At 45.4% G+C, this 72,089-nt stretch overlaps 1 protein-coding gene across 1 annotated transcript; it reads left to right on the top strand.

Moving 5' to 3' along the window:
- The first annotated feature begins 20,206 nt into the window (after positions 1 to 20,206).
- LOC124000178 (potassium voltage-gated channel subfamily G member 4-like) lies at positions 20,207 to 60,539 on the top strand. The gene is made up of 3 exons (XM_046306380.1): positions 20,207 to 20,744; positions 25,592 to 26,496; positions 59,097 to 60,539. The coding sequence occupies exons 2-3, from the start codon at positions 25,747 to 25,749 to the stop codon at positions 59,964 to 59,966; spliced, it is 1,620 nt and encodes a 539-aa protein (XP_046162336.1). The 5' UTR covers positions 20,207 to 20,744; positions 25,592 to 25,746; the 3' UTR covers positions 59,967 to 60,539.
- The last annotated feature ends 11,550 nt before the right edge of the window (positions 60,540 to 72,089 follow it).

The raw sequence follows: 72,089 nt of genomic DNA, 5'->3' as shown, positions 1-72,089 counted from the left end.
CCCAGTCACTACAAAGATACAGGCGTCCTTCCTAACTCAGTTGCCGGAAAGGAAGGAAACGGCTCTTTGATTTAACCATGAGGCCAATGGGGATTTTAAAACAGTTTAATGGCCGTGATCGGAGAAAACCGAGGATGGATCAGCAAAATTGTAGTTACTCCACAATACAAACCTAAATGGCAGAGTGAAAAGAATGAAGCCTGTACAGAATACAAATATTCCAAAATATGCATCCTGTTTGCAATATGGAACTAAAGTAAAACTGTGAAAAATGTGGGAAAGAAATTATCTTTATGTTTTGATTACAAAGCGTTATGTTTGGGGCAAATCCATCACAACACATCACTGAGTACCACTCTCCATATTTCCAAGCATGGTGGTGGCTGCATAATGTTATGGGTATGCTTGTCATCGACAAGGACTAGGAAGTTTTTTAGGATACAAAGAAAAGGAATAGAGTTAAGCAAAGGCTAAATCCTTGAAGAAAACTTATTTCAGTCTGCTTTCCAACAGACACTGGGAGATAAATTCACCTTTCAGCAGTACAATAACCTTACAGTTTTGACTTAAGTCGGCTTGAAAATCTAAGGCATGACTTGAAAATGGCTATCTAGCAATGATCAACAACCAAGTTGACAGAGGTTGAAGAATTCATTTTTATAAATTATATTTTATTTAACCTTTCATTATCTCGGCACGTCAGTTAAGGATCCGCAACTTTTTTCCATTTTTGCCTAAAATGACATACCCAAATCTGACTGCCTGTAGCTCAGGACCTGAAGCAATGATATACATATTCTTGATACCATTTCAAAGGAAACACTTTTGTTTGTGGAAATGTTTAATTAATGTAGGAGAATATAACACATTAGATCTGGTAAAAGATAATACAAAGAAAAAACGTGTTTTTTTTGTACCATAATTTTTTAATGCAAGAGAAAGGCTATAATTAATTATTCTAGCCCAGGCGCAATTTATATTTTGTCCACTAGATGTCAGCAGTGTATATGCAAAGTTTTAGACTGATCCAATGAACTATTGCATGTCTATTAAAAACTTTGTATCAAGACTGCCCAAATGTGCCTAATTTGTTTAGTCATACATTTTAATGTTCATAATTGTGCACTCTCCTCAAAAAATAGCATGGTACTCTTTCACTGTAATATCTACTGTAAATTGGACAGTACAGTTAGAATAAAAGGAATTTAAGCTTTCTGCCCATATCAGATATGTCTATGCCCTGGGAATCTTTTTTGTTTCTGGCAACCTCATGCTAATTGCATTAGCCTACGTTAGCTCAAACATCACTAGGACGGGACATAGATCATGTAGAGGTTTACAAACAAATTCTTATTTACAAACCCTGACGACGCTGGGCCAATTGCACCGCCCTACGGGACTCCCAATTACAGCCAGTTGTGATACAGCCTGGATTCGAACCAGGTTGTCTGTTGTGACACCTCAAGCACTGAGATGCAGTGCCTTAGATAGCTGAGCCACTTAAAACATGATAAAGTGCAAATATTGTACAATCCAAGTGAGAAAAGCTCTTAGAGACTTACCCATAAAGACTCATAAAGTTGATTCAAACTCTGTGAAAAGTTATGTAAATGAGATATTTCTGTATTCCATTTTCAATACATTTGCAAAATTTCTGAAAACATGTTTTCACTTTGTTATTATGGAGTAGTGTCTGTAGATGGTGAGAAAAAAGATGTAATCCATTTTGAATTCAGGCTATAACATCAGGTGGAAAAAGTCAAGGTGTATGAATAATTTCTGTAGGCACTGTAATTGAAGGATTAATGAGTATGATGAGGATGTGCTCCTTGAATATTATGTGATGAGTGTAAGATAGTCTATTTGTGAGGAGCTGACTCGGATGCCTGACTGTATATTTAGTATCAGAAAGGGGTGGTATTTGTAGCAATCCTGTTGGAGGGCTTTCTGGTCCAGTCGCTTGAGAGGCACACAGGGGGAGACAGGAAAGTGGGGAGACAGGAAGGACTGGTCTGGTCTGAGACTGAGGCTAAGGCTGCAGCGTAGCAAGCGAGGCCATGGCCCGTATTGTATTCCCTTTTACGCTCAAAGATATTGTAATGTCGACAGGGAACCTTGTTGATAGCGCGTCTTCAGCCTCCAATATCAATTTTTCACACTGCGCAGTGTCAGACTTTTTCTATTTGCATGTTTCACCCCAACAAAAAGCTTTTCTGATTTACGTTTTGATGACAGGTTTTGCCTACAGGTTCAGATCTCAGGTGACTGGCAACTACAGTTGAAGTCAGAAGTTTACATACACTTAGGTTGGAGTATTCTTTCTTAACAAACTATTGTTTTTGCAAGTCGGTTAGGACATCTACTTTGTGCATGACACAAGTCATTTTTCCAACAATTGTTTACAGACAGATTATAATTCACTGTATCACAATTCCAGTGGGTCAGAGGTTTACATACACTAAGTTGACTGTGCCTTTAAACAGCTTGGAAAATTCCAGAAAATGATGTCATGGCTTTAGAAGCTTCTGATTGACATCATTTGATTCAATTGGAGGTGTATCTGTGGATGTATTTCAAGACCTACCTTCAAACTCAGTGCCACTTAGCTTGACTGTCAAGCCCTGGCCATAGAGAGGCTTTTATTCTCTATTTTGGTTAGGCCAGGGTGTAACTTCCTGTTTGGCCCTGTCCGGGGGTGTCCTCGGATGGGGCCACAGTGTCTCCTGACCCCTCCTGTCTCAGCCTCCAGTATTTATGCTGCAGTAGTTTATGTGTCGGGGGGCTAGGGTCAGTTTGTTTATCTGGAGTACTTCTCCTGTCCTATTCGGTGTCCTGTGTAAATCTAAGTGTGCGTTCTCTAATTCTCTCCTTCTCTCTTTCTTTCTCTCTCTCGGAGGACCTGAGCCCTAGAACCATGCCCCAGGACTACCTGACATGATGACTCCTTGCTGTCCCCAGTCCACCTGGCCATGCTGCTGCTCCAGTTTCAACTGGCCTGGGCCCTAGGACCATGTCCCAGGACTACCTGACATGAGGACTCCTTGCTGTCCCCAGTCCACCTGGCCATGCTCCTGCTCCAGTTTCAACTGTTCTGCCTTACTATTATTCAACCATGCTGGTCATTTATGAACATTTGAACATCTTGGCCACGTTCTGTTATAATCTCCACCCGGCACAGCCAGAAGAGGACTGGCCACCCCACATATGCTCTCTCTAATTCTCTCTTTCTTTCTCTCTCTCGGAGGACCTGAGCCCTAGGACCGTGCCCCAGGACTACCTGACATGATGGCTCCTTGCTGTCCCCAGTCCACCTAACTGTGCTGCTGCTCCAGTTTCAACTGTTCTGCCTTATTATTATTTGACCATGCTGGTCATTTATGAACATTTGAACATCTTGGTCATGTTCTGTTATAATCTCTACCCGGCACAGCCAGAAGAGGACTGGCCACCCCACATAGCCCGGTTCCTCTCTAGGTTTCTTCCTAGGTTTTGGCCTTTCTAGGGAGTTTTTCCTAGCCACCGTGCTTTTACACCTGCATTGTTTGCTGTTTGGGGTTTTAGGCTGGGTTTCTGTACAGCACTTTGAGATATCAGCTGATGTACGAAGGGCTATATAAATAAATTTGATTTGATTTGATTTGAACTAGGGTGGGCATTCTAGTTTCTTTATTTCTATGTTTCCTATTTCTTTGTTTTTGGCAGAGTGTGGTTCCTAATCAGAGGCAGCTGTCTATCGTTGTCTCTGATTGGGAATCATACTTAGGCAGCCTTTTTCCCACCTGTGTTTTGTGGGTAGTTGTTTTATGTATAGTTTATTTGCCTTACAGAACTGTTAATTTTTCACTGTTGTCTTGTTTGAGTGTTTTTGAGTAATAAAGAATCATGAACACTTACCATGGTGTGTTTTGGTCCAAGCCGTCTGATGAGAGCTGTAACATTGACATCATGGGAAAATCAAAAGAAATAAGCCAAGCCCTCAGAAAAAAAATTGTAGACCTCCACAAGTCGGCACTTCGCTCCCGCGGGTAGGATAACTTGTTCATTACATTTCATTACATTTCATTATATTTCATTATATTTCATTATAGCACAACAGTTTGATTTGTCTAATCTTAGCAATTTCTTCTCAGCTAGCTACATAGCCGTCTTTGTATCAAAGATAATTGCGTAATTATCGTAATTCGCCGTCCTAACGTAGTCTTCACTAGCCAGCTAGCTAACGTCCACTGATTAGCTGCACTGGAGAAACTATTACACTCAACTGAACGACTTGATTAGTGTAGTGTTAGCTAGCTACATAGCTGTCTTTGCTGTCTTCGTATCCAAGATAATTGTGTTGTTTAGGTTTAGAGTGTGTAGTCTTAGAGTGATTATCTTAATTTACCGAGGTTAGCTAGCCAGCTATTTGTCGTCCTTAACGTAGGAGACTCTGCTAGCTAGCCAACGCTAGCCAACAGCTAGCCAACAGCTAGCCGACAGCTAGCCAACATCTTCTGAATAGAACTCAACAACCCGGTCGCATTCACAGGTAGTATCACATTTTCACTTCATTTCATTACAGTACAACGGTTTGATTTGTTTGATCGTAGCTAGCTACATAGCTAGCTACATAGCCGTCTTTGTATCAAAGATAATTGTGTAGTCTAGAGCGATTTCCTAGGTTCGCTAGCCAGCTATTGTCGTTCTTTTAACGCAATGTAACGTAAACAACACTGCTAGCTAGCCAGCTAGCCCCCGAATAGCAACACTGCAGAAACTATTACACTCAACGGAACGACTTGATTTGTAGTGTCAACAACGCACCCACTGCCAGCTAGCCTACTTCAGCAGTACTGTATCATTTTAATCATTTTAGTCTATAAGATTCTTGCTACGTAGCTTAACTTTCTGAACATTCGAGATGTGTAGTCCACTTGTCATTCCAATCTCCTTTGCATTAGCGTAGCCTCTTCTGTAGCCTGTCAACTATGTGTCTGTTTATCCCTGTTCTCTCCTCTCTGCACAGACCATACAAACGCTCCACACCGCGTGGCCGCGGCCACCCTACTCTGGTGGTCCCAGCGCGCACGACTCACGTGGAGTTCCAGGTCTCCGGTAGCCTCTGGAACTGCCAATCTGCGGTCAACAAGGCAGAGTTCATCTCAGCCTATGCCTCCCTCCAGTCCCTCGACTTCTTGGCACTGACGGAAACATGGATCACCACAGACAACACTGCTACTCCTACTGCTCTCTCTTCGTCCGCCCACGTGTTCTCGCACACCCCAAGAGCTTCTGGTCAGCGGGGTGGTGGCACCGGGATCCTCATCTCTCCCAAGTGGTCATTCTCTCTTTCTCCCCTTACCCATCTGTCTATCGCCTCCTTTGAATTCCATGCTGTCACAGTTACCAGCCCTTTCAAGCTTAACATCCTTATCATTTATCGCCCTCCAGGTTCCCTCGGAGAGTTCATCAATGAGCTTGATGCCTTGATAAGCTCCTTTCCTGAGGACGGCTCACCTCTCACAGTTCTGGGCGACTTTAACCTCCCCACGTCTACCTTTGACTCTTTCCTCTCTGCCTCCTTCTTTCCACTCCTCTCCTCTTTTGACCTCACCCTCTCACCTTCCCCCTACTCACAAGGCAGGCAATACGCTCGACCTCATCTTTACTAGATGCTGTTCTTCCACTAACCTCATTGCAACTCCCCTTCAAGTCTCCGACCACTACCTTGTATCCTTTTCCCTCTCGCTCTCATCCAACACCTCCCACACTGCCCCTACTCGGATGGTATCGCGCCGTCCCAACCTTCGCTCTCTCTCCCCCGCTACTCTCTCCTCTTCCATCCTATCATCTCTTCCCTCCGCTCAAACCTTCTCCAACCTATCTCCTGATTCTGCCTCCTCAACCCTCCTCTCCTCCCTCTCTGCATCCTTTGACTCTCTATGTCCCCTATCCTCCAGGCCGGCTCGGTCCTCCCCTCCCGCTCCGTGGCTCGATGACTCATTGCGAGCTCACAGAACAGGGCTCCGGGCAGCCGAGCGGAAATGGAGGAAAACTCGCCTCCCTGCGGACCTGGCATCCTTTCACTCCCTCCTCTCTACATTTTCCTCCTCTGTCTCTGCTGCTAAAGCCACTTTCTACCACGCTAAATTCCAAGCATCTGCCTCTAACCCTAGGAAGCTCTTTGCCACCTTCTCCTCCCTCCTGAATCCTCCTCCCCCTCCCCCTCCTCCCTCTCTGCAGATGACTTTGTCAACCATTTTGAAAAGAAGGTCGACGACATCCGATCCTCGTTTGCTAAGTCAAACGACACCGCTGGTTCTGCTCACACTGCCCTACCCTGTGCTCTGACCTCTTTCTCCCCTCTCTCTCCAGATGAAATCTCGCGTCTTGTGACGGCCGGCCGCCCAACAACCTGCCCGCTTGACCCTATCCCCTCCTCTCTTCTCCAGACCATTTCCGGAGACCTTCTCCCTTACCTCACCTCGCTCATCAACTCATCCCTGACCGCTGGCTACGTCCCTTCCGTCTTCAAGAGAGCGAGAGTTGCACCCTTCTGAAAAACCTACACTCGATCCCTCCGATGTCAACAATTACAGACCAGTATCCCTTCTTTCTTTTCTCTCCAAAACTCTTGAACGTGGCGTCCTTGGCCAGCTCTCCCGCTATCTCTCTCTGAATGACCTTCTTGATCCAAATCAGTCAGGTTTCAAGACTAGTCATTCAACTGAGACTGCTCTCCTCTGTATCACGGAGGCGCTCCGCACTGCTAAAGCTAACTCTCTCTCCTCTGCTCTCATCCTTCTAGATCTATCGGCTGCCTTCGATACTGTGAACCATCAGATCCTCCTCTCCACCCTCTCCGAGTTGGGCATCTCCGGCGCGGCCCACGCTTGGATTGCGTCCTACCTGACAGGTCGCTCCTACCAGGTGGCGTGGCGAGAATCTGTCTCCTCACCACGCGCTCTCACCACTGGTGTCCCCCAGGGCTCTGTTCTTGGCCCTCTCCTATTCTCGCTATACACCAAGTCACTTGGCTCTGTCATAACCTCACATGGTCTCTCCTATCATTGCTATGCAGACGACACACAATTAATCTTCTCCTTTCCCCCTTCTGATGACCAGGTGGCGAATCGCATCTCTGCATGTCTGGCAGACATATCAGTGTGGATGACGGATCACCACCTCAAGCTGAACCTCGGCAAGACGGAGCTGCTCTTCCTCCCGGGAAGGACTGCCCGTTCCATGATCTCGCCATCACGGTTGACAACTCCATTGTGTCCTCCTCCCAGAGCGCCAAGAACCTTGTGATCCTGGACAACACCCTGTCGTTCTCAACCAACATCAAGGCGGTGGCCCGTTCCTGTAGGTTCATGCTCTACAACATCCGCAGAGTACGACCCTGCCTCACACAGGAAGCGGCGCAGGTCCTAATCCAGGCACTTGTCATCTCCCGTCTGGATTACTGCAACTCGCTGTTGGCTGGGCTCCCTGCCTGTGCCATTAAACCCCTTCAACTCATCCAGAACGCCGCAGCCCGTCTGGTGTTCAACCTTCCCAAGTTCTCTCACGTCACCCCGCTCCTCCATTCTCTCCACTGGTTTCCAGTTGAAGCTCGCATCCGCTACAAGACCATGGTGCTTGCCTACGGAGCTGTGAGGGGAACGGCACCTCAGTACCTCCAGGCTCTGATCAGGCCCTACACCCAAACAAGGGCACTGCGTTCATCCACCTCTGGCCTGCTCGCCTCCCTACCACTGAGGAAGTACAGCTCCCGCTCAGCCCAGTCAAAACTGTTCGCTGCTCTGGCCCCCCCAATGGTGGAACAAACTCCCTCACGACGCCAGGACAGCGGAGTCAATCACCACCTTCCGGAGACACCTGAAACCCCACCTCTTTAAGGAATACCTAGGATAGGATAAGTAATCCCTCTCACCCCCCCCCCTTAAGATTTAGATGCACTATTGTAAAGTGACTGTTCCACTGGATGTCATAAGGTGAATGCACCAATTTGTAAGTCGCTCTGGATAAGAGCGTCTGCTAAATGACTTAAATGTAAATGTAAATGTAAGTCTGGTTCATCCTTGGGAGAAATTTCCAAATGACTGAAGGTACCACATTCATCTGTGCAAACAATAGTCCGCAAGTTTAAACACCATGGGACCACGCAGCCGTCATACCGATCAGGAAAGAGACGCGTTCTGTCTCCTAGAGATGAACATACTTTTGTGCGATAAGTGAAAATCAATCCGGGAACAACAGCAAAGGACCTTGTGAATATGCTGGAGGAAACAGGTACAAAAGTATCTATATCCACAGTAAAACGAGTCCTATATCAACATAACCTGAAAGGTTGCTCAGCAAGGAAGAAGCCACTGCTCCAAAACCAGCATAGAAAAACCAGACTACGGTTTGCAACTGCACATGGGGACAAAGATTGTACTTTTTGGAGAAATGTCCTCTGGTCTGATGAAAGAAAAATAGAACTGTTTGGCCATAATGACCATCAGTATGTTTGGAGGGAAAAGGGGGAGGCTTGCAAGCTGAAGAACACCATCCCAACCATGAAGCACGGTGGTGGCAGCATCATGTTATGGGGGTGCTTTGTTGCAGGAGGGACTGGTGCACTTCACAAAATAGATGGATGGAAAAGCTTGATCGCAAATGGGTCTTCCAAATAGACAATGACCCCAAGAATACTTCCGACGTTGTGGCAAAAAGGCACAGTATTGGAGTGGCCATCACAAAGCCCTGACCTCAATCCTATAGAAAATTTGAGGGCAGAACTGTGCACGCAAGGAGGCCTACAAACCTGACTCAGTTACACCAGCTCTGTCAGGAGGAATGGGCCAAAATTCACCCAACTTATTGTGGGAAGCTTGTGGAATGCTACCTGAAATGTCTGACCCAAGTTAAACCATTTAAACGCAATGCTACCAAATACGAATTGAGTGTATGTAAACTTCTGACCCACTGGGAATGTGATGAAAGAAATAAAAGCTGAAATATATAATTCTCTCTATTATTCTGACATTTCACATTCTTAAAATAAAGTGGTGATCCTAACTGACCTAAAACATGGTATTTTTTACTAGCATTAAATGTCAGGAATTGTGAAAAATTGAGTTTAAATGTACTTGGCTAAGGTGTATGTAAAGTTCCGACTTTTGTCCCCTGGGAGCACTGAGTCTTTAGGAATAATATATGTAATTATCAAATAATGGGTGGTGTGGTCTGCTATTTACCTGGGAGCTAATTAAATGTCCCGATGGTAATAACATAATACTGTAGTTAACTCATAATTACCCTTTCTTAGGTAGCATTGTTTCTATAGCATTAGTTAGATCAAGTGCCATGTCCCATTTGTCAGATTATCACACAATGTTGTGTAGCATTTGTCTGAGACCCTTTGAACTGTATCATCTGTTATCTGAGTCAGGCTGAGCTAATAGAAGAAGGCAATTACAGGGCCTCCAGCTAGCAGGGCTCCTGCAGTAGCCTGCCTGACTCCATCCTCTTAATCTGTCTATTCACACATCTGCTTTGAGGACAATTAGCCTGATATAACCTGGAGATGGATCAAACGTATGTCAGTCAGAGTGTGGGTCTTTGGGCTGCCAAGGGCTTTTCAGAGTTGACTGCACTCGTATACCACGTCTCATGGCTCATCAGACCCCTGCTGTCCCAGCATGCTCGCTGTTCCGATCTCATCTCTCCGATGCTGGGGATTAGAGCCTAATCCCTGGGCTGATTTTTTTTTATATCAAAACTAGGATCGCTGTTCTGCCGGCGTCACCGGCTACAGTCCCTCTAATGAGGACACCCACATTGCATGGCTGAGAGAGCATGGGGCCACAGTGGAACATAATCATTTAGGTGTGTGTGTGTGTGTGTTTGGTTTTACTATCCTTGTTGGGACCAGAAGTCCTCATTAGGATAATAAATCAAGGAAAATACAGACAAGTAGGGACATTTCTCTAGTCCTCACAAGGAAAAAGGCATTTTTAAGGCTTAGGGGTTAGGTTTATGGTAAGTGTTACAATTAGGGTTAGGGTTAGAATTAGGTTTGGGGTTAGGTTTAGGGGTTTAGGTTAAAGATAAGGTTATGTTTAGGGTTAGGGGTTTAGGTTAGAGTTAAGGTTAGGTTTAGGGGTTATGGAAAATAGGATTTTGAATGGGAATCAATGTGTGTGTTTGTGTGTGTTTGCCCATATCTCTTTCTCTGCAGGTGTATGGAGCTACCATCCAGTTCTATAAGCCATACCCAGAGGAGTGGCTGAGCACGTATGAGTCTGTTTGTTTGTGTTTGGTGGATGGGCAGAGTGGTGGAGATGGCATAATGGTCAAACAGAATGAAAATGAGAGGTATTGTGATGCATATAATCTATTCAATTGTGTTGTTTGTGTCCCTCTTTCCCTTTGTCACAAAATGCTGACATGAAATGTACAGTGTATGCATGATTAATATCATGTTTCCTATACGAACAATCCTAGGTAAACAGTGACAATAAGCTGTGCCTGGGTCACTGTCTGTCTTGCCCACTCTTACTTCTCATCTCTCCCACTAATATATTCCCTCCTCAACTCAGCCTGTCAACCATAAGGTTTGATACATAAGTACGTTGTTGTTTTAGAATGATGATAATGGTGGGTGTGGGTATAATTTGTGCCACACTTTGTTTGTAAAACTGCACTTAGTGCATGCATAGAATATTACATGAGTCTGGTGATTGAGGATAATGTGAGTGTTTGCATGATGCCGATGTACTGTTGATTAGGTGATCTGATCTGAAGATGTGTACTGTACATCACAATGAATGTCTGGATGTTATTACTCGTAGGTGTATGATAGCAACATGATGAGGTGTGTTTGGTTGGCGAGATCACTGTATTAGATGTAAGTAGGCTAAGCAATCCATAATATACACTGAGTGTACAAGACCTTCCTAATTTGAGTTTCACCCTCCCCCCTCAGAACAGCCTCAGTTGGGGCATGGACTACAAGGTGTTGAAGCTGTTCCACAAGGATGCTGGCCCATGTTGACTCCAATGATTCTCACTATGTCAAGTTGGCTGAATGTCCTTTGGTTGGTGGACCATTCAGGAAAACCAGCAGCGTTGCAGTTCTTGAAACACTCAAACCAGTGTGGCTGGCACCTACTACCATACCGCTTTCAAAGTCCCTTAAATATTTAGTCTTGACCATTCAGTCTCTGAATGCCACACATACACAATCAATGTCTTAAATGTTTCAAGGCTTAAATATAATTATTTAGCTAAGCTGCTAACGTTAGCCATCAAGCTAACGGAGTTAGTCCCAGATGAGATTTCCAATGGAGCCCTCTTTGTCTGTAGAGGTAAATGAACGGTTCCAGCAGTGTAAAAAGCAGAGTGGAATGTTTACCTTTTCTACGCCAGAGGCTGGACGGCATTCGCACATGTATGATGCTTCTCTGTCTTGTCATTTGTCGTTATTCGACTGGCCGTTGTTGCATTATTCGACTGGTCGACTGGCCGAGTTCATTCGCCAGGGGAGCTATCTCTTGCCTCTCCTCCCCCATCTGATAGCGAAGTCAAAGGAGCACAGCAAGAGAATCATAGCAATCAACGATGGTCGCATGTCACGAGCCGTGGAAGCCGAAAGACAGCGGCCTGCAGCAAAGCAGCCTACCCCCAAACGAGAGGCATGGAGCAGATACAAACAATAAAGTTTTGCCGCCATGGAGCCTGAACTTCCTGCACCTTCGTCGCTCCTACTCCTTCCCCTACGATTTCAAAGTCGAAATCGTCATCCATCAGTCCCTGCTCTGGATCGAGCGGGGCTTCTTCATCAGTCGGAGGCCTGCACCATCCTCGGAAGCGTGGGAGTGGGCAGATTTCCTCGTCCTTTTTTTTGGGGGAGAAATGTGACTGTTCCTGGTGCAAAAACAGTGTCCTATCCCAGAGCTTGTGTAGATTACATTACTAAGCTGCTCCCGAATGTACTACGCCAGGACATGGACATTGAATCTATCGTAGTCCACGTGGGTTTTAATGACATTATGAAGGGCAGCTCTAATCAGTTGAAACTGGATTTCAAAGAGCTGATTGACTCTCTGCTAGACACTAATAAAAGACCCATCATATCTGTGTAACGGTTTTCTTGTATCGAAGGAGAGGCGGACCAAAACGCAGCGTGGTCATTATTCATGGTTCTTTAATAAAGAAACTATACATGAATAGACTAACAAAACCAAGAAATTGTCAGGACCCAGTTACGAATCCGGGTCTCCGGCGTGAGAAACAGTCACTTAACCAAATGAGCCACGAATAGTCGGCAGAACCCAGAAGATGAGGCAGACACAGCAGTGCTTGAGACGGTGTATGTAATGAAGTAAAAAGTGAAGTCCTTCAGGAAAACATGTAACTCCACAACCTCAAAAGGAATTCCACAAGAACAAAGGTAATCCTCCAAGACAAAAAGGTAAATCCACAAGGTGGTAGGTATAGCATAAAAAGCCTCAAAAATAAATAAACAAGAACAAAAAAAAGAATTCCACAAGAGAGTCCACCGGGATCAACAAGAGTTCACAGAATACTAGGGCTGGGTGCTAACATACAAACACAGAGCAAAGAACAGAGGAAAACTAAGGGTTTAAATACATTCAGGAGAAACGAGGCACAGGTGCAAATAATAATGGGGATCAAGGGAAAACAAAAGGTCAAAAAGCACAATGGGGGCATCTAGTGACCAAAAACCGGAACAACCCTAGTCAAATCCTGACAGACCCCCCCCCCCCCCCTAGGAACGGCTCCTGACGTTCCTACCAGCTCTCTCGGGGTGGAGGGCCCTGAACTGACGAATGAGGTCAGGGTCCAGTATGTCTTTGGCAGGAACCCAGGAGCGCTCCTCGGGACCGTAGCCTTTCCAGTCCACCAGATAATGCCAGGACCGCTGCACCCGGCGGGAATCCAGTATCCGATGGACGGTATAAGCCGGCTGGCCTCCAATGACACGAGTTGGAGGGGGAGGTCTGTCTGCCGGGACAAGGGGAGAAAAAACAACAGGTTTTAATAAGGAAATGTGAAACGTGGAATTAATCTTCAGGGATCTGGGTAAGTGTAGGCGATAAGAAACTGGGTTAACTCTCCTGGCAACCTTAAAGGGACCAATGTATTTTTGGGACAGCTTGAGAGACTCCACCCGTAGTGGTAAGTCTCTTGTGGAGAGCCAGACTCTCTGGCCGGGGCGCAGGGTAGGCCTGGGACGGCGACGTCTGTTGGCTTGTTGTTGGTACCTCTGTGAGGAACACATAAGATTAAGACGGGTCTTCCTCCACATAAGCCGACAGCGTCTGACGAACTTCAAGGCTGAAGGCACTCTGACTTCTGCCTCCTGGTCCGGGAACAATGGAGGGGCATAGCCAAACTGACACTCGTGCGGGGACATACCAGTGGAGGAGGAGCGCAAGGTGTTGTGCGCGTATTCGGCCCAAACAATGAAGGACGACCATGTGGACGGGTTGTTACGAGTCATACATCGGAGGGTGGTTTCCAGCTCTTGATTCATCCTCTCTGTTTGGCCGTTGGACTCCGGATGGTACCCTGAAGACAGACTGGCAGAAGCCCCCATGAGTTGGCAGAAGGCCTTCCAGAACCTTGAGGCGAACTGGGGACCTCTGTCAGAAACCATATCTTGAGGAATGCCGAAGACTCGGAACACATGATTAATTACCAACTCAGCTGTTTCCTTGGCAGAAGGTAACTTAGTCAGAGGGACGAACCTGGCCGCCTTTGAAAACCTGTCGATTATGACTAGGATAGTAGTATTGCCATGGGATGGAGGAAGGCCAGTAATAAAGTCCAACGAGATATGGGACCAGGGTCTGTGAGGAACAGGTAAAGGGTGAAGGAGTCCTTGAGGGCGGAGGTGAGAATATTTGCCCTGGCAGCACAAGGGGCAGGCATTGACGAAAGTGGCAACGTCTTCTCTTATGGTAGGCCACCAGAACTTACGCTGGATGAACTCCAAGGTGCGACCTACTCCCGGGTGACAGGTGAGGCGAGAGGAGTGCCCCCACAGAAGGACCTGAGTCCTCACTGCCTTGGGGACAAAACAACCGATTAGCAGGACCTCCTTTCGGGTCCGGTTCGATAGCTTGAGCTCGTCTCACGGTATCCTCAACTTGCCACGAGATCGGAGCCACGATCTTAGCAGCAGGAAGGACAGGCATGTCCGTGTCATCTCGAATGGCAGGAGCGTAGACTCGGGACAGGGCATCCGGTTTGAGATTCTTCGACCCGGGCCGATAGGTGAGGATAAACTGGAATCGATTGAAGAAAAGAGACCATCTAGCTTGTCTAGAGTTCAACCGCTTCACCTGCTGGATATACTCCAGATTTTTGTGGTCCGTAAGCACTTGAAATGGGTGAGAAGCCCCCTCGAGCCAGTGTCTCCATTCCTTCAATGCCATCTTAAACGCTAGGAGTTCACGATGCCCCACATCGTAGTTCCTCTTAGCCGGGGTAAGCCGGTGTGAGAAGAAAGCGCACGGATGAAGCTTCTTGTCTTCACCCCTCTGAGACAGGACAGCTCCAACACCAACCTCTGAGGTGTCTACCTCCACCACAAACGGTTCATCCGTAGTCGGTAGTATCAGGATGGGAGCAGAGAGGACGCGCTGCTTGAGTCCTTGGAAGGCCGTCTCAGCTTCTCTACCCCACAAAAACCTGGGGCTGCCACCAAGCTGAAGTTCTTGATGAACTTGCGGTAAAAGTTTGTGAAGCCCAGGAAACGCTGAACTTCCTTAACGGATTTGGGGGTGGGCCAATCCGCTACCGCCCCTACCTTCCTGGGGTCCATTTGGACTCGACCGGGTTCCACTACAAATCCCAGGAATTGTACTCGGGATGAATGGAATTCACATTTTTCACATTAACGTACAGATGGCTGTCTAGGAGGCGTTTGAGTACTTGTCTGACATGCTTTGTGTGTTCTTGAAGAGAGCTGGAAAAGATGAGGATGTCATCCAAGTAAACGAACACAAATATGTTAAGCATATCCCTAAGCACATCGTTTATGAGCGCTTGGAACACCGCTGGGGCATTGGTCAGGCCGAAGGGCATCACCAAGTATTCATAGTGACCAGTAGGCGTGTTGAAAGCGGTCTTCCACTCGTCACCAGGTCTGATCCGCACAAGATGGTATGCGTTCCGCAGGTCAAGCTTAGTGAAAACAACTGCTTCCTGGAGCAGCTCGAAGGCTGTGGCCATAAGGGGTAGCGGGTAACGGTTACAGACGGTGATGGCATTGAGTCCCCGGTAGTCGATGCAAGGACGTAATCCACCGTCTTTCTTGGCCACAAAGAAAAACCCTGCTCCCGCCGGGGAGGTGGATGGACGCATGAGGCCTGCTTCCAGAGCGTCCTTGATGTAGGTATCCATAGCAGCTCGTTCGGGTGGAGATAGGGAAAAGATCCGACCCCTGGGGGGGCAAGTGCCCGGAAACAGTTCGATGGGGCAATCATAAGGTCTATGGGGTGGTAGCATGGTGGCCCTCTGTTTGCTAAATACCAGTTTGAGGTCATGGTAACACTCGGGAACTCGGGTCAGGTCGTTGGATTCTAAAGACTCGGGAGTAGAACTCGGGGAATTCAGGAAAATACAAGTAGCTTGGCACGTAGGACCCCACTGCTTGATAGTGCCCACAGACCAGTCGATGTGAGGGTTATGGCTGTGAAGCCAGGGGTATCCAAGGACGAGAGGGAACTCGGAACAGGAGATCAAATGAAAGTTCATCAATTCCTGGTGTTGTGAAACTGAAAGTCGCAAGGAGGTAGTGACATGAGTGACAAGTCCCGATCCCAAAGGGCTTCCATCCAATGTAGTAACCCTCATGGGGTCACTTAGAGGTTCAGAGGGAACGCCATTCTCCTTCGCCCAGACACCATCCATGAAGTAGCTCTGCGGCTCCAGAGTCTACCAAGGCTTGAAGGTGAAGCTTGTGGTTGTCCCAGGAAAGGGTGACTGGAATGAGCAGACGGGAGTTGGACGGATGGGAGGAGGTTATGTTTCCCGTTACAGTTCCCCCCGGTCTGTACGGGACAGAGCGTTTCCCTGGAGCCTGGGACACGTGGAACGGAAATGGCCCGGTTTGCCGCAATATAGACAGCGTCGCTCCCTCATCCGGCGGTCTCTCTCAGCCTGGGAGATGCGTCCAATCTGCATGGGTTCCGGTGGAGCCAGCGAGGATAAAGGTGGGGACTCGGAACTGGGACTGATAGGGGTTAGAGGTCTACGGTTGAGTTCTCTCTCTCTCAGACGCTGGTCAATGCGTGAGGCCAACTTGATCAGGGACTCGAGATTGTCCGGTGGTTCCCGAGTGTCCAGTTCATCTTGGATAGTGTCGGAAAGGCCTTTCAGAAAGCACACCATTTGGCCAGATACAATGCTATTTTCCTGTAAACAAATTGAAAACAGACTTTCAAATCGAATCAAATTTTATTAGTCACATACACATGGTTAGCAGATATTATTGCGAGTGTAGCAAAACACTTGTGCTTCTAGTTCTGACAGTGCCGCAATATCTAACAAGAAATCTAGCAAATCCACAACAACTACCAAATACAAACAAATCTAAGTAAAGGAATGGAATAAGAATATATATGCATAAATATATAGATGAGCAATGACCGAGCGGCATAGGCAAGTTGCAATAGATGGTATATACAGTATATACAGTGGGGAGAACAACAAGTATTTGATACACTGCCAATTTTGCAGGTTTTCCTACTTACAAAGCATGTAGAGGTCTGTAATTTTTTATCATAGGTACACTTCAACTGTGAAATCCAGAAAATCACATTGTATCATTTTTAAATAGCCACCTGGGGGGCGCCCCATCAGGAAGTCCAGGACTCAATTGCACAGGGCGGAGTTGAGACCCATGGCCTCAAGCTTAATGAGGAACTTGGAATGTACTATGGTGGAAAATGCTGAGCTGTAGTCAATGAACAACATTCTTACATAGGTATTCCTCTTGTCCAGGTGGGATAGGGCATTGTGCAGTGTGATGGCGATTGCGTCGTCTGTGGACCTATTGGGGCAGTACGCAAATTGAAGAGGGTCTAGAGTGGAAGTGATATGATCCTTGACTAGTCTCTCAAAGCACTATCGCCCCGATAGTCATTTTAGTTCAATTACCTTTGCCTTCTTGGAAACAGGTATAATGGTGGCCATCTTGAAGCATGTGGGGACAGCAGACTGGGATAGGGAGAGATTGAATATGTCTGTAAACACACCAGCCAGCTGGTCTGCGCTTGCTCTGAGGACGCGGCTAGGAATGCCGTCTGGGCCGGCAGCCTTGCTGGGTTAACACGTTTAATTGTCTTACTCACGTCGGCCACGGAGAAGGAGAGCCCACTATCCTTGCTAGTGGGCCGCGTCGGTGGCACTGCATTATTCTCAAAGCTGGCAAAGAAGGTGTTTAGTTTGTCTGGAAGCAAGACGTCGGTGTCCGTGACGTGGCTGATTTTCTTTTTGTATATACAGTGATTGTCTGACCCTGCCATATACGTCTCGTGTATGAGCCGCTGAATTACGACTCTACTTTGTCTCTATACTGACATTTTGCTTGTTTGATAGCCTTGCGGAGGGAAAAACTACACTGTTGGTATTTGGCCATATTCCCAGTCAAATGCGGTGGTTCTCACTTTCAGTTTTGAGCGAATGCCGCCATCTATCGACGGTTTCTCGTTCAGGTAGGTTTTAACAGCCACAGTGGGTACAACATCTCCTATGCACTTCCTTATAAACTCACTCACCGAATAAGTGTATAAATCAAATTCTCTGAGGCTACCCGGAATATGTCCTTGTCCGCGTAATCAAAACAACCTTTTAGGGCAGATTCCGATTGGTCAGACCAGCTTGGAGTAACCCTGGATTGTAACCTGTCATGGTCAAACATATTGATACAACAGTAGCTAAGATGGGGAGAAGTCTGTGCATATTAAATCTTTGCTCTACCTTCTTAGCAACACTATCAACAAAGCAGGTCCAACAGGCTCTAGTTTTGTCGCACCTGGACTTCTGTTTAGTCGTGGATAGAGGATAGATTGACTTCATCACTAGGTAGCCTAGTGGTTAGAGCATTGGGCCACTAACCGAAAGGTTGCTGGAACGAATCCCAGAGCTGACAAGGTAAAAATCACCTTCCCTGGGTGAAGAAGACGTGGATGTTGATTATGGCAGCCCCCCGCACCTCTCTGATTCGGAAGGGTTTGATTAAATGCAGAAGACACATTTCAGTTGAATGCATCCAGTTGTACAACTGACTAGGTATCCCCCTTTCTCGACTTATTGACATGTTGGTATTGACATGTTGAAAGCACCAAGCTGTCTGTTTAAATGACTAGCACACAGCTCAGACATTCATGCATACCTCACAAGACATGCCACCAGAAGTCTCTTTACAGTCACCAAGTTCAGAACAGACTATGGGAGGTGAACAGTACTACATAGAGCCATGACTACATGGAACTCTATTCCACATCAGGAAACTGATTCAAGCAGTAGAATCTGATAAAAAAACAGGTAAAAATACACCTTATTGAACAGCAGGGACTGTGAAGCAACACAAACATAGGCACAGACACATGCACACATACGCACACACCTACACATGGATTTTGTGTTGTAGATATGTGGTAGAGGAGTAGGGGCCTGAGGCACTTAGTGTGTTGTGAATTCTTTAATGAATGTATTGTAATGTTTTAAAATTGTATAGCTGCCTTAATTTTGCCGGACCCCAGGAAGAGCAGGTGTAGCAGTGTGATGTTGTTCCCCTAGATTATGCGCCAAGTTGCACACAAGGACCAATTCAAATAGGCCAGGTCAGGAGGGGATGTTAATAATTTGAGAAATATAATTCAGTGTGTTTTTTAATTTTAATTACAGCTGCATAGCTAATGTTATTCTTTGGTGTACAAACCCTTTTTCATTACAATATTGTACATACATGTGATTGTAAAAGTGTTGAATATTTTGGTTTGGCCCATCGCGGGTTATCTGTATTTCCATACCCACTTATTGTTCTCTTTTGCCTGACCTTCGGCATAGCAAGCTATGTTGTCCTTGGTTCCGAAATTGTTCAATATAAAACCGTGGTAATGTTACACAATTTTCTGTTATGCTTATGGTTATAAGTTTGTTACAATGTGGACAATATAAAGATTTATGTTAACAAGTTTCACTGAGCTTGCTAACTTGGGTATCTATTGTAACTTGTGAGTACTTGGGACAGTGTTTGAGTGAGTGTCCATGTGCTTGTGCAGGTGCCTGAGAGCTATGACTGCGCCAAGGGCTTAAATATTGTGTGTTGTCTCTTCGTGTGCAGGACAAATAAAAATAATTCAACCAGCAGACCTCCAGTTGTGGCAGTGTCCTAATTAAAAGTACACAACGCAGAATGAACCATGCTACACAGGCAACAGCTGCCATGGCAGCAGCTAATGGGGATCCATAATAAATACAAATACAACAATACAAATACCTACCCTTCATCTACACTGATTGAAGTGGATTTAACAGGTGACATTAATAAGGGATTTCGCTTTCACCTGGATTCATCTAGTAAGTCTATATCATGAAAGAGCAGGTGTTCCTAATGTTTTGTGCACTCAGTGTATGTTTCTGGAATAAATCTTTGGTAGACTATTGACTTCTTGTTATTTGGTGATGATTATGCAGTTTTTCCTGTACAATAGGTAATAGTTTTCAGGTTGGCTCTGTAAGGGAGCAGTGCTGATACACTGACTAGTGACTACACCAACTGTACTAGTCATGATGTTTGTAATAAAGACATGTCTTAAAACATCAGTGGTCAGACATGATCAAATCCGTTACCAAATTCACAACATTGACCATGTTCAATACCACCAATGTTTCAGGAAGCCTTAATAAAACATTGGCGATAAGACATGATGAAACCCTTTAGCAGAATTAATCACATTGACCTTAGCCTTTACAATGGTTTAAAAATACCATAATAACACTTCTCTTATATTTTACAAGAGCATACCTATAGGTGTATATTAGACTCATGCCTAGTAGTATCAGACTGTGCAGTTGATTCCCCACTGCGACCGTAATCCACCGCTGCATAAAAACATAATTGGGATCGAAATGATCTGCGCTCCCCGCTGGGAGGTTTGAAAAGCATAAAAGCAGAGCAGCTTTCTGGTTACGGGATGTTAAAGGTTAACTCGGCTCCATAGTTTGTCAGTCGAACAAAACTACTGTATCTGATAACGCAACAATACGTTGGGATAGCTTACATACTTTATTTTTTGCTGGGGCTGTGTGGCACAAGAGGGCATCGAATATTTCCCGTGGTATTACCGTAGCAATTCGTCGAAAAGGGAAAGGCAATATTTGTTAGTCAAAGTTAGGCTTTGTTAGGTGACTTGGTAAGGGAAAGTCACTTACGTTACTCACGATGCTCACCTAGCCTACTCTTCGCAAACTTGAGGTACCCTACCCTACCCGTAACACAGCTGTTCATTGCGCGCGCACTCCACAGCCTCTGCAGTACGGATCTGTAACGGGACACTCAGCTCGAATCATTTTCTCTCTTCGTATTTTGAAGAGTTTTTAATCGGGTTTATAGGTTGTGACACTGTACAACATGTGGCAGCTGATATATTTCGGTGAGACTTGTGTGACTGATATTTAATGATCAGACGGACTGACAACTAGAGAGGTGATCAGCTGCTCTCTTCTCTAATATGGTACGTGACAAGTTTCTGTAGTCTTCATTCTTATTATTCAACGTTCACTATCGAATAATGTAGGCCTATATTCGTCATGATCATTGCGCTTATATTGAAGTTTAATGTCAACTACCAATCTGATCCTAATATTTAGAAAATATTGATATTATTGTGATAGAATAGCAAGTAGCCTAGATTTGATATAAAGCCTAGATTTGATCAATTGGAATAACCAAAACAGCTATTAGAGCTGTTCCTAGCAGCAACTATATATCTGAATGAATAGTTAAAGCGGTCTCCACTGTTTAGAATTGAGTACCATATTGTACAGTGATGGTCAATGCTTTAGTGGGACGTTGAAGACAACAAGACAAGGAATGATTAAGCACATAGCCTACCGGTATGCTTTATAATAAAACATTAAAGGTTATTATGTGTTCCATAAAACACTCATAAAGGTAGTCTATAATAGCCTAGTATTGCCTACCTGTGATTAGTTTTGACATAAACTCCTTTCCTTTTTAAAGAATACTTTTATACAAAATGACCCATAGTGTGTGTGTGTGTGTGTGTGTGTGTGTGTGTGTGTGTGTGTGTGTGTGTGTGTGTGTGTGTGTGTGTGTGTGTGTGTGTGTGTGTGTGTGTGTGTGTGTGTGTGTGTGTGTGTGTGTGTGTGTGTGTGTGTGTGTGTGTGTGTGAGAGAGTGAATGAGTGTCACGAAGACTACATGATTCTTCTACACGAAGCTGTTTCATTAAATGCCAGGCAAAGGGTTTGTAGTGGACCAACAGCGGATGGCAACTTCATTGCGTTTACAGATGTAGGATCCTAATCTGGTCACCCTGCTGCAGGATTATTTTCCTGCTGTAGCAAACAAGCTCAAATTAAGATCCTATATCTGTATCTCCTGTCTGTCACTAGTGAGAGCAGTGGGGGGAATGTTCCTGCTGATGTCACTGCGCCGCTAAAACACTTCCTTCAATTAACTTTCCACTAGGCAAAGCAACCAACACTCTGACAGGGATACTGTATTACCAGTGATTCTATTAATAAACGGTTTATAATTCTTTCTTCCCCCACCACGATCTAAGTGAAACACATTGACAGCAGTGATTTATTAAGGGCTCGATTCAATCCGTAATGCAGAAGTTCAGCGCTATTGCACGATTCATATTTGTTCTAGCATTAGTGGAGACTGCATTCATGGTGAACGCTGCATATATCTGCTCAAACAGAACTTACCTTTTTGCGATGTGGATGAATCGAGCACTGAATCCCCTATGTAAAACTAGAGGATGTACATTAAGTAGCCCACCCCTGATTTGGCCTATTATCCAGAGACTATTATTCACGTCCCTAACGTTCTCTAAGGAATTGGCAAATAGCCTTACCCCCACACGGTAAGGACTGGACCCTTTTTTTCCATTTTTGCCTAAAATGACATACCCAAATCTAATTGCCTGTAGCTCGGGACCTGAAGCAAGGAAATTCAGATTATTGAGACCATTTGAAAGGAAACACTTTGAAGTTGTGAAATGTAGAAATGAATGTAGGAGAATATAACACATTAGATCTGGTGAAAGATAATACAAAGGGAAAAAAATAATCTTTGAAATGCGAGAGAAAGGCCATAATGTATTATTCCAGCACAGCCACATTTTATATTTTGGCCACGAGATGGCAGCAGTGTATGTGCAAAGTTCTAGACTGATCCAACAATCACATTTCTGTTCAAAATGTTGTATCAAGACTGCCCAAATGTGCCTACTTGGTTTATTAATACATTTTCAAGTTCATAACTGTGCACTCTCCTCAAGCAATAGCATGATATTCTTTCACTGTAATAGCTACTGTAAATTGGACAGTACAGTTAGAGTAACAAGAATTTAAGCGTTATGCCAATATCAGATATGTCTATGTCCTGGGAAATGTTCTTGTTAATTACAACCTCATGCTAATCACATTAGCCTACGTTAGCTAAACTGTCCCATGGGGGACCCACTGATCATGTTTTAAATTGATTGTGTAATTTTATACCCCAATTAATTAATTATACCCCAATTAATATTTGCAGTGGTTGCGGCATGAAAAGCACACCACTGTGCAGAAAATATAAAAAGTAGTCAGATCAGTGTCTTGAGAAAAGAGAATCCCTGTCCAGGGTTCAGAGAACATAACCTAAAACCAGAAAGTAAAGAAATTATTTGAAGAACAGAACCCAAACCAAAAATTAAAGTGATCTATACTGTTCCTGTCACGTCGGTATAAAGGAATCGGGAGACAGGAGCATGAATGCGTAATAGGGTTTTTTATTTCCCAAATTACAGCGTGCCATGTAAAGGCACGGGGATGAAGATCAAACAAATACTTATACCAATCACAGAGTTGAGACCCAAACAAAAAAACGAGGAGTACCTCAAAATAAATACACAATCGCACAATGATTATCACACAGGATGAGACCCGTAATAATCTGCACAATACACGTGGCACAAAAGCCAAAACAACACAGGACAGGTACTCGCACGACCAACGACCATTGGAACAGTAATCGATGGGACAATGGTAACAAAAGACACGCTTATACAATTACTAATCAAATGGGAATAGGGACCAGGTGTGCGTAATGACAGTTCCAGAGGGATCCGTGACAGTTCCGGAACAGAACCGTTATTTTAAAGCATAGGTTCAAGTAAATTTATTTTACATTCCAGGCATTTTTTTCTAGTCCCCCCAAAATCTCAACAAAGTGCCTATGCAAAGCCCTCACTCTGTCACTAATAAACTTATTCCAGCATTTACCTGCCAGCTGTAAATGTTGCCAGTGGGTGTGGGTGTGTGTGTAGGATACTTGCCCTTCCCCTCCGAAGCATAGGTTACTGTAGCCTACTGACAACGTTACAAGCGTAATTCAGAAATTATGGAGATATGTTTAATTAGAGAAGAATGGATTGTCTTTTTCAATGCTAAATAAGGATACTATGGTTATCACGTTTCACATTGGATTTATGAACTACAAAATGGTAAGACGTGTTTTTAATTCTAGTGCTGCTGTACAAGCTTGTTAGTGAGCCTTTCTAGGGCAGTCGACAACATTCCGCTGAAAAGGCAGTGCGCCAAATTCAAAATATATTTTTTTAAATATGTAACTTTCACACATTAACAAGTCCAATACAGCAAATGAAAGATAAACATCTTGTTAATCTACCCATCGTGTCCGATTTAAAAAATGCTTTACAGCGGAAGCACAACGTATGATTATGTTAGGTCATAGCCAAGTCCAGAAAACACACAGCCATTTTTCCAGCCAAAGATAGGAGTCACAAAAAGCAGAAATATAGATCACATTAATCACTATCCTTTGATGATATTCATCAGATGACACTCATAGGACATCATGTTACACAATACATATATGTTTTGTTCGATAATGTGCATATTTATATGCAAAAATCGCAGTTTACATTGGCGCGTTACGTGCAGTAATGTGTTGATTCCAAAACATCCGGTGATTTTGCAGAAATACTCAATAAACATTGATAAAAGATACAGAATTAAAGATAGACTTCTCCTTAATGTTAACTGCTGTGACAGATTATTTTTAACTTTACGGAAAAAGCATCATCTGAGAACGGCGCTCAGAATACAAAAAACAGCCAGAGGAATATCCGCCATTTTGGAGTCAACCAAGTAAGAAATATTCACTTACCTTTGATGATCTTCATCAGAAGGCACTCCCAGGAATCCCAGTTTCGACAATAAATGACTGATTTGTTCCATAAAGTCCATCAGTTATGTCCTAATAGCCACTTGTTGTTAGCGTGTTCAGCACAGTAATCCATATTCATGAGGCACAGGCACTTCTTCCAGACAAAAACTCAAAAAGTTCAGTTACAAGCCTTTAGAAGCATGTCAAACGATGTATGGAATCAATCTTTAGGATGTTTTTAACATAAAACATCAATAATGTTCCAACCAGAGAATTCCTTTGTCTGAAGAAAAGCACTGGAACGAGAGGTAACTCTGTCGGGAGTGCGCGTCATGAGAACAAGGCACTCTGCTAGACCACTGACTCAAAGAGGTCTCATGAGCCGCTCCTTTATAGTAGAATCCTCATTCAAGTTTTTAAAGACGTTTGACATCTAGTGGAAGCCGTAGGAAGTGCAACTTTATCCATATCTCAATGTGTATTCAGTAGCACAAGCTTTGAAAAATGACAAACCTCAGATGTCCCACTTCCTGGTTAGATTTTTCTCAGGTTTTCGCCTGCCATATGAGTTCTGTTATACTCACAGACATCATTCAAACAGTGGTTTTCTATCCAATACTAAAAATAATATGCATATATTAGCATCTGGGACAGAGTAAGAGGCAGTTCACTCTGGGCACGCTATTCATCCGAAAGTGAAATGCTGCCCCCTATCCCAAAAAGGCTAGCTAACTGGTGAAGTAATTTAATGTTGAGCTAAATGTAAAATGTATACATATATATCTCAGAGGTTTAGAAAGGAACAGAAAGGAACAATATAAACCAGTACTTTGTTTTGGTTCGAACCGGTTCAGAACCTTATTTTGCTGGTCGGAACAGTGGGATGGAACGGAAAAAAGAATTGGAAAAAAAGATTGAAAAAACGATTGGAAAATGATTTTTGTTCCAGCCCCTCTTTGAAACAGACATGACCAGAGAGCGCCACAAATATCTCAAGCTTAATCCTCAGCTTCACTGATCCTCACATCTGCCTTGCAGAGTCTGTTGTCTGATGTGTCTGTCAGTCTCTAAACTAGAAATGTATGGCAGAGAAGAAGAAGGCTATACCACTGCAGTCTAACTGAGGTTTGATGTTCTTATTCCCCTCTCCTATCAGTGTCTGCATGACGCCACCTGCCTGGGACCCCCTTGATCCTGCTGCAGATCCTGAAGGGACACACCTGTCCCCCAGCCCCCCGATGCCCAACTCCCAGAGCAGCCACTGAGCTCCCAATGTGACCAGCCCAGCCGGCCACCCACCCGGATGCCGCCATGCCCATCATCAGCAATGCAAACCACGACTTCAGCAACCTCTCGGCCAGCGATGACAGCAGCCTCGACGCCATCTTCACCCAGATCCCAGAGACGGAGTCGGTCAAGGGGGTCTATTATCAGAGGGCCCAGTTCATTAGACGACCAGAGGACCTGCTGTCAGTTGACCACGGCCTGCTAGCGGTCATCAACGTGGGGGGAAACCAATACACCTTCCCCTGGAGCACACTGGAGCAGTTCCCCCTTACCCGGCTGGGACGGCTCTGTGGTCTCAGCAGCCCAGAGGAGATTGCCGGCGTGTGTGACGACTATGATGAGACGCGGCGGGAGTTCTTCTTTGACCGCAGCCCCTCGGCCTTCCGCGTCATCCTCAACTTCCTGGCGGCAGGGAAGCTGCGCATGCTGAGGGAGATGTGCGTGCTGTCGCTCCACGACGAGCTGCTCTACTGGGGCGTGGAGATGACCTACATGGAGCGCTGCTGTAAGAGGAAGATGTACACGCGCATCGAGGAAATGAATGAGCACGAGAGGCAGGAGGAGGAGCAGAGGCAGAGGCACGCCCTGCTGCGCCCCCCAGTTGAGGAGACTCGCTATCGCAAATTCATGAACCAGCTGAGGGATATGGTGGAGAACCCCCAGTCTGGATTGCCAGGGAAGATCTTTGCCTGCCTGTCGGTGGTGATGGTGGCTGTGACCGTAATAAGCCTGTGCATCAGCACCATGCCGGACCTCAGGGAGGAGGAAGACAGAGTGAGTGAGGCCAACCCCTGCTACCCCCAGCCAATGATATATATATATATATATATATATATATATATATATATATATATATATATATATATATATAATATATACACACTAGATTTTTGACAGGAAGCACTGATTTGAAACCACCGCACTTGCATCTTGGCAGTCCCCCACCATTGTAAAAAATGCATACTTTTAAATCATATTATGAAAAACTATAAATGTTACGGTCCCCACTACAACAACAAAAATACTTATATACATTTAATTTTGGCCTTGAAACATTTAACTGAAATACTGTAGAATTACATGAATTCCTGTGGAGGAATGCTTCTCCTGGGGAGTGCCAATATGGCCAACCGGTGGCTTCAAAGCCTCTCATTGGCCAATACATAGCATCAGCAATGGGTACTTAGCATCAGGGTTTATATACTGTATATAACTTCCCCCAACACATAAACAATGACCACTGCAGTGCCATCGGGCTGTAGCTTTATAAATATCCACCAAGATAACTCACATTTGTCACCCTTCCTGGATTTTCCTAATGTTTGGTGATTAAGGAAACTTAAAGTTACAGTGATTTATCCTCACAGCAGATATATTCTTAGCGACTGAGTGAGTGATCACGAACCACGATGATCAATATGCTGGCCACAGCACAAACAGGGCATAAACAAGCTCAGAAATTACTTCTCACTTTATTATCCTGCACCCAATGTCAGCGTGCATGCACGTGTGTGTGTGCGTGTGTGTGTATGTGTAGTTGTACTTGTGTGCATGCGTGTGTGCAGTATTTGTATACTTGTTGTTATGTTTGTGTGTGTTCTAACTGATTAACTTTCTGCACTTCTCAGTTGGGTGCATACAGTATAATACAGCTAAATTGGTCTTTCAGACACTTACCACCAAAAGTTGAATGCATGACACGCACTCTTTCACACACACACATTAACATACGCTCTGTTGCCTCAGGTACATTGTCTGTGCCTGTGGAGGTGTTCCCTAACTTAGTGTGCTCTCCCATCTGTGTCTGCTCATAGCAGCAGGAAATATTGAAGGCAGCCCAGCCAGACCTCCCCGATGTCAGTAAACACTAGAGAAGAGAGGGAGAGTGCGCCAACTTTGTGTGTGTTTGTGTGCGTGTGTTTGCTCTCCCATCTGTGTCTGCTCATAGCAGCAGGGAATATATACAACCAGACCTTTCCAATGTCAGTAAACATTAGGGGATAATGAACAGGGCCCAACCAGACCTTTCCAATGTCAGTAAACACTAGGGGATAATGAACAGGGCCCAACCAGACCTTTCCAATGTCAGTAAACACTAGGGGATAATGAACAGGGCCCAACCAGACCTTTCCAATGTCAGTAAACACTAGGGGATAATGAACAGGGCCCAACCAGACCTTTCCAATGTCAGTAAACACTAGGGGATAATGAACAGGGCCCAACCAGACCTTTCCAATGTCAGTAAACACTGGGGGATAATGAACAGGGCCCAACCAGACCTTTCCAATGTCAGTAAACACTGGGGGATAATGAACTGGGCCCAACCAGACCTTTCCAATGTCAGTAAACACTGGGGGATAATGAACAGGGCCCAACCAGACCTTTCCAATGTCAGTAAACACTGGGGGATAATGAACTGGGCCCAGCCAGTCCTCTCCAATGTCAGTAAACACTGGGGGATAATGAACAGAGCCCAACCAGACCTCTCCAATGTCAGTAACCACTGGGAGATAATGAACTGGGCCCAGCCAGACTTCCACAATGTCAGAGAACACACACAGCTAACAGCACCGCAACCACAGCGTTGCAGTGGGTGCACAGGGGCCCATTTCCATAGACACTGGAGCTCTATGGGAAAAACAATCACATTCTCACGGCAGGAATCACGCTCACAATCATATCATAGCAGGGGCCCCGGTATTGGGAAGAGAGAGGGAGAGTGTGTCAACTTTGTGTGTGTGTTTTTTTTTTGCCTGTGTGTGCTAACTTGTGTGCGTGCATGTGTGGTGTGTGTGTCCGTTCATGCCTGACGTACCTTATGTGTGAGTGTGGTTGTTTTTTTTGTTTGTCTATCTGGTAAAAGATCCACAGTCTCAGTTATATTTAAAATGGAGAGTGGCTAGAGAAGGTGCAGCAAGCTGGGTCTTGGAGGAGCTGCAGGCCTGTCATATTTCATTCACACAGTAAGGCTGTTAGTCACTGTTTCTAGCTGGCATGGTGGCATGGGTCACACTCCCCTATCTGCTCATTCATCTCTGTGTGTATGTGAGCATGCTAGTGAGGGTAGTGTGTTAATCAGAGAGCGAGAGAGAGGTAGATTAAAGGAGAAAGGGAGAGAGATTCACCTTTCAGCAGGACAATAACCTTAAACACAAGGCCAAATATACACTGGAGTTGCTTACCAAGACGACACTGAATGTTTTTGAGTGGCCTGTGGTACTAACAGTTTAGAATTAGATTGGCTTGAAAATCTATGGTCTTGAAAATGACTATCTAGCAATGATCAACAACCAACTTGATGGAGCTTGAAGAATTTAAAGAAATACTTGAAGAGCTTGAAGAAATATTGTACAGTCCAGGTGTACACAGCTCTTAGAGACATGAAGATAAAGACTCAGAATGGATTAAATATTTTTTTTCCCCACCCATCTACATACAATACCCCATAATGACACCTCTGAGTCAACACTTTGTAGAAGCACCTTTGGTGGTGAGTCTTTTTGGGTAAGTCTCTAAGAACTTTGCACAACTGGATTGTATTAAAAAATATATATATAATCTTCTCCTTTATTTAACCAGGTAGGCCAGTTGAGAACAAGGTCTCATTTACAACTGCGACCTGGCCAAGATAAAGCAAAGCAGTGCGACAAAAACAACAACACTGAGTTACACATAGACAACTGTACAGTCAATAACACAATACAAAAGAAAAATAGAAAAATCTATGTACAGTGTGTGCAAATGTAGAAGAGTAGGGAGGTGGGCAATAAATAGGCCATAGAGGAGAAATAATTACAATTTAGCATTAATAATGGAGTGATACATGTGCAGATGATGATGTGCAAGTGGAGAGACTGGGGTGCAAAAGAGCAAGAGGGTAGGTAATAGTATGGGGATGAGGTAGTTGGGTGTGCTATTTACAGATTGGCTGTGGACAGGGTCAGTGATCGGTAAGCTGCTCTGACAGCTGATGCTTAAAGTTAGAGAGGGAGATATGAGACTCCAGCTTCAGAGATTGTTGCAATTCGTTCCAGTCATTGGCAGCAGAGAACTGGAAGGAAAGGTGGCCAAAGAAAGTGTTGGCTTTGGGGATGACCAATGCAATATACCTGCTGGAGGGCATGCTATGGGTGGGTGTTGCTATGGTGACCAGTGAGCTGGTGAAAAGGCAGGGCTTTACCTAGCAAAGACTAATAGATGACCTGGAGCCAGTGGGTTTGGCGACGGATATGTAGTGAGGGCCAGCCAACGAGAGCATACAGGTTGCAGTGGTGGGTAGTATATGGAGCTTTGGTGACAAAACGGATGGCACTGTGATGGACTGCATCCAGTTTGCTGAGTAGAGTGTTGGAGACTATTTTGTAAATGACATCGCCAAAGTCAAGGATCGGTAGGATAGTCAGTTTTACAAGATTATGTTTAGCAGCATGAGTGAAGGAGGCTTTGTTGCGAAATAGGAAGCCTATTCTAGATGTAATTTTGAATTGGAGATGGTTCATGTGAGTCTGAAAGGAGAGTTTACAGCCTAACCAGACACCTAGGTATTTGTAGTTGTCCACATATTCTAGGTAAGAGCTGTCTAGAGTAGTGATGCTAGTCTGGTGGGAGGGTGCGGACAGCAATCGGTTGAAGAGCATGCACTTAGTTTTACTAGCATTTAAAAACAGTTGGCCATGGAAGGAGTGTTGTATGGCGTTGAAGCTCATTTGGAGGTTTGTTAGCACAGTGTCCAAAGAAGGGCCAGATGTATACAGAATGGTGTCATCTGAGTAGAGATGGATCATAGAATCACTAGCAGCAAAAGCGACATCACTGATACAGAGAAAAGAGTCGGCCCGAGAATTTAACCCTGTAGCACCCCCATAGAGACTGCCAGAGGTCCGGGCAACAGGCCCTCCGATTTGACACACTGAACTCTGTCTGAGAAGTAGTTGGTGAACCAGGCGAGGCAGTCATTTGCGAAGCCAGTGCTATTGAGTCTGCCGGTGATTGACAGAGTCGAAAGCCTTGGCAAGGTCGATGAAGACAGCTGCACAGTACTGTCTTTTATCAATGCCAGTTATGATATCGTTTAGGACCTTGAGCGTCGCTTAGGTGCACCCATGACCAGCTCGGTCGGAAACCAGATTGCATAGTGGAGAAGGTACGGGATCTCAGACGATATGAAAGAGAGGTTGAATAGGCTTGTAATAAGGGTCACAACAAGTTCGGCAGATCATTCTAGAAAGAGAGAAGGTCCAGATTCTCTAGCCGAGCTGATTTGTAGGGATCCAGATTTTGCAGCTCTTTCAAAACATTAGCTGTCTGGATGTGGGTGAAGGAGAAGCGCAACTTGGCAGGGTGGAAAGATGTTGGGTGGAAAGATGTTGGCTTATTGAAATTATCGAGTTCGGCAGATCATTCTAGAAAGAGAGAAGGTCCAGATTCTCTAGCCGAGCTGATTTGTAGGGATCCAGATTTTGCAGCTCTTTCAAAACATTAGCTGTCTGGATGTGGGTGAAGGAGAAGCGCGGGGGGGGCAACTTGCTGCAGGGTGGAAAGATGTTGGGTGGAAAGATGTTGGCCGGGGTAGGGGTAGCCAGGATAAAAGCATGGCAAATATGCTTATTGAAATTATCGATTATCGTAGATTTATCGGTCCTATCCTCAGTGCAGTGGGCAGCTGGGAGGAGGTGCTCTTATCTTATTCTCCATGGACTTTACAGTGTCCCAAAGTATTTAGAATTAGTGCTATAGGAAACATATTTCTGTTTGGAAAGCTAGCCTTAGCTTTCTTAACTGACGGAGTATATTAGTTCCTGACTTCTCTGAAAAGTTGCATATTGCAGGGTGCTATTCGATGCTAATGCAGAACCCCACATGATGTTTATGTGCTGGTCAAGGGCAGTTAAGCTCTGTCAAGTTGATTTTCTGCAGGCTCAACCTTGTGCTTATAGCTGGTTTTTTTTTTCTGTGCTTATTCCATTTATTTTTATCCTAAAACACTCCCAGTGTCTGCCGATGGCAAGCATACCCATAACATGATGCAGCCAGCTTAAAAATATGGGACTGGTACTAGGTGATGTGTTGTGTTTGCCCTGCAAACTGTTATGTGCAGGTGAAGGAGGACCCAAACGCGACTTAACAGAAACAGAGTTTATTAATGCTCAAACCGAATAACTGAAACTTAGATAGTAGAGGGAAAACAACTGGAGAAGCGGCCACAGACTGCAGTTCGCTCGGTAGGCGCACGAGACACCTGCTCACACGCAGCGTCTGAAGAAGGCACAAGTTTGGATGATTAGGGGAATAGGAACAGCTGGGAGCAGGAACGGAACGATAGAGAGAAGAGAGAGCGAGAGAGTGAGAGGGGGGGGGAGAGAGAAGGATAGAACCAAACAAGACCAGCAGAGGGAAACGAATAGGAGGAACCAAGGGCTATATCTGTTTTTAAGACAATAATCACTAACCAAAACAACAATAGACAAGGCAAATTTACATTTTGGAGAGGCATGTGTTCATATGGTCCATTGCGTAGCGAGGTGAGCTGGAGGCATGCCGATTCAGACTGCTAGCAGGCCGGGGATAGCAGGCTAGCAGATGGGTCTCAGAGGGATGTCGCAACGTGAGAGCCTGTTGAAACCCCCTTGGATGGTTACATAGGCAGACTAGTCGTTATGGATCAGCGGGGATCCGTGTCGGCAGCAATGGGTCCAGGCCAATTGGCAAAATAGGTAATTGAAGCCCAGGAATTGTCTGATGGATTCCTTCAGCTAGCAGGAAAATGGGCCTAGCTTGAGGCTAGCTCCAGGCTAACTGGTTCTTACTTTGGGACAGAGACGTTAGCCAGTAGTAGCCACTTGGATAGCAGCTAGCTAGCTGCGATGATCTGGAGTAAATGTTCAGAGCTTGCGGTAGGAATCCTGAGATGTGATAGAGAAAAGCAGTCCGATATGCTCTGGGTTGATAACGCGCTGTGCAGACTGGTAGGAATTGACCGGGCTGAGCCTGTCAGATGTCCGAGTTAACGATGATGACCGCTAGCAGTGGCTAACTGACTACTAGCTAGTAGCTAGTTAACTGGCTAGCTTCTGAAGGGGGTTCCAGTTCTAACGTATAAAAAATAGCAGATCCGTACCACAATGGGTGATGCGGGTTGCAGAAGAGTATGTTCAATCCGTAGATGGAAATTGAGATTAAAAATATTTTTAAAATATACTAAATATATACGAAGAAAAAGTGATATATACACGGGACGGGAGAAGACAATCAAAACAGACATCCTGCTACGCCGTCTTAGATTTTTTTCAGTATAGTAGTTGCCCCTTATTCTTTAAAAAAAATCAGTTAAGCTCTGTCAAGTTGATTTTCGATCATTGCTAAACAGCTATTTTCAAGACTCGCCATAGATTTTCAAGCAGATTTAAGTCAAAACTGTAACTAAGCCACTCAAGAGCATTCAATGTCACCTTGGTAAGCAACTCCAGTGTATATTTGGCCTTGTGTTTTAGGTTATTGTCTGTTGGAAAGCAGGCTGAACCAGGTTTTCCTATAGGTTTTTTTTCTGTGCTTATAGCTGTATTCCATTTATTTTTATCCTAAAACACTCCCAGTGTCTGCCGATGGCAAGCATACCCATAACATGATGCAGCCACCACCATGCTTAAAAATATGAAGACTGGTACTAGGTGATGTGTTGTGTTTGCCCCAAACATAAAGATTTCTATTCAGTTGTAAATGAGAACTTGTTCTCAACTAGCCTACCTGGTTAAATAAAGGTGAAATAAAAAAATTAAAAGGACCAAGTTAATTTATTTGACACATTTTTACAGTTTTACTTTACTGACTTATTGAAAACAGGATATGTGTAAATAAAATGTTTTATTCTGTACAAGCTTCCTTCTTTTCACTCTGTCATTTAGGTTAATATTGTGGAGTAACAACAATGTTGTTGATCCATCCTCAGTTTTCTCTTATCACAGCCATTATTCTCTGTAACTATTTTAAAGTCACCATTTGCAGTATTGCTTAAGGCCCTGATTCCATTTTTATACACCTTTCTCTTTTCTCACTATGCATATTCTGACCTTGAATTTAAGCTTGAGAATAGCATGCTATTCACTCGCTATTCGTTCGAGGTGGAGATCTAAGAGTTGAAGGTGTGGCGGAGGTGTGTCTACAGATAAGCTCTATTCTGACCTAGCGTCCCACCTGGCCAACATCCAGTGAAATTGCAGAGCTCCAAATTAAAAAACAGAAATACTCATTATAAAAATTCAGAATACATAGTTTTATTAATCGGTTTAAAGATTAACTTCTTGTTAATCCAACAGCTATGTCATACACATAGCAATTGTTTTAGATTTTCTTTTCCTTATGATCCCTGGAGAAGAATGTGTAACGAGCCAAACTGAAAATATCATATTAACATGACATGTATTGCTGCCCTTTTCCATAAGGAAATAGGATACATATAGCTGTGCCATTATTCCGGATTTGAATTGTGTGCCCTCATCATTTGCGTGGATGAAATTTGGACACCGTAGCTATAGGCTTCTATAGGACTGAACCTGCCGAGGACTGAACCTGCCGAGGACTGAACCTGCCGAGGACTGAACCTGCCGAGGACTGAACCTGCCGAGTTGATGTATGCGCTTTAGAATGTTTTAATTATAGCCAATGCCCAGGCTTTTCTCTGTTTTGTTTTACAATTTGTATCATGTTAAATATTAGCCACTATCGGGAGCCTTCGTGAGTAATACCCACATACATTTAGAACTGTCACTTTAGTGTTGTGTTCTTAAATTTGTAGCTTAAATTTTGCATCTTTCCATTCCATTCCGTTTACCTTTCTTTCCTCTGTCACGCCATGTAAGTTGTTCCTGAGGGTCGTTAGCATTAGTGGATCTTATTAGGCTAACATTGTGAAATAATTAGGGACACATACCCTATTTGAATCGTTATAGAACTCAGACCACACTTAGCAGGTTAAATAAACCTGGAGCCTGGCGTGTGGTTCATGACAACTGGACTGTTGTTGTCATACAGTTCAAGGGTTAGTGAGAATTAGGGTAGATTTACAGGAATATTGAACACTTTTTTTCCACCTTCCAATATTGAATTAATCGAACTTAAAGATGACAACTTTCAGGATGAATCAAAAACCACTGTCAGTTTATATACACCACTGTCAAAAGTTTGGGGTCACTTAGAAATGTTTTTTGTTCGTTAAAATAACATCAAATTGATCAGAAATACAGTGTAGACATGGTTAATGTTGCAAATTACTATTGTAGCTGTAAATGGAAGATTTTTTAATGGAATATCTACATAGACGTACAGAGGCCCATTATCAGCAACCATCACTCCTGTGTTCCAATGGCACGTTGTGTTAGCTAATGACTTCCAGTCATTGCGCTATCGCAATTTATCATTGCCGCTCAAAACGACCTCTAACTGCACATTTTTACTCCTGAACTTGTTTAGGCTTGCCATGTCGGAGGGGTTGAATACATATTGACTCAAGACAGCTTTTACAATTCTAAAAACAAAATTCCACTTTGACATTATGGGGTATTGTGTGTAGATCAGTGACACACAATCTCAATTTAATAAATGTTTAATTCAGGCTGTAACACAACAAAATGTGAAAAAAGTAAAAGGGTCTGAATACTTTCTGAAGGTGATGTGAAATGGCTAGTTAGTTAGCGGTGGTGCGCGCTAATAGTGTTTCAGTCAGTGACTTCAATCGCTCTGAGACCTAGAAGTAGTTGTTCCCCTTGCGCTGCAAGGGCAGTGGCTTTTGTGGAGCGATGGGTAAAAATGCTTCGAGGGTGGCTGTTGTCTGTGTGCAGAGGGTCCCTGGTTCGAGCCCAGGTCGGGGCGAGGAGAGGGATGGAAGCTATACTGTTGCATATGTACAGGAACTATATGTACATTAACTATATGTTCAGGAACTATATGTACAGTAACTACATATACATGAAGTATTTGCACAGTTACTATATGCGCAGGAACTACATGTACAGTAACTATATGTACATTAACTATATGTACAGTAAATGGTTTGGAGGCATACAATTATGAATAGCTTTTTGCTTTTAGTAAATCACTACAGTTTCTCTTAGAGAGTATGTTCCAACATATCATTTCATTTTGCTCTGTTGGCACCGCAGGCAGTATAGTAAGACTAAGGAAAAGGAGAACAATCCCTGATGTAGTTATGAAATACAAATGTGTAGTGTATAAACTTAGCGAGAGTAAAGAGAGTAAGAGTGTGGCTGTGTAAACCCTGAGCTAGGCCACAGCAGATAAATAAAAAAGCTCAACCCTAACAACACCCACAGGGCAAGAATTATTTACCATACACTGACCTCCACAACATAAATGTTGATTCACTCCCACACTGTCAGATTATGTTGGAATGTTTTTGAATGATCATAACAAGCTATTTACATCTTCTTTCCAATGTCAGACAGCTATTGGCCTTTTCTCAAACACGTTGTTTATTCTGTCAGAAGATGGTGTTTTCAGACATTGCAGAGGAAAACATTTATTTTTGCAACACAGCGTGTGTACAGTACAATATTTCTCTCTGATTCATGTCTTCTAACTGTGCTGCCCTGCGGCGCCAAGAAAAGTTTTTCAAATATGCTCCTCGTTAAATTCAGAGACTCAGACTGGGGGAGTAATTGAATGGTGGTTTTATGTTCTTATTAGATTTTTTTGCAGTATATTTGAGTGGATTCTATGTGCTGTTTAATAGCCTCCCTCTCAGGGCAGCATTGCTCCCAGAGCATTAATCAGGAGGCCAGTGTAAACCAGCCCTGCATCTCTCCCTTCCTGCAGAGCTGATGTTAAAGACGCTCTCTACTCAGAAACAGCCTACTATCACCTGCATTAGAGCACTCTCACAGTCACCATCTGATTAAGTTATAGACTTGAGTGTGAGAGACAGGGATGGTGTTATAACCAATTTACTAAGTGTTAGGAGCTATTCTCATGATCAGATAGGGTGGTGTTATAACCCATTTATTAAGTGTTTGGAGCTATTTTCATGATCAGACAGGGTGGTGTTATAACCCATTTATTAAGTGTTTGGAGCTATTTTCATGATCAGATAGGGTGGTGTTATAACCCATTTATTAAGTGTTTGGAGCTATTTTTATGATCAGACAGGGTGGTGTTATAACCCATTTATTAAGTGTTTGGAGCTATTTTCATGATCAGACAGGGTGGGGTTATAACCCATTTATTAAGCGTTAGGAGCTTTTTACATGCTCAGACAGGGTGGTGTTGGGGTACTAGCCCAGCAGAGACTGGTTATATAGAAACATAGAAGAGTGATATGTACAGTAGATGTGGTTAGTAATCTAGGAAGATACATGAGAGTGTGCTCGCCTTAGGTTGAGTCGCTCATGCTCTCATCTGCTCTTTCCTGTTCTCTCCTACTCTCTCATTCCTCCAGTGTTACCACTGTTCATGGTGGATATTCACACTTCCTGAAGAAAATTATAGAAATGTTTTTTCCATCCTCCTCCACACCATCTTTGCTCTGTCCCAGTGATGGAGCTAGCCAATACCAGTTGGCTGGAAGCCACTCACACTTGACCAGTGAAGAAGACTCATTGAGAGAAACCAGAAGGGTCAGGTTATTTATTGAGTTGGAGACCGTAGGACTTGGGTTTAGTACTACATGTTGTAGCCCTTATCTTAACTTTCCTAAACTGTGCTATGTTTCTGTTTTGCTTCAGTCATTCTACATATAAATGTAATGATCTTCGTCTGTTGTTTGTAGAAAGTCAGACCGAAATGCAGCGTGTAGGTTACTCATGACTTTTAATGAAGCTAATACGGTACATGAAATAACGGAAGAAGAAAACAACAAATGAATGAAACTAATACAGCCTATCTGGTGACTAACACTAAGACAGGTACAATCACCCACGAAATACAACGCGCACTCAGGCTACCTAAATACGGTTCCCAATCCGAGACAACTAGAATCAACTAGAACCCCCCCCCCCCTAAGGTGCGGACTCCGGGACGCACCTCAAGAGCATAGGTAGGGTCCGGGTGGGCGTCTGTCCATGGTGGCGGTTCTGGCTCGGGACGTGGACCCCACTCAATCAATGTCCTAGTTCCTCCCCTTCGCGTCCTAGGATAATCCACCTTCTCCGCCGACCATGGCCTAATAGTCCTCACCCTGATCCCCACATAACTGAGGGGCAGCTCGGGACCGAGGGGCAGCTCGGGACAGAGGGGCAGCTCGGGACAGAGGGGCAGCTCGGGACAGAGGGGAAGCTCGGGACAGAGGGGCAGCTCGGGACAGAGGGGCAACTCAGGATAGAGGGGCAACTCAGGATAGAGGGGCAACTCGGGATAGAGGGGCAACTCGGGATAGAGGGGCAACTCGGGATAGAGGGGCAGCCCGGGACAGAGGGGCAGCCCGGGACAGAGGGGCAGCCCGGGACAGAGGGGCAGCCCGGGACCGAAGCAGCCCGGTACTGAGGGGAAGCCCGGTACTGAGGGGAAGCCCGGTACTGAGGGGAAGCCCGGTACTGAGAGGAAGCTCGGTACTGAAAGGGAGCCCGGTACAGAGAGGGAGCCTAGTACTGAGAGGAAGCTCAGTACTGAGAGGAAGCTCAGGCAGGTAGTAGGCTCCGGTAAATCCTGGCTGGCTGGTGGACCTGGATGATTAAGGTTGTCTGGCCGATCTAGAAGATCTTGGTAGACTGGCACTTCTGGCGGATCCTGGCAGACTGGAACTTCTGGTGGATCCTGGCAGACTGGTGACACTGGGCCGACTGGCGGCGCTGGGCAGACAGGAGACTCCGGCAGCGCAGGAGAGGAGAAAGGCTCTGGCTGCGCTGAACAGGTGAGGCGCACTGGACACGCTGGGCCGACTGGGAGCACTGGTGGCGCTGGACAGACAGGAGACTCCGGCAGCGCAGGAGAGGAGAACAGCTCTGGTTGCGCTAAACAAGCGGGAGACTCCGATAGCGCAGGAGTAGAGAACAGCTCTGGTTGCGCTAAACAAGCGGGAGACTCCGGCAGCGCAGGAGGGGAGAAAAGCACTGGCTGTGCTGAACAGGCGATGCGCACTGGACGCGCTGGGCCGACTGGGAGCACTGGTGGCGCTGGACAGACAGGAGACTCCGGCAGCGCAGGAGAGGAGAACAGCTCTGGTTGCGCTAAACAGGCGAGGCGCACTGGAGGCCTGGTGCGTGGTGCTGGAACTGGTGGTACTGGCGCGAGGACACGCACAGGAAGCCTGGTGCGGGGAGCTGCTACCGGAGGACTGGTGTGTAGAGGTGGCTCTGGATAGACCGGACCGTGCAGGCGCACTGGAGCTCTAGAGCACCGAGCCTGCCCAAGCTTACCTGGCTCGATGCCCACTCTAGCCCGGCCAATAGGAAGGGCTGGTATAAGTCGCAGCTGGCTCTGCACCCGCACTGGAAACACCGTGCGCTCCATAGCATAACACAGTGCCTGCCCGGTCTCTCTAGCCCAACGGTGAGCACAGGGAGTATGCACAGGTTTCCTACCTGGCATAACTATTCTCCCTTTTAGCCCCCCCCAATAATTTTTTGGGGGTGACTTTCCGTTTTCCAACCGCGTCGCAGTGCTGCCTCCTCATACTCATGCCTCTCCGCTTTAGCTACTTCTATTTCCTCCTTGGGACGGCGATATTCTCCCGGCTGCACCCAGGGTCCTTTTCCGTCTAATATCATCTCCCAAGACCAGAAGTCCTCATATTGCTGCTCCTCACAATTAACAGGGAGAGTAGGCTCAGGTCTGACTCCTGACTCTGCCACTCTCTCTCTGCGCTTTCCCCGTTACCTACGGTTTTCGCTCTGTATAGCCGTGCTCTCCTTTTCGATTCCATCCGTGTATAGCCCTCTTCGCATTGCTGTAGGGAATCCCAGGCGGGCTCCTGCACTCGCACTGGATCGGACGCCCACCTGTCGATTTCTTCCCACGTCGTATAATCCCTGCTTCTGCCGTCCATATCGTCCTCCTTTAGCTCCTGCCAGTTCACACGCTGCTCGGTCTGTGAATCGTGGTGGGTGATTCTGTAATGATCTTCGTCTGTTGTTTGTAGAAAGTCAGACCGAAATGCAGCGTGTAGGTTACTCATGACTTTTAATGAAGCTAATACGGTACATGAAATAACGGAAGAAGAAAACAACAAACGAATGAAACTAATACAGCCTATCTGGTGACTAACACTAAGACAGGTACAATCACCCACGAAATACAACGCGCACTCAGGCTACCTAAATACGGTTCCCAATCCGAGACAACTAGAATCAGCTGACTCCAATTAGGAATCGCCTCAGGCAGCCAAGCCTAACTAGACACACCCCTAATAATACACACTCCCAATTAATACAAACCCTAATACGAAAATACAACATATAAACCCATGTCACACCCTGGCCTACCCAAACATATAACAAAAACACAAGATACAATGACCAAGGCGTGACAATAAAACTCTTCAGCCCCATGCCTTTCTGGTGATTCATCTAAACGTAGGGATCCCATACACATGGCGGGTGATGGACAAGTGATAACAAGCCCATATATTACTTTTGTGAGTGTGTGTGTTTGTGCATGTGTGTGTCCTATATACTTACTTGAGTTTGCTGTGGTTTTTCAGGACAGTCAGCAAACTTTGAAAGGCAGTCCCTATGCATTATTTGTGTCCGGTTTCGACCTGTGCTTTTGAAGCGCTTATGCTCGTTTCTTTGTCCACATCCCATTCTCTCATTTTTCATTCTCCGAACGTAGACATACTCACTGAAACAAACAGTATCATTAATCAACAGCCTCATTTCACATGTAACAACATCAGTGAATTAAAGATTTTTTATGTTTTCTAAATTTGTATCGCTCTTTGTGCTTTCCTCTATATCAAATGGGGTATAAACAAGTCTCCATCTTAACTTTCTGTGCCGGGCTGGGATGTGGAAGTCAAGCAGACTAGACTGGTGGATGGGGCTGCTGAGACAGGATAAAGTAAACATATCTGTGGCTGACCCAATATACCTCGCTTCTACAGAGGTGTTTATGAGTCTCTCTTATGAGTCACACACACACACACACACACACACACACACACACACACACACACACACACACACACACACACACACACACACACACACACACACACACACACACACACACACACACACACACACACACACACACACACACCACACCACACCACACACACCACACCACACCACACCACACCACACCACACCACACCACACCACACCACACCACACATACATACACACCGAGGCACTCAGTGTCTGCTCAGTGTCTGCATGTCTGGGCTTAAGAGCTGAGATGGAGATGGAACAGGGGATTTAGCTGTCTATAGAGCTGTGAAGTTTCATAGAGGCGTGGAGGAATGAGGTACTGTGGAGAGAGACAGAGCTGAAGTTGTGGGATGACTTATTTTTATAAGGAAGGACTATTATGGATATTACTGCCTATCTGGTCATACACTCAGTGTGTTAATGTGCTGTATGGTTGTCAAGTTGCGTTTAGATAACGCATAAAAGCAGTATGAGTTTACTTTAATCTGTTAATATACAGCACATCACATATTTCTGCAGACAAGCTGTCATACACAGATGGACACTACAGTATAATTAATAGTGGATGTACTGTGGATTGAAGGCTTCCCTGGTCATGTGGACGCCCAAGCCCGGCCCAGCCAGGTGTTGTTCCTCTGTGCTCAGTGAGACCTGTAGGGGAGACTGTGAGAGAGTTGTTCCCCATGTGTCTCCATTTCTCCCCCGGACCATAGTCAACAGCATTCAGGAAGCCCACTGCAATGCTGCTGTCCCCAGCTAACCAGAGCAGCACATCAGAATCCCATTCTGCCGGGAGCTAGACCGCAACCAAGTGCCTCATCTCTCTGCGATCAGGGCGCCCCAATGCCCCAGTGGGGACAAAGAGCATGAGTATGTGTAAGTGTGTGTCTGTGTGCGTGTGTTGAAGAAAAAAATCTATGTGCCTGTTGAACCTATGAGTGTTTGTTTTTTGTGTTAAAAGACATAACTCCCTTCTAGAAATGTGTTTCTATTTAAGGTACATAAAAAAAGAGAACAGATGGTTCAGTCAGATAAGGCGCCTGCTACTGCTGTTGCTACTGCTGTTGCTACTGCTGCATGCCATGGCATTAATAGAGAGTTATGATGTTTGACAGGACCACATGCTTTCCATGTCACCTCATCTTTATCCATCCACTCATCCCACCTCTCAACCTGTGCGCACCATTTTTCTCCTCCATTAAGACACAAAGGGCTGTTAGTGGGAAAGCTGTTCTCTCCTGTGGGAGCCAGCCTGCCCAACAAGAGATATTGAGATAAATGCCTGTTAGGCTGGGTTACTATAAGCTCCGCTCCAGGTTAACACCACCCATATGTAGCTGGCACCTCAAAGTCTATACTACAGTGTCAGAAAAGTAGAGGCATTAGTGTGTTTGTCTGCCTCATCTAGTGTACCCTGCATCAAGACTGGATTATAAAGATTAAAGATTTGGGACTGTTTGTGTGTGTGTGTGTGTGTGTGTGTGTGTGTGTGTGTGTGTGTGTGTGTGTGTGTGTGTGTGTGTGTGTGTGTGTGTGTGTGTGTGTGTGTGTGTGTGTGTGTGTGTGTGTGTGTGTGTGTGTGTGTGTGTGTGTGTGTGTGTGTGTGTGTGTGTGTGTGTGTGTGTGTGTGTGTGTTCTGAATCTGAGTCTAAGCACAAGTGAGTTAGTGGTCATGTAACAGTTTGGCATCTGGCTGTAGTTTTCCCTGGGTGTTATGCTACCCCAGGAAGTGAGCAGACGAGTGGGGACATGATGAGACATTTGGGCATCCAAACCTCCGCTCCCCTTTGTGCTTCAGAGCTTGAAAAGTGAGCACAAGGTCACAATGAAATATGTGTCCATTGGTGCACAGTATGATGAAGGTCCTGTTGCAGGTAAACATGACGAATGAACTGAATATAGTTTTGAGCTGAATCTTTCTGGTTTTCTCCCTCTCCTCTCAAAAATGTTTCCTTTGCTGTGCCGGAGGCCCAGAGGCAGCTGGAGAGTGGGTTTTTATAGAGATGATTCAGCATGATGATGAGCCTGGCAGATCACTGCTGATATGAGAAGGAATGTAAAGAGAGACAAGGAGAAAGAATGAGAGAGATATCTAGTTAGGTGGGAAAGGAAGAGGTAAAGTTGCAGGGGCAGGAAGACGGAGGCTAGTGAAAGACAGTAGAGGCAGAAGCCAAGTTTATAGACCTTCTAAGACAGAGCAGCAGCCCCTGGTTTGTGATCTATCCTCTGTGCTGCCGGCCCTTTTTACTGGCTTCACTTATTTATATTGCAGTCTAACTTCAATAAGAGGAGCTTCCTCTTGTTCCTCAGTGTCTCTCTGCATAGAAATGCACACAGAAATAAATGCACGAACGCACCCGCACACACACACTCGCCCAAACACACACAGCTCCTTGACAATCTATCCACATAATGAACTCACATTCACATACTGTAGGTGCAACAGTATTGCTTCTGTCCCTCTCCTCGCCCCTACCTGGGCTTGAAATAGGGACCCTCTGCACACATCAACAACTGATACCCAGGAAGCCATCTCTCCGCAACTACTTCAAGGTCTCAGAGCGTGTGACGTCACCGATTGAAACGCTATTAGCGCGCACCCCGTAAACTATCGGTTACATATGTACGCAGCCATAGATACATACAGTTATAACTGCAAACTAAACAACATTTTGCTCCTGCCCTATATACTGTACATAAACTTGGAATCACTGTTCACTTTAATAATGGAACAATAGCCACTTGAATAATGTTTATATAATGTGTACATACTGGTTTACTCATCTCATGTATATACTGTATTCTATTCTACTGTATTTTAGTCAATGCCACTCCGACATTACTCAATCTAATATTAATATATTTCTTAGTTTCATTATTTTACTTTTAGATTAGTGGGTAATGTTGTGAACTGCTAGATACTACTGCACTATTTGAGCTAGGAACACAAGCATTTCGCTACACCCGAAATAACATATGCTAAATATGTGTGTGACCAATTCAATTTCATTTGATTTGATGATAAGGGAGTTCATCCGGATCCATGTCCTTGTTAGAGCTGCAGCACGTCTGAAGTACCTGAAGACAAGTGACAGTGCGAGATGGACAAAATCACACAGTAAATCTGCTACATGGGCAATCACAAGATCAATACCACAAAAGGAGTTTTCACTCTTACAGTCGTACTTAAGCTTCTCTTTTCCAGGGTAATGAGTCTGTGGGAGTCTTGACTGTGAAAAGAACACTTGACTGTTTTTAGAGCTCTATTGTTATTGCCTCTTATGTGAAGAGTTGGTCCTTCACAGGGAAATGTGCATAGTTTCACACTGCTATACACACTAATCTCAGCACCTAGAACTGAATCAGCTAAGGCATGTAAAAGAGACTATAAACACTAGGGGTTTTATTCAATCTGAACTTCGGCGATAAAGATTGAATAGAGCCCTAAAGCAGTGCCTTCAGAAAGTATTCTCATCCCTTGACTTTTTCAACATTGTTAACATTATTAAAATGTATTTGATTTTTAAAAATTGTCTACGATCTACACAAAATGTCAAAGTGGAAGATCAATTCTACAATTAAATGAAAAACTAATGGAAAGTAAAACACTAATATATCATAATAAGATAAGTATTGAACCCCCTGAGTCAATACTGTACATTTTAGAATCACCTTTGGCAGTGATTACAGCTGTGAGTCTTTCTGAGTAAGTCTCTAAAAGCTGTGCACACCTAGATTGTACGATATTTGCACATTATTCTTTAAAACATTATTCCATCTCTGTCAAGTTAGTTGATTGATCATTGCTAGACAGCCATTTTCAAGTCTTGCCATAGATGTTCAAGCTGTAACTAGGCCACCCAGGAACAATCAATGTCATCTTAGTAAGCAACTCCAGTGTATATTTGTCCTTGTGTTTTAGGTTATTTTCCTGCTGAAAGGTGAATTTGTCTTCCAGTATGTCACACCCAGGTGTCATGTCTAATCAAGGTGGGTGGAATCAGGCGTAGAGAGCAAATAGCGATATAAAGTTTATTCTCCAGTGAACAGAATAAACACGGTCAACCCAAATACACACAGGGTGAAATTATCCAAAACAGGATAACAGACTAACCGGAGAATAATAAACACAAAATCACCGACAGACGAAACGAATGACAAAATAAACAATCCCGCACAAAACAAGGGCGGGACAACCTACATTATATACAGACACTAATTAACTAAACAAAACACAGGTGAAAACAATCAGACAAAACCAACAGATTCACGAAAAGGGATCGGTAGTGGCTAGTAGGATGGTGACGACGACCGCCGAGCACCACCCGAACGGGCAGGAGATCCAACCTCGGCGGAAGTCGTGACAGTACCCCCCCCCCCACGCACGCTCCCGCAGCTCGCCGCCACCGTCCTCGAGGACGACCCGGAGGACGAGGTGCTGGGCGATCCGGGTGGAGGCGGTGGAATTCTATCAGGAGAGAAGGGTCCAAAATGTCCCTCACCGGAACCCAGCATCTCTCCTCCGGGCCGTACCCCTCCCAGTCCACGAGGTACTGTAGGCCCCCCACCCGGCGTCTAGAATCCAGAATGCCTCGAACTGTAAACGCCGGGGGCCCATCGATGTCCAGAGGGGGCAGAGGGACCTCAGACACCTCACCTTCTTGCAGGGGACCAGCCACCACCGGCCTCTGGAGAGACACATGAAATGAGGGGTTAATACGGTAAAACCTATAACACACCTCGTTTATTCTCCTCAGGACTTTGAACGGCCCCACACACTGCGGCCCCAGCTTCCGACAGGGCAGGCGGAGACACAGGTTTCGGGTCGAGAGCCAGACCCTGTCCCCCGGTGCAAACACTGGGGTCTCACTGCGGTGCTGATCAGCGCTCCTCTTCTGCCATTCTCCCGCTAACCTTAATGAGTCAGGAACGGCTTTCCAGGTGTCCTTGGAGCGCTGTACCCATCCCTCCACCGCAGGAGCCTCGGTCTGACTCTGATGCCATGGAGCCAGGACCGGCTGGTAACCTAACACACACTCAAAAGGAGACAAGTTAGTAGAGGAGTGGCGTAAGGAGTTCTGGGCTAGTTCGGCCCATGGAACATACCTTGCCCACTCACCAGGCCGGTCCCGACAATAGGACCGCAGAAACCTGCCCACATCCTGGTTAACGCGCTCCACCTGCCCATTACTCTTGGGGTGAAAACCTGAGGTTAAGCTAACCGAGACCCCCAGTCTCTCCATAAACACCCTCCACACTCTGGACGTGAATTGGGGACCCCGATCAGAGACGATGTCCTCAGGCACCCCATAGTGCCGGAAGACATGGGTAAACAAAGCCTCAGCAGTCTGCAGGGCCGTAGGAAGACCGGGCAACGGAATGAGACGACAGGACTTAGAAAACCGATCCACAACGACCAGGATCGTAGTACTTCCCTGGGACGGGGGAAGGTCGGTAAGAAAATCCACCGATAAATGTGTCCACGGCCGTTGTGGAACGGGGAGGGGATGTAATTTCCCTCTAGGTAGGTGCCGAGGAGCCTTGCTCTGAGCACACACTGAGCAGGAGGAGACATAAAAGCTCACGTCTTTAGCCAGTATGGGCCACCAGTATCTCCCTCTCAGACTCTGCACTGTCCTCTTGATACCAGGATGACCCGAGGAGGGAAGAGTATGAGCCCACCTAATCAGCTTGTCCCGGACCACCCTCTGCACGTACTTGGTCCCTACTGGACAGTTAGGAGGAGCCGGCTCTGACCGTGAGGCCCTCTCTATCTCAGCATCCACCTCCCATACCACCGGTGCCACAAGACATGACGGTGGAATGATGGGAGTGGGCTCTACTGACCGTTCCTCGGTATCATAGTGGCGAGACAGTGCATCAGCTTTGGTGTTTTGGGAGCCTGGCCGATATGTGAGGGTAAACTGGAACCTAGTAAAAAATCTAGCCTGACGTGGATTTAGTCTCTTAGCTGCCCGGATGTACTCGAGATTACGATGGTCAGTCCAGATGAGAAAAGGGTATTTAGCCCCCTCAAGCCAATGTCTCCACACCTTCAGAGCCTTGACTACAGCTAACAACTCCCGGCCCCCCACATCATAGTTTCGCTCCACTGGGCTGAGCTTGCTTGAAAAGAAAGCACACGGGTGGAGTTTGGTTGGCACGCCCGAGCGTTAGAACAGCACGGCTCCAACCCCAGCCTCTGACGCATCCACCTCCACTATGAACGCTAAAGAGGGGTCCGGATGCGCCAACACGGGCGCATTGGTGAACAGCTCCTTCAGACGACTGAAAGCTCTGCCCGCCTCTGCTGACCAGCGCAAGCGCACCGGTCCTCCCTTCAGCAGTGAGGTGATGGGAGCAGCCACCTGACCAAAACCCCGGATAAACCTCCGGTAGTAATTGGCAAACCCTAAAAACCGCTGCACTTCTTTCACCGTGGTCGGAGTCGTCCAATTACGCACGGCTGTAACGCGATCATCCATCACCACCCCGGAGGTGGAAATACGATACCCCAGGAAGGAAACGGACTGTTTGAAAAACTCACATCTCTCCGCCTTGCAATACAGGTCATGCTCCAGTAGTCGCCCAAGTACCTTACGCACCAGAGACACATGCTCCGCGTGTGTGGCAGAATAGATCAAGAAGTCATCAATGTACACTACCACTCCCTGCCCGAGCATGTCTCGGAGAATCTCATCTACGAAGGATTGGAAAACGGCTGGAGCATTCTTCAACCCGTATGGCATGACGCAGTACTCATAATGACCTGAAGTAGTACTAAATGCGGTTTTCCACTCATCTCCTCCCCGGATACGTACCAGATTATACGCGCTCCTCAGGTCCAGTTTTGTGAAGAATCGCGCCACGTGAAATGATTCCATTGCCGTAGCGATGAGAGGTAGTGGGTAACTAAACCCCACTGTAATGGAATTTAGACCTCTATAATCAATACACGGATGCAGACCTCCATCCTTCTTCTTCACAAAAAAGAAGCTCGAGGAGACGGGTGATATGGAGGGCTGAATGTACCCCTGTCCCAGCGATTCGGAAACATATGTTTCCCATCGCAACTGTCTCCTCCTGGGACAATGGATACACGTGACTCCTAGGAAGTGCAGCATATTCCAGATTGTTTATCGCGCAGTCCTCTCGACGATGAGGTGGTAATTGGGTCGCCTTCCCTTTACTGAAGGCGATAGCCAAATCGGCATATTCAGAGGGAATGCGCACGGTGGAAACTTGGTCTGGACTCTCCACCGTAGTCGCACCAACGGCAACTCCTATACACCTACCTGAACACTCCTCTGACCACCCCTTAGGAGCCCCCTGTCGCCAAGAAATCACCGGGCTGTGTTGAGCTAACCAGGGAACCCCCAACACCACTGGGAACGCAGGTGAATCTATAAGGAACAGGCTAATCTGCTCCTTATGATCACCCTGCGTTACCATGTCCAGCGGCACTGTAGCCTCCCTAATTACTCCTGACCCTAATGGTCGGCTATCTAAGGAGTACACGGGGAAAGGTCGATCTAACGACACCAGGGGAATCCCTAGCCTTAACGCAAGCCCACGATCCATAAAATTCCCAGCTGCGCCTGAATCGACTAGCGCCTTATGCTGTAGAGAGGGGGAAAACCCAGGGAAAGAAATCAATACAAATACATGACCGACAGGAAGCTCTGAATGAGTTTGGTGCTTACTGACCTGGGGTGATCGAGCAGTGTTCCGCCTGTCCTCCCGACTCCTAGACGAGTTCCTCCAGCACCGGCCGGGCGTGTGCCCTCGTCGATCACAACTGGTGCAGGAGGACACTCCTCCTCCGGTCCCCCTCGAAGCCGTACCTCCTAATTCCATAGGGATAGGAACAGGGGGGCTGGGGATTGGAAACGACAGGACCTGATCCAAACGCCCGCGAGCAGCCAGCAGGTTGTCGAGACGGATAGCCAGATCGATAAGTCCATCCAGTGTGAATGTGGTGTCCCGACATGCCAGCTCCCTGCGGACGTCCTCCCTGAGACTACATCTAAAATGATCAATCAAGGCCCTGTCGTTCCATCCTGCTCCTGCTGCCAAAGTCCTAAACTCTAGGGCAAAATCCTGTACGCTCCTCGTCTCCTGACGCAGGCGAAACAGCCGTTCACCCGCTGCCCGACCCTCGGCCGGATGGTCAAAAACAGCTCGGAATCGGCGGGTGAACTCTGGGTAATTATCCTTAGCCGAGTCCGGACCATTCCACACTGTGTTGGCCCACTCGAGGGCTCGCCCAGTCAAGCAGGAGACGAGGGCGCACACGCTCTCCTCTCCAGAGGGAGCAGGACGCACGGTAGCCAGGTATAGTTCCAGCTGATGGAGGAAACCCTGGCACCCAGCCGCCGATCCGTCAAACTCCCGTGGGAGTGTCAGCCGAAGAGCCCCAGAGCCAGATGTGGTCGCAGAAACAGGAGGTGCTGGAGAAGGGGTTGCTAGAGATGAGGTGGTATGCACTCCTCTCCCATCGATCCATTCTCTCCATCATTTGGTCCATAGCAGAACCATTCCGGTGAATCACGCTGGTATGATGGAGGACCCTCTCTTCCATCGATGGGAGAGGAGACGCTGCTGCTCCTGCTGATTCCATGGTGGTGCGGGATTCTGTCACGTCTAATCAAGGTGGGTGGAATCAGGCGCAGAGAGCAAATAGCGATATAAAGTTTATTCCCCAGTGAACAAAATAAACACGGTCAACCCAAATACACACAGGGTGAAATTATCCAAAACAGGATAACAGACTAACTGGAGAATAATAAACACAAAAACACCGACAGACGAAATGAATGACAAAATAAACAATCCCGCACAAAACAAGGGCGGGACAACCTACATTATATACAGACACTAATTAACTAAACAACACACAGGTGAAAACAATCAGACAAAACCAACAGATACACAAAAAGGGATCGGTAGTGGCTAGTAGGACGGTGACGACGACTGCCGAGCACCACCCGAACGGGCAGGAGATCCAACCTCGGCGGAAGTCGTGACACCTGGCCTTAGTTATTTTTGTTTTCTTTATTATTTTGGTTAGGCCAGGGTGTGACATGGGTGATTTATGTGTTTGTCTTGTCTAGGGTTTTTTGTAGATTTATGGTGTTGTGTTCAGTTTTCGTTGTCTAGGTATGTCTATGGTTGCCTGGATTGGTTCTCAATCAGAGGCAGGTGTTTATTGTTGTCTCTGATTGGGAACCATATTTAGGCAGCCATATTCTTTGGGTATTTTGTGGGTGATTGTTTCCTGTCTTTGTGTTTACTGCACCAGATAGGGCTGTTTTGGTTTTCTTGTTTTGTAGTTGTGTTCATGTTTGAGTTTTCCTATTAAAACCATGGACGCTTACCACGTCACATATTGGTCCTCCAATCCTTCTCGCCTCTCTTCTTCAGACGAAGAGGAGGAAAACCGTAACAGTGTCTGGAAGTCTTCCTCTAGGATTTTGCCTATGCTTGGCTATTCTGTTTATTTTTATCCTGACTAGGGCAAGGACCATGCTTGAAAATGTGTGGTACTCAGTGATGTGTACTCAGTGATGCCCCAAACATAACGCTTTGTATTCAGGACAAAAAGTTATTTTTTTGCATTTTTTGCAGTTGATAGAGGAATTTTAAATTCCCTTATGTTTTATTGCCAAAACCAATTAAATTCGCACTCATTTCTAATTGATGATAAGTTGTAAGTTTATCATTTGCATGAATTAGCAAGAGACCAGTCTTAAAAAACAAGTTCAGCATTTATTCTTGATGAGTACTGACCCAAAATACAAAGAACATTACATTTTAAATCTGAAGAAGACATAAAATGACGTCATCAGTTACACCCCCTCTCCCAGTCTTACAATGGCGTAGTATTCGGTCCTGGAGATAGTTTCACTCCCCTCATAAACTACATTCCAACCTGCCTAAAGGATATACTTCTCTCTGCTAATGGAATCCAACCAAAACATTCTTATCTGTTTGAAGTACTATTTTATCTCTGCTTTAAAACTTTCCCAGGAGACACAGACACAATTAATTTCTGCTTACATTTTCAGTAACAGTACAATTAAGAACCCATACTTTTGAAATCATAACATAATAGTATTAGCATGAATGGTTCTAATCATTAAAGTATACATAATTGATCATCTAAACTATATTTTCCTCTATCAGCAGTATTACTTTAGTGCCTTTTTGCAAGCAGGATCAAATCAAATCAAATCAAATGTATTTATATAGCCCTTCGTACATCAGCTGATATCTCAAAGTGCTGTACAGAAGCCCAGTCTAAAACCCCAAACAGCAAACAATGCAGGTGTAAAAGCACGGTGGCTAGGAAAAACTCCCTAGAAAGGCCAAAACCTAGGAAGAAACCTAGAGAGGAACCGGGCTATGTGGGGTGGCCAGTCCTCTTCTGGCTGTGCCGGGTAGAGATTATAACAGAACATGACCAAGATGTTCAAATGTTCATAAATGACCAGCATGGTCAAATAATAATAAGGCAGAACAGTTGAAACTGGAGCAGCAGCACAGTCAGGTGGACTGGGGACAGCAAGGAGCCATCATGTCAGGTAGTCCTGGGGTACGGTCCTAGGGCTCAGGTCCTCCGAGAGAGAGAAAGAAAGAGAGAATTAGAGAGAGCATATGTGGGGTGGCCAGTCCTCTTCTGGCTGTGCCGGGTGGAGATTATAACAGAACGTGGCCAAGATGTTCAAATGTTCATAAATGACCAGCATGGTTGAATAATAGTAAGGCAGAACAGTTGAAACTGGAGCAGGAGCATGGCCAGGTGGACTGGGGACAGCAAGGAGTCCTCATGTCAGGTAGTCCTGGGACATGGTCCTAGGGCCCAGGCCAGTTGAAACTGGAGCAGCAGCATGGCCAGGTGGACTGGGGACAGCAAGGAGTCATCATGTCAGGTAGTCCTGGGGCATGGTCCTAGGGCTCAGGTCCTCCGAGAGAGAGAAAGAAAGAGAGAAGGAGAGAATTAGAGAACGCACACTTAGATTTACACAGGACACCGAATAGGACAGGAGAAGTACTCCAGATAAACAAACTGACCCTAGCCCCCCGACACATAAACTACTGCAGCATAAATACTGGAGGCTGAGACAGGAGGGGTCAGGAGACACAGGAGGGGTCAGGATGCATATTTTGGAATATTTTGTTAGTATTGTGGAGTAACTATGTAACGTCGTTTGTCTGTTGAATGAAGAGAGTCAGACCGAAATGCAGCGTGTAGGTTACTCATGACTTTAATGAATGAAAAGGTACATGAAATAACTGAATACGAAAACAACAAACGAAACGTGAAACTAATTACAGTCTATCTGGTGACTACTACACAGAGACAGGAACAAACACCCACAAATTACAACGCGAAAGTCAGGCTGTCTAAATACGGTTCTCAATCAGAGACAACGACAAACACCTGCCTCTGATTGAGAATCGCCTCAGGCAGCCAAGCCTAACTAGACACACCCCTAATCATACACAATCCCAATTAATACAAACCCCAATACGAAACACAACATATAAACCCATGTCACACCCTGGCCTACTCAAACCTATACCAAAAACACAAAATACAATGACCAAGGCGTGACAAACTACAATGTTGATCCATTGTCAGTTATCTCCTATCACAGACATGAAACTCTGTAACTGTTTTAAAATCACCATTGGGTTCATGGTGAAATCCCCGAGGGGTTTCCTTCCTCTCCAGCAACTGAGTTAGAAAGGGTGCCTGTATCTTTAGTGACTGGGTGTAATTGATACATTAAAAAAAATGATTTAACTTTTATTTAGGTCAGTTGAAAACATAATTATTTACAATGACAGCCTACATGATCCAAAGTGTAATAACACTAATAACTGCGACATGCTCAAAGTGATATTAAATGTCTGCTTTTGCGAACTATTTGCCTACTTTGTAAACCATTCTTTGCAAACCACACAGTCCATGTAACTTATTTTCTGACTGGTTAAGCACATTTTTACTCCTGAACTCATTTAGGCTTGCCATAACAAATGAAAAATATAATTCCACTTTTACATTATTGGGTATTGTGTGTAAATCAGTGATACAATCTCAATTTAATCCATTTAAATACATTCTGTAATACAACAACATTTTGGAAAAGGTCAAGCCGTAGACTCTATAGCCATGTAAACAAAGGATTTAATACATCTTTCTTTTGCTTAACGGGATACCTCAGGATTTGGCAACGAAGACCTGTATCCACTTCCTCAGAGTTAACTCGTGGATACCATTTTAATGTCTCTGCGTGCAGTTTGAAGCTAACTGGCTTTAGTGCAATTGCTAGCTAGCTTTAGCGCAATGACTGGATGTCTATGGTAACTGCTAGCATGCTAGTTGATTCCATAGACTTCTAGTCATTGCGCTAACGCAATTTATCATTGGCACTCAAAACGACCTCTAACTTCCTTCATACTTGATGCAGAGACATACAAATTGTATCCATGAGTTCATCTGACTTTGGGGAAGTAGATAAAGGGCTTCATGACCAATATCCCAAAGTATCCCTTCATTAATGGCTTAAAATAATGCATTGTACATGGTCAGAATTCTCTCCCTCTCTCTTACCGTCAGGTGTTTCAAAAGTGGTTTTCCTGAATGGCAGCTGATTTGAATTATTCAGCTTAATAATTGTTTAGGTTTTGTACCAAAGCCTTGCAAATGAGTAGACAAATTTCACTCTAGTAATTGGGGTGCCATTGAATGATAACTCCACTGCTATTCTGTTGGAAGCATCTCTGAGAATGTTGCTAACCCTTTCTGAGGGTAGGTAGCTGTTGTACATGTCAGGCATATTATTCAGTTGCAGCTGTTGGTTGTAAAGTATGTTACTCTCATTTACTATTTTCAATCATTCTATTCCGTTACTATAACTGTCACATTCCGACTTCTGAATTTTTCAATACTGACCATGATGATGTGTTTTCCAGTCAGAGGCACTTTGGCAGCAGCCGGGTTGAATTGACTGCTGCTGTTGAAATGAAACGTCATTGACATTTGGTACAGAACAAGTCAGTAAGATAAGGTCAGAGGGAGTGCATTAGATGTGAGAAATGAACCATTATGCAGATGAGTGGGAGAGTGGCACTCTGCCTTAATGTGCTCAATGTCCCAGAGTGTAAGGCAGATTTACCTCTCAGCTCAGGTCAGCTCTCTATATGGATAGAGGTAGAGGTCATCAGATCCTCAAAAATTTCTACAGCTGCACCATTGAGAGCATCAATGGAGTTGTCACTGCTGATGGCAATCTTGGCATCCAACAGCCTTGCTACAGGGAGGGTAATGTATACGGCCCGGTACATCACTGGGGCCGAGCTACTGTACCTGCCATCCAGGACCTCTATACCAGTGGGTCAGAGGAAGGCCCTAGAAATTGTCAAAGACTCCAGCCACCCAGATCATGGACTGTTCTCTTTTCTACCGCATTGCAAGTGGTACCGATGCACCATGTCTGGTACAAAAAGTACCCCCCAAGCCATAAGACTGCTAAATAGTTTATCAAATAGCTACAGAGACTATCTGCATTGACCCCCCTTTGCACTAACTCTTTTGACTCATCACAAACGCTGTTGCCTCACTTTACCCCTACCTATACCAACATATCTGATGGTTCAATTACCTCATACCCCTGATCAAATGAGAGCAGAGGAGAGAGTTAGCTTTAGCTGTGCGGAGCGCCTCCGTGATATAGAGGTTATCATTACTCATTGTGTATTTATTCTTACTTATGCTTACTTATGGATAAGACTATAAGTTATCATTTCACTGTTAGTATTCACCTGTTGTTAACTAAACGTGACAAATAAAATGTGATTTGATTTGACATTATAAGGTAGACAAGTCCCAGAAGCTTAAGAAATGAGCAATAGATGGACTGAATAATGGAAAGGAAGATTAAAGGTTAAAGTTCCATTAGTGAAGAAATATTCCCAGATCCCTGTACTAGAGGAAATATTCCCAGATTGCTGTACTGAAGGAAAGATTCCCAGATCTCTGTAGTGTAGAAAATATTCCCAGATCGCTGTACTAGAGGAAATATTCCCAGATCGCTGTAGTGTAGGATATTATTCAGTTCCCTGTAGGTTGTAAATATTTACCCATTTACAAATCAATCAATCAATTTTATTAACTGTCACATTCCGACTTGAATTTTTCAATACTGACCATGATGATGTGTTTTCCAGTCAGAGGCAAATGCTTGTGCTTCTAGTTCCGACAATGCAGTGATAAAACAAGTAATCTAACTAACAATTCCAAAACTACTGTCTTATACACAGTGCATTAGATGGGAAATGAACATGTACATATGAGGATATGAATGAGTGATGGTCCAGAGCAGCATAAGGCAGATGGTACCTCTCAGCTACAGTATATACATATGAGATGAGTGTGTAGACAAAGTAAACAAAGTGGCATAGTTAAAGTGGCTAGTGATACATGTGTTACATAAGGATGCAGTCGATGATGTAGAGGAAATGCCAGAGGAAATGAAGAAGTGTTTTGATGATAAAGACATCTCAATGCTGCAGGAAGCTATCAGCAAGATGGACAGGAGGCAAGGGCCACATGAAGATTGTCAAAGACTCCAGCCACTCTGATCATTCCCTGTTCGCTTTTCTACCGCATTGCAACGAAGAGGACAAAGAAGAAGACGAGGAAAAGGACAAAGAAGATGAGGAAGAAGCAGAAAGTTTAGGGAATAGGCGGAGGAGGAGAAATGACTCTGTCATGAATTGAACCCTTCCTTTAGACTTTTTTGACCTTTTCGCTGACCTAGCTACACCCTTTACTAACGTTAGCTTGTCTTATTGAAAACATGCTGTGAAGATGCTAACTTATAGCCCTAGCATTACTCATTGGGCTTTATTCGCTAGCATTAGCCTGACCCATTGAAAACCTTTCACTGGTATTCAGTATTTACAAAGAGTCCGACAAATAGGATCAGATTTGATTTGACATTATAAGGTGACGTCCCAACCATTTGTGGAAAATGTTCAATATCCTGCTAAGTTTCTAAGTCCCTTAAAGGTTAATCTTTAGTTCCCATTAGTGAAGAAATACTTCTACCATAGATCCCTCCATGACCCCATCTTTATATTAACCCTTCCCACCTCACTTCTACCCAAAGTCCCTTTCTCCATGACCCCATCTTTATATTAACCCCCCACCCCACCTCACTTATTACCCCTGTCGTCTCTTCTCCCCATAATCCCATCTTTATATTAACCCCCCCACCTCACCTCAAATTCAAATTTTACCCCTGTCATCTCTTCTCCCCATAATTCTCCCCATGGTCCTCTGTAGCTCAGTTGGTAGAGCATGGCACTTGTAACGCCACACACACATATACAGAGAGAGAGGAGAGCATGGCACTTGTAACGCCAGGGTAGTGGGTTCGATTCCCGGGACCACCCATACGTAGAATGTATGCACACATGACTGTAAGTCGCTTTGGATAAAAGCGTCTGCTAAATGGCATTTATTATTATTATTTATTATTATTATTATTATTAGAGTACAGTATATACATATGCATATGAGATGAATAATGTAGGGTAAGTAACATTATATAAGGTAGCATTGTTTAAAGTGGCTAGTGATATATTTACATCATTTCCCATCAATTCCCATTATTAAAATGGCTGGAGTTGGGTCAGTGTCAATGACAGTGTGTTGGCAGCAGCCACTCAATGTTAGTGGTGGCTGTTTAACAGTCTGATGGCCTTGAGATAGAAGCTGTTTTTCAGTCTCTCGGTCCCAGCTTTGATGCACCTGTACTGACCTCGCCTTCTGGATGATAGCCGGGTCAACAGGCAGTGGTTCTGGTGGTTGATGTCCTTGATGATCTTTATGGCCTTCCTGTAACAACGGGTGGTGTAGGTGTCCTGGAGGGCAGGTAGTTTGCCCCCGGTGATGCGTTGTGCAGTCCTCACTACCCTCTGGAGAGCCTTACGGTTGAGGGCGGAGCAGTTGCCGTACCAGGCGGTGATACAGCCCGCCAGGATGCTCTTGATTGTGCATCTGTAGAAGTTTGTGAGTGCTTTTGGTGACAAGCCGAATTTCTTCAGCCTCCTGAGGTTGAATAGGCGCTGCTGCGCCTTCTTCACGACGCTGTCAGTGTGAGTGGACCAATTCAGTTTGTCTGTGATGTGTATGCCTGTGGCATAGTGTAGGAAATATTCCCAGATCCCTGTAGTGTAGGAAATATTCCCAGATCCCTGTAGTGCGTAAAATATTCCCAGATCCCTGTAGTGTAGGAAATATTCCCAGATCCCTGTAGTGGAGGAAATATTCCCAAATCCCTGTAGTGGGGGAAATATTCCCAGGTCCCTGTAGTGGAGGAAAGATTCCCAGATCCCTGTAGTGGAGGAAAGATTCCCAGATCCCTGTAGTGGAGGAAAGATTCCCAGATCCCTGTAGTGGAGAAAAGATTCCTAGATCCCTGTAGTGGAGGAAAGATTCCCAGATCCCTGTAGTGGAGGAAAGATTCCCAGATCCCTGTAGTGGAGGAAAGATTCCCAGATCCCTGTAGTGGAGGAAAGATTCCCAGATCCCTGTAGTGGAGGAAAGATTCCCAGATCCCTGTAGTGGAAGAAAGATTCCCAGATCCCTGTAGTGGGGGAAAGATTCCCAGATCCCTGTAGTGGAGGAAAGATTCCCAGATCCCTGTAGTGGAGGAAAGATTCCAAGATGCCTGTAGTGGAGGAAAGATTCCCAGATCCCTGTAGTGGAGGAAAGATTCCAAGATGCCTGTAGTGTATGAAATATTTGCCAGATCTCTGTAGTGGAGGAAAGGTAAAGTCCTACAGAGAGAAGGACAAATCTCCCCTCCAGTGGCCAGATGCATGATAGCCTGTGAGAGCTGGAGGGACAGTGACTAACCTCTCAACACAGAGGCCAATAACCCTACAGCAGGCCATAGGTTAGACCAGCCCTGACTCTACCACCACTGCCCTGAAAGGAAGGCAGGAGACACACACAGGAAGATAACACTGACTTTACACAATTCCAGTCCCTCCTAGTAGGCTTTGGAGCATGCATGCCTTTTAATTGTATTCTCCATTTGCCCGTCGAAGGGGTACACACACTTGACAGGGGATTAATGGCAAACACACATACAACAGAAACATACAAATATACAATATGACCTATTTAGTGCTGTATCACAACGTGATTGAAATTTAAAGGCACGGTTCCCGTGTTAGCGGAGGCTGCAATTACTGCAAAAGGTGCATATGTCAGCTCAATCGGAAATTACCTTAAAATTTATATTGCACAATCTGTAACGCTTCAGCATGGGCGGCAGGTAGCTTAGAATTTGAAAACAAACCCAATTTTGATTAACTCCCATATCTATTGGGTGAAATACCATAGTGTGCCATCACAGCATCAAGATTTGTGACCTGTTGCCACAAGAAAATCGCAACCACTGAAGAACAAACACCATTGTAAATACAACCCATATTTATGTTTATTTATTTTCCCTAATGTACTTAACATATTTGCACATAATATGACATTTGAAATGTCTTTTGGAACTTTTGTGAGTGTAATGTTTACTGTAATTGTTTGGGTTTATTTCACTTTTGTTTATTATCTATTAAACTTGCTTTGGCAATGTAAACATATGTTTTCCACTCCAATAAAGCCCCCTTGAATTGAAATTGATTTGAGAGAGAGAAATTAGGGAGAGAGATGTGTGAGAAGAAGAGAAAGTGGGGGAGGGAGGTGATAAATTAGAGGGTGTTTGTGTGAGGGAAGAGAGAGGGAAAGTGTGTGTGTGTGCCTGCGTCTGTGATCTGCGTAGCTGGCTGGGAATAGTATTTTTACTGGCCTATGAGTGTTTAATTACCTGCCCCTCTCAAGGCAGTTAAAGGGAATTCTGGCCTGTTTGTCTTTTGTGTTCAGAGTGTGTCGAATTAATCTTTGATCCTGCCTAATGAATTGATTGCCTCTCACTTATCTATCAGAGTAGCATGTAGAGTAGGTAAAAGCTGATATATTAATTACTAGATGGTTATCTAACCCACTGATATATGTCCCTCCCCTTGTGTGTCCTTCTCTCTTTCTTCCACTTGACCACTGTCTACCTACTCCCTCTCTCTCTCTCTCTCTCTCTCTCTCTCTCTCTCTCTCTCTCTCTCTCTCTCTCTCTCTCTCTCTCTCTCTCTCTCTCTCTCTCTCTCTCTCTCTCTCTCTCTCTCTCTCTCTCTCTCTCTCTCTCTCAGGGTGAGTGTTCTCAGAAATGCCGCAATATGTTCATTGTGGAGACAGTGTGTGTGGCCTGGTTCTCCCTGGAGTGGATCCTGCGCTTCATCCAGGCTCGCAGCAAGCTGGAATTCATCCGTGGGCCCCTCAACGTCATTGACGCCATGGCCATCTTGCCCTACTACGTGTCCCTGGTGGTGGATGAAGATGACCCGGCCATGGACCATGAGAAGGCCGGAGGGACCAGCTACCTGGACAAGCTAGGCCTGGTGCTGAGGATCCTGAGGGCCCTAAGGATCCTGTATGTGATGAGGCTGGCCCGTCACTCTCTGGGCCTGCAGACCCTGGGCCTGACGGTGAGGAGGAGCACCAGAGAGTTTGGCCTGCTGCTGCTCTTCCTTTGTGTGGCCGTCACCCTCTTCTCCCCGCTGGTCCACCTGGCTGAGAGTGAGCTGACCGGAGTCGAGGACTTCAGCAGTATCCCTGCCTCCTATTGGTGGGCCATCATCTCCATGACGACGGTGGGCTACGGAGACATGGTGCCACGTAGCATCCCGGGCCAGGTGGTGGCGCTGAGCAGCATTCTGAGTGGCATCCTCATCATGGCCTTCCCTGCCACCTCCATCTTCCACATGTTCTCTAAGAGCTACCAGGATCTCAAGCGGGAGCATGACCGCCTGTTTAAGGAGGAGTGTGCGGCGGCAGCGGCCTTAGCAGCAGCCAGCGGGGAGGGCCAGGAGGGAAGCGAGGACTTCCCGCCCCCAGGGCTGCGCCACATTTGTCCAGACACGGAGAGCACTCGCTCTCTGGAGTCCCTGTCCTTGCTGGAGAATGGTGTTGAGGCTAACCAGCTTAGCCACAGCCTCAGGCTGCCAGCAGGAGCCTTTTAGACAGTCAAACAGACCCCACCTCTCCCGGCCCACATACTGGCAACAGGGAGGCCTCAGCAGGCTCACTCATCATAGACTTAATAGATGATGCAGTAAAATATCCAATCCAAATTCATTTTTTTTTTCTCCATTGCTTTCTCCTCTCTTCGAAAATATTGCGTAGTTCACTCACCACATACTTGTTTTCATTTTAGTTTCAATCTCTGTCTGAGATCAGAAGGACAAATGGAAGACATAGCCACCTGTCTACCCTAGACATCTGTACTGAGCTCAAGTGATTTTATTTTTGAGAGGCTTTAAAAGCTGTACTTAAAAGACCTCAGATATCATACTGGATGGTTCTGACTCTCCCGTGCTGGATAAGTCCTCTCTCTTTAGCTGCAACAAATGCAAAGATACACACAGACTACCCTGGATTTGGCTGCTTGAGTGTTTGGAGTCACGGAGATGGAGTTATTTGCCACCGCACGCTTCGACAAGCAATGATCATAGAGCTTTTATAATCTGCTTGAGAAAGAGAGCCATGTGTGTTGAATTAACTTTGTAAGGCTCTAAATAAAAACACAAGTGATCTCAACTACACAGTTGTCGTTGTTTTTTTGTCTTTCTGGGAAGATATACGGGTGATTCTACAGAAGTGGTACAAATTGCAGTTCCACCCCCAAAAAACGATAAAACATAACAATTAAGTATCCAAACATACGATCTAATTAAATCCATATGTTCTACGGTAATTAAATCCAAGGCAATAATAAACATATTGTTAAATTATACATCTATTTGTTGAAGCATGCAGCGTCTGAGCAGGGAACGTGGTCACGTTCCACTGCTTAGAAGTTGCATGCATCAACCAATGGTTGTGTGCCACGTCATCAATTGTGTCATCAACTGACAGATTGCTACAACATATGGCATTGTAAGGCATCGTAAGATCTGTCAACGTCTTAGAAGTGGAACACGACCAATATCTGTTGTGCTTCTCATGGCAACGTCATCTCTCTGAGTCTACCTTTAAATTAAAGTCAATCTCAATGTGTCCTGCCAGAATCAGAAGGTTGAAAACCCTCTAATATTGCTTTGAATTTGCTTTATGATCAAATCTTCTCCAATCACACAAGACTCTTGTAAACTTATAATTATCTGAATATGGCCAGCCTATTTTATACAATGATGTAAGACGTTATAGAATGTAACATACTTGAACAGTTGGCATGTTACCCTTACACTGTAAATCCATCTTCATAGCTGGGCATTGAGATTGTAATTTGAGTAGTGAGTCATTGTAATCATAATGGTTAATTTGGACATATTAGCTGTGTAAAAAAATGTTTTACCCCCTTTTTCTCTCCATTTTCTTGATTACAATCTTGTCTCATCGTTGTAACTCCTCAATGGGCTCGGGAGAGGTGAAGGTCGAGTCATGCATCCTCCTAAACATGACCTGCAATGCCACGCTTCTTATCACCCGCCCGCTTAACCCGGAAGTCAGCTGAACCAATGTGTCAGAGGAAACTGACGAGCGAGGTTAGCCTGCAGGCGCTCGGCCCGCCACTAGGAGTCGCTAGAGCACGATGAGCCAAGTATAGCCCCCCCGGCCAAACCCTCCCCTAACCCAGACGACGCTGGGCCAATTGCATCCTATGGGACTCCCGGTCACGGCAGGTTGTGACACAGCATGGGTTCAATCCCAGGCTGTAGTGACACCTCAACACTGCAATGCAGTGCCTTAGAACGCTGCGCCACTCAGGAGGCACTAGGTGTGTCTTTTAACTGCACTGGTGGATGGATGCCTCTTCGCATGCACAAAACCTAGCTATAAAGATGCTTTTAGCAATACAGCTCATTAATTATTGCTCTATAAGGCTATTGACATATCACTTCTTCAGATCAATTGGTCTATCAAAAGTCATCATTCATGTCTAAAGCCACAGTCATTGATACTATTGTTCCTCTCTCTCTGGACTCTTGGAACAATTTGGATATGTCAGCAGCCACTCAACCAGATCTCTTGGTAGGTTATTTTAATTTATCACTTCTAACCATTTTATTTTGACTTATTTCATTCATGCTCACAGTCGACGAAACTTAATTATGCAGAATGCAGTTACATTTAGATAAATGCTTAAAAAAACACAGGATACTACGTTCAATTAAAAAGGTCCTAACCAATTACAGTTTAAAAGTCTATTTGGTTATTAAAAAGTCTGATGGCAGTGGCTATGGTCAAATTTTTCAGTCTATTAAGTTCTTGCATTGATGCTGGACAGTTGACTCTGGTTGCGGAGGACTCTGCCAGTGCTGTATTCCCTTCTCTGTGGTAGGATCATGTAGCGGGTAGTCAGGTTGGTGCATGTCAGTGAACAATCTTTAACTCGATGTATAAAGACCGATTGAAATGTTGGTAAGTACTTCTATAGCAACTTAAAGTTTTGTGGTGGTAGAACCCACTAAAAGAAATATGATGTTGGATTGTAAATGCAACAAAATCTCATGATTTGACCAATTTGACTTCAGATTCTGATGTTTGTCCAAGTTAAGGGTTAAGGTTTGCGATATGGTAATCACACGATGTGCCTATCACACGACCAAGAGTTCGGAGTTTGGAGTTTGCGGCTTACAGCCATCGCGATCCTTGTCCACAATGCCCTAGCAAAACCTAAGCCTACTTAATGGTAATAGCGCTCACTGTTGTCCATAGTGGCTGGTTTGGAAATCATCTCCCGACGTGCTGGGTACCTGGACATACGTCCAATTTCAACGTGGATCTTCAGCGACCTGTTTGTGTAAATGTTAAGTGAAAAGTCAAGCTACTTGGGTATTAATCGATGGGAGTTCTGCTTCTTTCAATGACTGCATTAACTGTCCAGTTGTGCCGTCTCATTTGGTGGCTGGCATTGATCCAAACCATAAAGTATATAACACCAAATGTATATGAAAAAATCATAGGAATTGTCTCACCCATGTGCACACAATACCCCATAATGACAAAGTGAAAACATGTTTTGAAGCATTTTTGCACATTTATTTAAAATGAAATACAGAAATATTGAATCTACGTAAGTATTCACACCCCTGAGTTAATACATGTTAAAATCACCTTTTTGCAGCAATTACAGCTGTGAGTCTTTCTGGGTAAGTCTCTAACAGCTTTGCACACAGGGATTGTACAATATTTGCTAACTATTCTTTTTTTAAATTCTTCAAGCTCTGTCGAGTTGGTTATTCATCATTGCTAGACAGCCATTTTCAAGTCCTGCCATAGCTTTTCAAGACGATTTAAGTCAAAACTGTAACTATGCCACTCAGAAACATTTAATGTTCTCTTGGTAAGCAATTCCAGCATATATTTGGCGTGTTGCAGGTTATTGTAATGTTGAAGGGTGAATTGGGAAGACGATTGACCCAGGTTTTCCTCTAGGATTTTGCCTGTGTTTAGCTGTATTCCATTTATTTTTATCCCAAGAAACTCCCTAGTCCTCCTTGCCGATGAAAAGCATACCCATAACATGATGCAGCCACCACCATGCTTCAAAATATGGAGAGTGGTACTCAGTGATGTGTTGTGCTGGATTTGACGGAAACATAAGGCTTTGTATTCAGGACATAAAATAAATGTATTTGCCACATTATTTTGCTGTTTTTGTCATGCGGGTGAAAGAGGACCCAAAAGCGACTTAACAGAAACAGAGTTTATTCAAGTCCAAACAGGGAATAACAGAAATCCTCTAGTCTGTAGAGGGGAAAAACAGGAGAAGCGGCCACAGACTGCAGGTCGCTTCGGGTAGGCGCAGGCCGTAGTTGACAGAGACACCTGCTCACACGCAGCATCTGATGAAGGCAAAAAACACGACAGGACAGGGCGATACACAATCACAGCAAAAACACGACAGGACAGGGCGAAACGCAATCACAGCATGGTGAATACTAAACAAGGAACCGACGGGACAGGAACGGAACACAAAGGAATAAATAGGGACTCCAATCAGGGGAAAGGATCGGGAACAGGTGTGGGAAGACTAAATGATGATTAGGGGAATAGGAACAGCTGGGAGCAGGAACGGAACGATAGAGAGAAGAGAGAGCGAGAGAGTGAGAGAGGGAGGGGGAGAGAGAGGGATAGAAAGAGGGAAAGGACCTAATAAGACCAGCAGAGGGAAACGAATAGAATGGGGAGCACAGGGACAAGACATGATAATAAATGACAAACATGACAGTACCCCCCCACTCACCGAGCGCCTCCTGGCGCACTCGAGGAGGAATCCTGGCGGCAACGGAGGAAATCATCGATGAGTGAACGGTCCAGCACGTCCCGAGACGGAACCCAACTCCTCTCCTCAGGACCGTAACCCTCCCAATCCACTAAGTATTGGTGACCCCGTCCCCGAGAACGCATGTCCATGATCTTATGTACCTTGTAAATAGGTGCGCTCTCGACAAGGACGGGAGGGGGGAGGGAAGACGAACGGGGGTGCGAAGAAAGGGCTTAACACAGGAGACATGGAAGACAGGATGGACGCGACGAAGATGTCGCGGAAGAAGCAGTCGCACAGCGACAGGATTGACGACCTGGGAGACACGGAACGGACCAATGAACCGCGGAGTCAACTTACGAGAAGCTGTCGTAAGAGGAAGGTTGCGAGTGGAAAGCCACACTCTCTGGCCGCAACAATACCTTGGACTCTTAATCCTGCGTTTATTGGCGGCTCTCACAGTCTTCCCCGCAGACAAAGGCAGACCGGTAATGAAGTCTAAGGCGATGTGAGACCATGGTCGAGAAGGAATGGGGAGCGGTCTGAGACGACCGGCAGGAGGAGAGTTACCCGACTTAGTCTGCGCGCAGTCCGAACAAGCAGCCACGAAACGGCGCGTGTCACGCTCCTGAGTCGGCCACCAAAAGCGCTGGCGAATAGACGCAAGAGTGCCTCGAACACCGGGATGACCAGCTAACTTGGCAGAGTGAGCCCACTGAAGAACAGCCAGACGAGTGGAAACAGGAACGAAAAGGAGGTTACTAGGACAAGCGCGCGGCGACGCAGTGTGCGTGAGTGCTTGCTTAACCTGTCTTTCAATTCCCCAGACTGTTAACCCGACAACACGCCCATAAGGAAGAATCCCCTCGGGATCAGTAGAAGCCACAGAAGAACTAAACAGACGGGATAAGGCATCAGGCTTGGTGTTCTTGCTACCCGGACGGTAAGAAATCACAAACTCGAAACGAGCGAAAAACAACGCCCAACGAGCTTGACGGGCATTAAGTCGTTTGGCAGAACGGATGTACTCAAGGTTCTTATGGTCTGTCCAAACGACAAAAGGAACGGTCGCCCCCTCCAACCACTGTCGCCATTCGCCTAGGGCTAAGCGGATGGCGAGCAGTTCACGGTTACCCACATCATAGTTGCGCTCAGATGGCGACAGGCGATGAGAAAAATAAGCGCAAGGATGAACCTTATCGTCAGACTGGAAGCGCTGGGATAGAATGGCTCCCACGCCTACCTCTGAAGCGTCAACCTCGACAATGAATTGTCTAGTGACGTCAGGAGTAACGAGGATAGGAGCGGACGTAAAACGTTCTTTTAGAAGATCAAAAGCTCCCTGGGCGGAACCGGACCACTTAAAACACGTCTTGACAGAAGTAAGAGCTGTGAGAGGGGCAGCAACTTGACCGAAATTACGAATGAAACGCCGATAGAAATTAGCGAAACCTAAAAGCGCTGCAACTCGACACGTGACCTTGGAACGGGCCAATCACTGACAGCTTGGACCTTAGCGGAATCCATCTGAATGCCTTCAGCGGAAATAACGGAACCGAGAAAAGTAACGGAGGAGACATGAAAAGAGCACTTCTCAGCCTTTACGTAGAGACAATTCTCTAAAAGGCGCTGTAGAACACGTCGAACGTGCTGAACATGAATCTCGAGTGACGGAGAAAAAATCAGGATATCGTCAAGATAGACAAAAACAAAGATGTTCAGCATGTCTCTCAGAACATCATTAACTAATGCCTGAAAAACAGCTGGCGCATTGGCGAGACCGAACGGCAGAACCCGGTACTCAAAATGCCCTAACGGAGTGTTAAACGCCGTTTTCCACTCGTCCCCCTCTCTGATGCGCACGAGATGGTAAGCGTTACGAAGGTCCAACTTAGTAAAGCACCTGGCTCCCTGCAGAATCTCGAAGGCTGATGACATAAGGGAAGCGGATAACGATTATTAACCGTTATGTCATTCAGCCCTCGATAATCCACGCAGGGGCGCAGAGTACCGTCCTTCTTCTTAACAAAAAGAACCCCGCCCCGGCCGGAGAGGAAGAAGGCACTATGGTACCGGCGTCAAGAGACACAGACAAATAATCCTCGAGAGCCTTACGTTCGGGAGCCGACAGAGAGTATAGTCTACCTCGAGGAGGAGTGGTCCCCGGAAGGAGATCAATACTACAATCATACGACCGGTGAGGAGGAAGGGAGTTGGCTCGGGACCGACTGAAGACCGTGCGCAGATCATGATATTCCTCCGGCACTCCTGTCAAATCGCCAGGTTCCTCCTGAGAAGTAGGGACAGAAGAAACGGGAGGGATGGCAGACATTAAACACTTCACATGACAAGAAACGTTCCAGGATAGGATAGAATTACTAGACCAATTAATAGAAGGATTATGACATACTAGCCAGGGATGACCCAACACAACAGGTGTAAACGGTGAACGGAAAATCAAAAAAGAAATAGTCTCACTGTGGTTACCAGATACTGTGAGAGTTAAAGGTAGTGTCTCAAATTTGATACTGGGAAGATGACTACCATCTAAGGCAAACATGGGCGTAGGCTTGTCTAACGGTCTGAAAGGAATGTTATGTTTCCGAACCCATGCTTCGTCCATGAAACAACCCTCAGCCCCAGAGTCAATCAAGGCACTGCATGTAGCACCCGAACCGGTCCAGCGTAGATGGACCGACATAGTAGTACAAGATCTAGATGAAGAGACCTGAGTAGTAGCGCTCACCAGTAGCCCTCCGCTTACTGATGGGCTCTGGCCTCTTACTGGACATGAATTAACAAAATGTCCAGCAACTCCGCAATAGAGGCACAGGCGGTTGGTGATCCTCCGTTCCCTCTCCTTAGTCGAGATGCGAATCCCTCCCAGCTGCATGGGCTCAGTCTCAAAGCCAGAGGAGGGAGATGGTTGCGATGCGGAGCAGGGAAACACCGTTGATGCGAGCTCTCTTCCACGAGCCCGGTGACGAAGATCTACCCGTCGTTCTATGCGGATGGCGAGAGCAATCAAAGAGTCCACATCTGAAGGAACCTCCCGGGAGAGAATCTCATCCTTAACCACTGCGTGAGTCCCTCCAGAAAACGAGCGAGCAGCGCCGGCTCGTTCCACTCACTAGAGGCAGCAAGAGTGCGAAACTCAATAGAATAATCCGTTATGGACCGTTCACCTTGGCATAAGGAAGCCAGGGCCCTAGAAGCCTCCCTACCAAAAACTGAACGGTCAAAAACCCGAATCATCTCCTCTTTAAAGTTCTGGAACTTGTTAGAGCAATCAGCCCTTGCCTCCCAGATAGCTGTGCCCCATTCTCGAGCCCGGCCAGTAAGGAGTGAAATGACGTAAGCAACCCGAGCTCTCTCTAGAGTATGTGTTGGGTTGGAGAGAGAACACAATCTCACACTGCGTGAGAAAGGAGCGGCACTCAGTGGGCTGCCCGGAGTAGCAAGGTGGGTTATTAACCCTAGGTTCTGGAGGCTCGGCAGGCCAGGAAGTAACAGGTGGCACGAGACGTAGACTCTGGAACTGTCCAGAGAGGTCGGAAACCTGAGCGGCCAGGTTCTCCACGGCATGGCGAGCAGCAGACAATTCCTGCTCGTGTCTGCCGAGCATGGCTCCTTGGATCTTGACGGCAGTGTAACGAGCGTCTGAAGTCGCTGGGTCCATTCCTTGGTCGGTTCCTTCTGTCATGCGGGTGAAAGAGGACCCAAAAGCGACTTAACAGAAACAGAGTTTATTCAAGTCCAAACAGGGAATAACAGAAATCCTCTAGTCTGTAGAGGGAAAAACAGGAGAAGCGGCCACAGACTGCAGGTCGCTTCGGGTAGGCGCAGGCCGTAGTTGACAGAGACACCTGCTCACACGCAGCATCTGATGAAGGCAAAAACACGACAGGACAGGGCGATACACAATCACAGCAAAAACACGACAGGACAGGGCGAAACGCAATCACAGCATGGTGAATACTAAACAAGGAACCGACGGGACAGGAACGGAACACAAAGGAATAAATAGGGACTCCAATCAGGGGAAAGGATCGGGAACAGGTGTGGGAAGACTAAATGATGATTAGGGGAATAGGAACAGCTGGGAGCAGGAACGGAACGATAGAGAGAAGAGAGAGCGAGAGAGTGAGAGAGGGAGGGGGAGAGAGAGGGATAGAAAGAGGGAAAGGACCTAATAAGACCAGCAGAGGGAAACGAATAGAATGGGGAGCACAGGGACAAGACATGATAATAAATGACAAACATGACAGTTTTACTTTAATGCCTTTTTGAAAACAGGATGCATGTCTTGGAATATTTGTATTATGTACAGGTGTCCTTCTTTCCACTCTGTCATTTAGGTTAGTATTGTGAAATAACTACAATATTGTATATCCATCTTCAGTTTTCTCTAATCACAGCCATTAAACTCTAATTGTTTTAAAGTCACCATTGGCCTCATGGTGAAATCCCTGAATGGTTTCCTTCCTCTCCGGCAAATGAGTTAGGAAGGAAACCTGTATCTGTGCAGTGCCTGGGTGTTTTGATTAACCATCCAAACTGTAATTAATAACTTCAGCATGCTCAGAGGAAAATTCAATGTCTGCTTTTTTTTACCCATCTACCAATACCAATATACCAGCACCCTTCGTTGCGAGGAATTAGTTAAATCTGTCTTTGAAATTCACTGCTCGACTGAGGGATCTTACAGACATTTGTATGTGTGGGGTACAGAGATGAGGTAGTCATTGAAAAACCATGAGAAACACTATTATTGCACTCAAATTGAGTCCACACAACTTATTTTGTGACTTGATAAGCACATTTTTCTTTCTGAACTTATTTCAGCTTTTCATTTTTTATTAATTTGTACAAAATTCTGAAAACATTATTCCACTTTGACATAATGGGGTATTGTATGTAAGCCAGTGAGAGAAAATCTAAATTTAACAAATTTTAAATTCAGGCAGTAACACTAAAAAATGTGGAAAAGGTCAAGGAGTGTGAATACTTTCTTAAGGCACTCTGCAGTGTGACGACGCAATAGGATCAAATCAAATCAAACTTTGTTGCCACATGAGCCGAATACAACAGGTACAACCTTACCATGAAATGCTTACTTACGAGCCCTTAACCAACAATGTAGTTCAAGAAAGAGTTAATAAAATATTTACCAAATAAACTGAAGTAAAAAATAATAAAAAGTAACACAATAACGAGGCTATATACAAGGGGTACCGGTACCAGGTCAATGTGCAGGGGGTACAGGTTATTCGAGGTCAATTGTACATGAAGGTAGGGGTAAAGTGACTATGAATAGATAATAAACAGTGAGTAGCAGCAGTGTAAATGTAAATAGTGCTGGTGGCCATTTGATGAATTGTTCGGCAGTCGTATGGCTTGGGTTAGAATCTGTTAAAGGCCTACCTTCAAACTCAGTGCCTCTTTGCTTGACATCATGGGAAAATCAAAAGAAATCAACCAAGACCTCAGAAAAAAATTGGAGACCTCCACAAGTCTGGTTCATCCTTGGGAGCAATTTCCAAACGCCTGAAGGTACCACGTTCATATGTACAACCAATAGTATGCAAGTATAAACACCATGGGACCATGCAGCGGTCATACCGCTCATGAAGGATACGAGTTCTTTCTCCTAGAGATAAACATACTTTGGTGTGAAAAGTGCAAATCAATCACAGAGGAACAGCAAAGGACCTTGTGAAGATGCTGGAGGAAGCAGGTACAAAATTATCCATATCCACAGTAAAACGAGTCCTATATTGACATAAACTGAAAGGGCGCTCTGCAAGGAAGAAGTCACTACTCCAAAACTACCATATAAAAGCCAGAATATGGTTTGCAACTGCACATGGGGACAAAGATCATACTTTTTGGAGAAATGTCCTCTGGTCTGATGAAACAAAAATATAACTGTTTGGCCATAATCACCATCGTTATGTTCGGAGGAGAAAGAGGGAGGCTTGCAAGCCGAAGAACACCCTCCTAACCGTGAAGTACGGGGGTTGTGGGGTGCTTTGCTGCAGGAGGGACTGGGGCACTTCACAAAATATATGGCATCATGAGAAGGGAAAATTATGGGGATATATTGAAGCAACATCTCAAGACATCAGTCAGGAAGTTAAAGCTTGGCCACAAATGGGTCTTCCAAATGAACAATGACCCGAAGCATACTTCCAAAGTTGTGGCAAAATGGCTTAAGGACAACAAAGTTGTTACGACAAATGAGTGAGGAGGTGTGGAGTCAGGCGCAGAGAGCAAAAGATGTGGGAAAAAACACGCTTTAATGTCCAGGAAACATAACATGAACAAAAGTAGGAAAACAAATGATCAGAAATATTAACGGACAGCGCAAAACCCAAAATACAAACAAAATACACTAAAAACACAGAACAGACGAACAAGCCCGCACGAAACAGAAGCGGGCTGAACAAACTATATATAACCCCACCCTAACAACCGAACAAGAAACAGGTGATACCATTCAGACAAAACCAAAGGAACACAGAACAACGGATCGGTGATAGCTAGTAGACCGGCGACGACGACCGCCGAGCGCCACCCGAACAAGAAGGGGAGTCACCTTCGGTAATATTCGTGACAAAAGTCAAGGTATTGGAGTGGCCATCACAAAGCCCTGACCTCAGTCCTATAGAACATTTGTGGGCAGAACTGAAAAGGCATGTGCGAGCAAGGAGGCCTACTAACCTGACTCAGTTACACCAGCTCTGTCAGGAGGAAAGGGCCAAAATGCACCCAACTTATTGTGGGAAGCTTGTCAAAGACTACCAGAAATGTTTGACCCAATGTAACGGCGTCTGTCTGTTGAAAGAAGAGAGTTGGACCGAAATGCAGCGTGTTGGTTACTCATGACTTTAATGAAAGAATCACGGTACATGAAATAACTGAAAGACGAAAACAACAAACGGAACGAAACTAATTACAGCCTATCTGGTTAAATACTACACAAAGACAGGAACAATCACCCACGAATTACAAAGCGAAACTATGGCTCCCTAAATACGGTTCCCAATCAGAGACAACGATAAGCACCTGACTCTGATTGAGAATCGCCTCAGGCAGCCAAGCCTAACAACACCCCTAATCAGCCACGATCCCAAATAATACAAACCCCAATACGAAAACAACATATAAATCCATGTCACACCCTGGCCTACCCAAACATATAACAAAAACACAAAATACAATGACCAAGGCGTGACAGAACCCCCCCCTAAGGTGCAGACTCCCGGACGCACCTCAAAAGCATAGGGAGGGTCCGGGTGGGCGTCTGTCCATGGTGGCGGTTCCGGCTCGGGACGTGGACCCCACTCCATTAATGTCCTTGTTCCTCCCCTTTGCGTCCTGGGATAATCCACGCTCTCCGCCGACCATGGCCTAATAGTCCTCACCCAGATCCCCACATAACTGAGGCGCAGCTCGGGACAGAGGGGCAGCTCGGGACAGAGGGGCAGCCCGGGACAGAGGGGCAGCTCGGGACAGAAGCAGCCCGGGATTGAGGGGCAGCCCGGAACTGAGGGGCTGCCCAGGACTGAGAGGAAGCCCAGTACTGAGAGGAAGCCCAGTACTGAGAGGAAGCCCAGTACTGAGAGGAAGCCCAGTACTGAGATGAAGCTCAGGCAGGTAGTAGGCTCCGGTAAATCCTGGCTGGCTGGCGGAACTGGAAGATTCAGGTTGACAAGCAGATCTGGAAGAGACTGGTTGTCTGGCAGATCTGGAAGAGACTGGTTGTCGGGCAGATCTGGAAGAGACTGGTTGTCTGGCAGATCTGGAAGAGACTGGTTGTCGGGCAGATCTGGAAGAGACTGGAATCTGGAAGAGACTGGTTGTCTGGCAG

Source organism: Oncorhynchus gorbuscha, linkage group LG02 (assembly GCF_021184085.1).
Source record: "Oncorhynchus gorbuscha isolate QuinsamMale2020 ecotype Even-year linkage group LG02, OgorEven_v1.0, whole genome shotgun sequence".
Classification (NCBI taxonomy): domain Eukaryota; kingdom Metazoa; phylum Chordata; class Actinopteri; order Salmoniformes; family Salmonidae; genus Oncorhynchus; species Oncorhynchus gorbuscha.
This window is presented reverse-complemented; position numbering and strand designations above follow the sequence as displayed.

Excerpts from the sequence above, each read along its gene's own strand:
- LOC124000178 (XM_046306380.1), top strand. The coding sequence starts at position 25,747 with ATGCCCATCATCAGCAATGCAAACCACGACTTCAGCAACCTCTCGGCC. Across the intron at positions 26,497-59,096 it reads TCAGGGAGGAGGAAGACAGA|GGTGAGTGTTCTCAGAAATG; the intron begins GTGAGTGAGGCC and ends TCTCTCTCTCAG.